Genomic DNA, 72,089 nt, shown 5'->3' with positions numbered 1-72,089 from the left:
TAACACCAGACAAATCTCAAATGAGATCTGGTCTGGGAACCAACCGTTCATTTCTCCGTAGAGGAGGTGTGGTTTACGATCCTCCGGAGCCGTTTATTGGGCGCTTAGAATGTCTATCAAACGCGTCTGTAGGTAGCTCTTAGCCAATCGTATCAGTTATACCAGATGACGTAGTAGAGCTACAGAAATTGGTGTTTGTTGTGTGTGTGTCTGTGAGAGTGTTGCTTGCTGCTTTGCTTCTCCAGTTCTCGCTTTCTGCAAGATTATTTATTTCCACGCTTTATTCCCCCTCATGTCATTCAGCCACACACATCCACTGATTTTATGGGCAATAAACAAGCTGCTGCGGGTCTCCCGGCGGCCCCGCTGTCCCCCGGCTCGTAGCGAGATCACAGGCATTACAATAGCAGGGCTAATAGCTACCGCTACCGGTGATCTCGCTACGAGCCGGGGGACAGCGGAGCCGCCGAGAGACCTTTCGCCTTTCAACTTTCGCTCTAAACTATTTAAAACACCATCTACAGCTAAAGAGAGTTTCGCGTCTGCTGCAGCCATGTTGGATCTGTAAGAAAACTACAAGCTTCCGTCTGCCGGGTAGTACACGTCATCGTCTTGCCGTCCCTCCCCGTTCTGTGATTGGATCCCTAAAACAGGGCTAAGAAAGCTCTGTGGTTTCCAGACCCCTTGGTGGTTCGAAATGAAATTGAGCGCGCGAGGCAGTCTGGGTATACCCAGGCTATAAATAATATATATTTTAATTATAGTGTGACCTGAAAATTGATAACATGAAATTTAGATAAATCGAGAGTCAAAATCCTCAGAATTAATATTTTTATTGTGAAGGAGGGAACCCCATGCTTGATGTCGAATGTTAAAGCGTCCACTCACCTTTGATCTCTTGGATCCCCAAGAAGAATTAGCTCTTCACACTCACTCAATATTAACTTAAGTTACTGTATTTTAAGCATGAGGGATTGATTTTGGATTTTGTGCATTCATATTCCAGTTCCATAAAAAATTTTCTCACACTCTTAGCTTTAGGAACTTTAATAACCTTGTTGTGTGCTCCAAAGGTTATTTTCCTCAGAAGAGAAGAGCGTGTTCAAACGAGTTACCAGTGTTTATTGACATGTTGCCATGGATACGCATTGCTTTGCTTGTCCTTATGATGTCTCGCCTCGTTAGTGACCTGTCAATCAAAGGTATCAAATCTGAGTTAACAAATCAAGTGAGAAGTTTCCTCATTTTGTATTGAAATTAATGGACCGAAATGCTTCTGCAGCTGCCATCAGAACCTTCTGTTGGAATTTTCAGTAGAATGCAGCTTAAGGCACTTCCTGCTTTGCCTCACTGCTCAGACCTGGAGGTTGCTGCTTGAATCCACCACAGAATTTACAAGAAGAGTGAAAATAAGGTGCCTTAAATAAAACATAAAATAACCCTGATTCCCCTTCAAAATAATTCATTCAAGTATGCAATTAAGATCAGTGTATATGATGGGATATTGACATTAGAATGTGTGAGAGGCCACCAAATATGGGCTTTTATGGAAAAAAAATTATCCGGGAGAGAATACCCCCAGACCCCCCTCGCCAGCTATTTCTCCACACTTTCTGTCCTTGTGGAAAGCTGTTAACAACAATTAAAAATGTCACAGTAGGATAAAAAAAAATGATTCTATGATACGGTATCTACCGACTATAAAAAATGTTATGTGAGGTGTTTTCTCACATTTAGCTGTCAAAGTGCATGAGATTGATGCATTTTACTTAAAAATGTAAAAGATGGTCCGGGTAGGTAGGCCTATGGGAAGATAAAAAAGAGCAAAATCAAGTTACCTTTATTCTTCCTATATTACCCATAACCTGTCAACAAGGAAAGAGTTAGACATCATAATATTGATGGAAGAAGATGGCACCTACATTAGTGTGCAGTGAGGGGTGGTGGGAGGGTTGAGGCTGTGTTGCCTGTTTGCAGCCTCCCCAAAGCTCTCGTGTATCCATCAGTGCAGAGCCACTGGATTTCTGGCAGCATGATGAAGAGGTAAACTGTCCTACAGGGTTCTCAGTCAGCTATAAATGGCTGCATCTTTGTTTTTTTGGCAGGTCCAAGAGTCCTTTAATGAGGAAAAATCCAGGGATCCAGGGAAAAACTGTGGGTAGATAGATAATAGAGTTTTCTGTGATATGTGGATACCATACCACATATATTAATAAGGCCAGGATGGAAAGAAAAGTTATATCACAGTTCAGCTCCAAACCCTTCTGCTTAGTCCTGCAGCCTCTTTCTCACAGTACTTTTCCACTCTACCTGCCAGCCACTCCCCCCTCATCAGCCAAACGTCTCTCTCCCCCAGCCCTGGGTGGGGATGCCACAACACTTTGCTGGGGAACACTTTCCTGACGAACTACCCACACCTTTGCCTCAGAGGAGACCAAGGTAGCGTTCACCATAAATCATCAACTGACCGGAAGGGCTCTCTTGTGGGAAACGGTGGAGTGGAAGCACAAACCGGTTAGTGTCTGGCCTTGCACTTGGGAATGAGGGCAAGATGAAAATATATTTCTCTGACAATTCCTCTTTAAAATTTCTGTTTTCAGTGTCACATCTCGTTTACAAGACTTTGAAAGTTAAATTTTGTCAGATGCACCAGCTAGCGTTTGACCTAGACCTGACCTGCTACTAGGGTGGCCCACTAGTTATCACGGCAGAAAAAAATGGCCTGTGGCCAAAATTCATTGCTGACCCCTGATATAGGCAGTTTTTTAAGAGTGCTGAATCATGGGCTGTACAGACTGTACAGGGTATGACAACCTCTCTTCTTTGACTCTCACAGCAGACAGGGAGAAGGAAAAACTCCTAGAAAAAAAGAAGAAACCTCGTAACAGGAGAAGGATGGACAGACATGCAATAGATGTATTTTGTGCAGAACAGATCAACATAGTGAAATAGAATGTGAGAGGGGAAAGGGATGGAGGATGGGGGAAGGGTTGAGAGGGGGAGAGAGAGACAGAGACAGACAAGAATGAGATGAACACAAACTACAACAATAACCCGATAGTGAAGTCTGTGAGTAATCATCTTGGTTGTGGTGCTGGTATATTGAATAAAATAACAGCTGCAGTAGCAGGAATAACAGAAGGAACTGGACTAATGGTAATAGTCATATTTGTAGTAATTGCAAAATTACAGCAAAAGTGCCTGTAGCAGTAGCAAATAAATTTGACTTATACTGGTGAAATAACAATATTGGGTGTCTAGGACCGCAGCAGGTGCAGCAACAGTCCAGACTCAACCATGATCCTTGGTGATGATCATAGTAGTAGCAGTAGTAGTAGTGATAAGATAGAGTCAAGCACAACCACCACAACAGTCATAGCAGTCCTAGCCCATGGTGGCAATTGTAGTAGCAGGCTAGGCCATAGCTAATGGCCACCACAAATCATTCCTGCAAGGCTATGCTAGGAAAACAAACAAAAAAATCACTCTTAAAGAACAAAGCAACAAGACCTGACAATGACATGGACAAAACACTGGTTCTCTGACATTGGACAAGACGAACTGGCACAGGACAAAGGGAGACACAGACTATATATATGCACAAGGTAAGGGCACAGGTGTAAACAAGCAGGGCGGTAACAGGTAATCCTAATGACTGGAAAACAGACAAAGGGAGAAAGTAAAACTGGGAACAATGGCCACAGACAGGAAGTGGAACCAAAATAAAACAGGAAATCACAAGACAACATAGGACGAGACAGAACTGAATGACTTCAGAAGGTCGAAATTACTTATTCTAATCGACAATATTCTATTCTTATTACAGAAAAATCTCAGCCTTTTGATTTGCAACGTGGCATAAGGCAGGGATATCCCCTTTCTCTCCTCCTTTTTGATGTAGCTCTGAAACCTCTTGCAATAGTAATCAGGAGCCACCCAGGCACTCATGGTATATGATTGGGTAATGTTGAAAGCCTTGTGAATTTATGTGCAGACAATTTACTGATCTCTTTATCCAATCCAGTAGTTTCAGTTCCCAACCTCCTGAATTACATTAAATCATTAAGTGGACTATCAGGATATACAGTTAAATGGGACAAAGGTGAATTCAAGCAACTAATGAATAAAAAAGTTTTACTGAAATTTAATTTTTTGGACATGCTAGACAAACTAAAAGCTAACATTAGGAAATGGAGGTTGCTTTCCCTGAATGATTGGCTGCATTGACGCTATAAAAATGGTTGCTCTTCCACTGTTTCTACACGTTTTTTTAATATGTATAAATAATGTATATTTACCATTGTCTTTCTTTAAACAACAGCTATCCTTTCATTTATCTGGGCAAATAAACCCCCTTGCATCTCAAGGATTTACCTGCAGAAGCATGTAAAAAGTGGTGGCCTTGGACTTCCTGTATTCAGGCATTATTAGTTGGCGGCGAATTCAAGGGCAATGGGATTCCTCTGGAAATGACTGATCTGCTGTCACCCCGCTCTGGTTAAAAACTGAACCTTTGTCAGTTTCAGGAACCTCTCTTCCATGGCTGTAATTTTCTCAAGCGCAACCATACAAATTATTCAGGGTCCTTTTCTTTTCAAAGGTGGGGGTTGTGGGCAGTGGATGTTTAGGGGGAGATAGCAGGTCAACAATAAATGCCACATAGAAGTGGTGAAAATCACCTGAAAGTTGTGCCCTACTCTTATTGCAGCCAGACTCCAAGTACTAGATCTCCCGCTTTATCACTGCCTTCACAGTACCAGTGGATGCCTGTCATCTTAGAGAGGCCTGGGACAGAGAGTTGGGTGTTCCAGTGTCAGATGAACTGTGAGAGGAGGGCCTGTCCAGTGTACAGAGCTGCTCTGTCAACTCAAGCTAAAGATGAATTAATTTTAAAGTCTTAGACTGCTTTTTTTTTTTTTACTAAACTTAGTAAGATATTTGAATCAATCTCTCCCATGTGTAACAGATGTGTTACTGCTGAAGGATCACTATCACGCCTATTCTGACAAGTTCTGAGTCGTTTCTGGGGTGACATATTTAACTGGTGTTCCAAACAATGTCAAATAAACCATCATCCAGCCAGTTGGTTGCTTGGACAGGACTCGGGCCCTTCCCTCCCATCACAAACAGACTGTAAATGCAGGAATGGTTGCAGCTAAAAAAATATTACGAAACTGGAAGTCTCCAACACCTCAATGTTTCAGGAGGTGGCCTAATGAAATGCTTTCTCTTGCTAGGATGGAACAAATTTGTTTTAATAAACAGGATTCAGGAGCTATTTCTTAAAGGCATGGAAGCCATTTTTGACCCTGCTTGGTGCGTTCAGGTTCCCGCGAAAAAATATGCAATCGCAGAATCGTGAAATCCTGGGGAGCCTGAAATTATGCTGCAGTTGATGATCGCTGTGTTAAGCTATCAATTTGGGTGGGTGCCCAGGAAGGGTTGGGAGAAGGGTCGAAAACCAGACAACAGAAAGGGACTTAAAATTTAAATCAACAAGAGTCGGCCAATTGAAGCAATGAATTAGTCTTTTTTTTTCGCAAGACAAATAATGTGCTTCCGGCGAAGACGTAATCCTTGACACCAAAAGACAGACACAGAGAGAAAAATACAAAAGAAAGATGGGAATAGACAAAGAGAAAGGCAGAAGCAAAGAGAGACAGCTGGAAGAGATTGGATGAGGAAAGGAGCAGGTAGAGGTAAAAGTGAGAGTGAGACAGCAGAGACAAAGAACAAAGTAAAATGCAATGCAAACCTCCCAGAAGCAATTTGAATGTTTATCACCTTAATTAAAATTGTTTTTGAATTAATTGGAGGAAGGTTTAGCTCTGGATTCACCAACATGAATAATTACAGTGGCCACCAAGCTTCATGCTGCATGTGTGTTTGTGTGTGTGTGTGTGTGTGTGTGTGTGAGAGAGAGAGAGAGAGAGAGAGAGAGAGAGAGAGAGAGAGAGAGAGAGAGAGAGAGAGGGAGATCACATTTATGGGTTTTAGTATTTGTGTGTGAGCTATAATAGCCGGTTGCAATGGTAATGAGGGAGCCAGTTATTGATTACCTGAGGCTGTGAATGTCATCCACTCACCACTCACAACATTTGTCAAAGGCTAACAAGCAGAACAAAGACTTGTGAAATGGTACACACTAATTTACATTCTGGGTGCACCTTTTTTAACATTGTCATGCTGCACTCCTTATTGTCTGCATCCTGCAGGTAGAAACTGACAGCAAATTGAAGCAGTGGGCACAAGTTTTTATTTAGCACTTAAAAACACAAATGGAACAAACATTAACAACATAAAATATGGTGCAGGGAGACAGAAAGCCCAAAAGGTAGTAAAATGCCAACGAAGCCTCATGAACCATTTTCTTTATTTTCTGTGTCCACTAGATGGCGCTCTTTGTTCAAGAAAGGGCTGAAAACACACTCAATTACATAGACTGTATAAAATATGGACGTAGTCTCCGTGACGTCACCCATAGGGTTCTGAAGAGCTGAAATGAAGCTTTGTGGGCGTTCCCACAGTCGCCATTTTGGCAAAGTTGACTCCGCCCAACTCCCCCGGATAATCCATAAATGGACATAGAACTGCAGCTGAGGCGGCCGAAACACGCCCACTTAGCTTGAAGCTACCAAGCTAGCGGAGGCTACCGGAGCTAAAAAGCTAGGCTACATGCTACACCGGGACGGACAGCAGCCGGCCGGCTCGCTGACTAATACTGCCGTGATGTTCCCGTCTGTTGGTGTCCCAGCTTACACTGCTTAACTCACGGTAAGTTACTCTAAAACTTTACCACAGCAACTTCAACTTGTTTTAGGTATATAATTAGGGTAATTTGAAATACCGGTTTTGTCGAGACTTGCAGTAATGTCGCCAATGTTACCTTGAATAAACACGTTTACGGATACTTACATGAGGCAAACATGTTAACCTGAATTTTATTTTAATTTTACTTTAGCTAGAAGTTGTTTATTTTGGATGACCCTTGATTAAACTTTATGAGCTGAGTGATATGTAATTAGGTTAGTATTCTTACCGTAGATGTTGGATTGATACTGGCACACAATTATATATTTTTTGCTTATTAATAACTTCTACTCAGGTATGATTAAAACAAACTTATTACATTAGTAAATCTGCGTTGTTTCTCAGTGTAGATGTGTCAGGGCGTATCAGTTAACGTGTAAAATGATAATCCCCCACAGCGCTATTAAACAGTATGCATTTACCTTTATGATGTGACACTGACAGACTGTCTGGGATTATTATCTGGAATATCAGTGAAAACAGAAAGGCCATTTTATATTTATATTTACTTATTTCAGTACATTTGTCAATAAATTTAACTTCCAGTCTTGGTAACTTGACTTTAGACGGCTGACATTATGATCACATTATCTGTCTTCAAAGGACTAAAAAATTAATTAATTTGAATAATGTTTTATATTTTTGAGGTGTGGATCCCTTCTTCCATTTTATCCTTCAAATCCTAGTGTTTTCAACATTATTTAGGCACTCTTCATAGCTTTTTGTTATATATATTGTTTTACCTGAAGCGTTTAATACTCTCATTTATTTTCCTCCCATAGTCAGTGTGAAGCATTGGTGACAGCTCTGTGTCCAGTGAGCTGCCGGACATTAGTGTCTGCTGGTGGACTGTGGTGGAAAGACCTTCTCCTCTTCTTTGAGGAAGAGCTGCCCAGATGTCTTCTTCTTCCACTGTGACGGCAGCAGCAGCATGGGGGAGGTCAGCAGGTCAAGCTGCTCACCATCATGGAGAACTTTTCTAGACTTAAATATTGTCCACCTTTTTGTTTTTTATGCATTTCAATAAATTACATTTGCATTTGAGCTAACGTTGTCTTTATTGCTGTGTGAAAATGTTAGATTTGTGAGAATACAATCAGGAAGCTGATACATGGGTGCTTTTAATAATATGATTTAATGCAATAACGTAAAAACACTACAGCAGCAAAATATTTAAGTCAAACTACACATACATAAAAACATCAAAATGTAACCTCAGATATTGACAAGTTGTTGATGTGTTTGAGTCCAGTTGTGTCTTCTCATGTGGAGCATCAGAGGTCCACCTTGTCTGCATCACCTGCAGAGGAAAACTTTACACAGACAAATAGAGATGTAAGTAAAATATGTGTTACAACGGACAGGCTGTATTTTCATTTCAGTTTTAATATACTGATTATTGTTCAGGATAACGAAACACATTCAACAGTATTGACTACTCTCAATATAGCCTGTTAGTAAACGTTATCATGCTTTGCACAGTTCCTCCTGAAATTCAGACTTAACGTTATGTGTTAACTAAAGTCGATCACAATCGGTCGGTTTCTGGAGTGTTTTCATATTAAAATGCCTGCTTTGATACTGATATTAAATAAAAAAGATAAAGTCTGGGGTCCTGCGCCGTCAAATTTTACGTTAACGAATATTTCACAGTCCGAGTCTTTATAACAAAATAAAATTGGGCCGAGTGTAGCGTTAACTTGATGCAATGGTAAGTTTAGTCATCATTTCATAACATCGCATGTTACCATACTAACATAGTGAAGCTTTATTTTCCAAACACACAGACGCTGTGTTTGATTCCACGTATTACAAAAATAAATTATAACACTTCTGTATTACTTATGACTTCAGTCACCATACCGGTTTAATAATATCTTCTTTACTTCACTCCCGTTAGCATCGAAGGCAGCATTAGCTGGCTAACAAACTACTGTAAACACTAATAAATGATCATTTATAAATAAAATAAAACGAGAATAACACTCACCAACAACTGGAGCCTGGGCTTCTTGTGGAGCAGTGGTACAGCTCACCACACAGCAGGTGGTGTTATTAGTCCGATGTTTGCCTGTAAAACTCTCCGACAGCCGACAGGGAAAGTTTCCAGTGAATTAGCCACGGCGCTAGTAGCTACAGACAGCTAGCGGCTAGTGCCGTCCGCTACATCACCTGTCACTCAGAGCGGGGACTGCTTTATTATGCAGAATTTTCTAAACTTAAACTAGTGAGATATAAAATAATTCACCCCCCTCAGAGTTGACATGAAAGCGGAAATCTGCTTTTGAGAGTAGAGCCATCGTTTGAACCAGGCTGTAAACATGTTTATTTCAACTGTGAAATCGGACATTTTAACATGAGAGTCAATCTAACTTGCTCCCTTCTGCAGCCTGCCTCAAGCGGCGAGTTGAGGAATTGCAGTTTTTGGTACTTCCGCATAGGCTTCTCAGCTCTGGACCGGAGCTTGCCGCTTGCTCAATTACCATTGTGAGAGCCTTTTTTTTAAAAAACCAAGAGTGCAATCCAGTGGGGTCAAAAAAAAAAGCAAATGGTTCATGAGGCTTCACTGGCAAATCACTACCAAATGGGCTTATTTAAAGCCTCCACCTAACTAATTTCACATTATAAAGAGCACAAAATTAACATGCAGAATAGGGATAGAAAAGTTATATGAAATAGAAATATCAGAAACAGAAAATATGAGTGTAGCATAGGCATAGGCAGTTAAACCATCATTAGCACCCTTAACCCTGGTTCTCTATCATTCAAATCTCAAGTCACTGATTGTGTCATCTGCAACCATGAATTCGGAACCATGATTACAGGTCATTTGCTGATTGGATTAGGCATTGCCCTGGTTTATTGAGATATACAGAAAACGGTGACAGCTGTCCAAAGCCCCATAAGGCTGCCTGAGATGATTGAATCGATGGGCAGAGCTGCCGGTACTCAGACTGTGGTCACAAACCGCAATATGGATAAAATCTTTGACGGAACTTGCAAAGGCAAGTCTTAGCCCAAAATTTCAATCTTATCTGGCCCCCCCTCAACAGCTCTGGCCTCAAGGCCCTTACTAGAAAAACAAATTCCCCTGGAAGTACACTGCAGTGAATCACTCTCAACCTCTCCACCCCTCCTCCACTTTCTACAGACACCTGTTGACTGTCTGCTTCTGTCTGGTGCCTGAGCAAGGCTTTCTCCATGGCAATTGTTGTGTTATTGCTTTGACATTCCAGAAAACTGAGAAACTGACTGATTGGGTTGCTGGGCGATGCGAGTCGCCAGGCTTACACATGCAAACTCCTACACATATACAGATATGCAAACACCCCCCAACCTTCAAATTGTTCTTTCAAGACTCGCCTTGAAATTATGAACTTCCTTTGACAGATCATCAACACTCCTGTTTGAAGAATCGACTATGATATGTTTAAAGCTTTTTTTCTTGCTGTTCAAGCAAAGTTCTGTAGAAGTAATTTGCTAGCCCAACAATTCACATACTTGAGCCATGGTGACATATTCCTCAGTGGTGTTGTTTGAAGCTTTTGATGGCATGGTTGAGTCAGCCTCAACAGCTACCACGCCCAAAGTTAAGCAGGATAGAGCCAGAAGCCTCCACATGAAACAACTAATGTCCACAATTTTGCTGTAGAGGGTTAGTAAGACTCTTCTTCATTCATTCATTCATTATCCTTAACCGATTGTTCACACTCGGGTCTCGGGGGGCTTGAGCCGGTCCCAGCTGACATTGGGTGAGAGGCGGGGTACACCCTGGACAGGTCTCCAGACTATCACAGGGCTGACACATAGAGACAGACAATCACACTCTCATTCACTCCTACGGGCAATTTAGAGTCACCAATTAAACCTAAGTGCATGTTTTTGGACTGTGGGAGGAAGCAGGAGGACCCGGTGAGAACCCACGCTGGCACGGGGAGAACATGCATACTCCACACAGAAGAGCTGCAGGCCGGAGTCGAACTGGTGACCCTCTTGCCACTACACCACCATGTAGCCCCTTCTTAATTCAGTCAGCAAAATAAATTTAGAGTTCTAGGCAGGATTCCTCAGATTATTTTTGGATAGAAAACACAGCAGCAGCTTTCAAAAATGTCTTGTTATTAATGACAACTCTGGGTCTTAATGATTGAAAACAGATTCCAGTTTTACAAAAAAAAAAAAAAACTGCCCCTGGATGGACGGCACCCCTAGCATTTGCCTATAATCTGACTGCACTGCGTACTGATGGATTACAAAGTCTCTCTTATCTTTTACAAATACATTTTATGGCATTTTAATGCCCTATTACATATAAGCCACATTATGCCGATTACTGAAAAGTAAGATTTGTGCTACATTTATATGAAAATCTGGCTTATGATGTGATTAAAAAACATACTATAAATATTGCACCATTTGTGGAGTCTGGATGTTGCTTCACTCCCACTTGATGTTGAATCATTCTTCCTTTTTGTTTTGCACTGGGGAACAGGAAGGACATCATGTTGTTTCTCTACTGTACTGCACTGTATACAGATGGATAACGCAGTCTCTCTTATCTTTTATAAATACATTTTATGGTATTTCCATGCCCTTATTACACACAACAGAGACTGGAAATTAGCAACAAAGGTTCTTGACCAAGTTCAAACTGAAGATTGTGGTTGTTGTGGTTTGTTGTTCAGGGGTACCCCTACTTAATGTAAATGTTGGGTACTGACTTCCTGTCAGTTTGATTGTAGTTGTGCTATATTCGACCCTCTAAAAAACGTAATCCCTAAAGTGTCACTTTATCTTAACCTCTTTACAAGTTGTTTCCTGCAGCTTTTGCATTACCTACATATATTATGGCTCCAACTTGTTTTGATCCACATTTCCCTCTCAGTTCAATTATTTTGCAGGTAATGAGCATTCTATAGAAAACAAGCTTTTCATTTAAAGTGCACTACCTCACGGGCTATTTTCTTTACTGCCTATGATTAGTTTTTGCAATAATATAAAGTTTCAAGAAGCCACATTTTCAGGTGTTGAAAAGCTGCTTCAGCAGGCTTATTTGACCTACACCTGCACAAAGTGAAAGTTATATAAACATACTTAATAATTCCAGAGAGAAAGATGGGGTAGTGCAACAGAGTGCCCTAGGGTTAGGCAAAGCATAATTCATTCAATTTATTTCACAAACTGAAACTATTTCATTTACATAATGTCTGCACCCCCACCCACCTCTCATGCTATTATACTTTTACTCTGATAATTTCTCTCACCAGCACTTTTCCTCTCTGAGATGCAGCTGAGTCTGTCTGTTTGACTCTCACTTTCTCCTCAGAAATCAATTTTACAAAATCTCTTTTTCTGCTAAAAAAAAAAAAAAGAAGAAGAAGAACAGGTCTAACAAAAAAAGCAGAGTGCTGAAAGTGGGTCACAAAGGGCCGGAGGTTAAAACTGAGAACAAAACTTATAGGAGGACATCTCTCTTTGTCTTCATGCATGCTGTCACACTCTCGTGTGATGTCTGCCTTTTTGTATCACTTCCCTTAGCTATGTTAAGACAGCTTATGTCAAACTTTGTGTATTAACTTGTATTTATTATATATATGTGATATTCTATCACTGCTTTAGGATATTAGCTGATCAGATTTCTGTTACATTTCATTCACTTTTGTCACTTTCTAATGAGGTACTTTTGGGTGGAGTTGCTGTAAAAACCTGCATCAGGGAAAGTCAGTGTCCAATTTCTGAGAATCAACTCTTCTGAAAAGCATTCATTTTCATCACCTTCCTTACCTAGATGTTCAAATCATACTGACCTCTCAGTACCGTCACCACTACTTCTGTCTGTATAGCATATCAGGTGTGCTATGCATTGATGAGCATCAATTTAAACTTTAAACATGCCACCAGCATGTTATACTCTTTTCGTTTGTTTTGTTTTGCAAAAAGGCTGCTTTCTTCTCAACAAACCACAAAAGGATACAAATGTGCAGCTTTGTACATTACAATATGTGGTCATCACAATATGGGAAAGGTTTCAGGATAAAAGCTTAGGTTAAAGCTTTTCTGCTCACATATTAATGATCAGATTCATAGGATCACAAGACCTGAACCAAACCAGAAAATGTTGAGAAATGTGTTCAAAACTTGCAGTGATCTTTACTCTCAGATTTGGATGAAACAGCAGAGGCATACAATGGACCTAAGTGTCCATTAATCCATAGCCTGGCAGTCAGTTGTTAAATGTTAAATAGCGGTCTTCATTAACTTGTTAAATATGAAATACCACCTTACACCAGATACCATGAAACTGAGTGTTTTTGTTCCCACACTCATCAGTCATTGTCTTAAAAAAAACTTTGCCCTCTGTGTGTCTACTGTAACAACAAGCGTCATAGCAACGACAAACACAATTGTCCAAACACAAATGTGTTTAGACACACACATCGGATCTGACCACTTGTAGTCGACCTGAAACATCACATTTGACTCTTTTGTCTTTTCCCTCCTCTCTGTCGTTCTGTGTCTCCTCCTCAGCTGTGCACCCTCCTGCAGGTCACAGGATATAAGGTTGTCCTGCCTGAACCTACTGTGGGATATGCAGCCAGCTGGCTAGAATAAGACAGCTTGGCTTCAGCTGTTGTGACTTAGATTATTAAAGAGAACTCATGGCCCGGTTCTATCCATCTGGCTCATTTGACATAATTGATTACTGGGTTGATTCCCTTACCCCAGCTGACACCTCAACTCGCCCTAACCAGAACCATTTTTCCAAAGAAATGAGTCGTGGGAAGAGCTTTAATGGAGGCAAGAGCTCAGATGAATTAATGAGGAGGGAAAGTTTGTGAGTGAACCACAGTGGAAACTGACAAGGTTTTAATGTTCAGTCTTGAGGACATTTAGCCCAAGATGCTGAGTCCTAATCAAGTCAATGGGTTAAATAATAATTCATTTTATTTGATAGGGCGCCTTTCAAGGCACTCAAGGTCGCCTTACAGCATGGATAAAACAATGCAGAACATCATACAATCAAACATCATACAACATTTACGAATACATTACAATAAAGGAGGGGGGTTGGTGGGGAGGATCAGATGGAGTGAGCGAGTCTGAACAGGTATGTCTTGAGTTGTGATTTGAACTGATTGAGAGATGTGATGTTGCGAAGGGGGAAGGGAATTCCAGAGCAAGGGAGCAGAGAGACTGAAAGCTCTGCTCCCCATGGTAACCAGGCGGGCAGGGGGGACTGAGAGGTGGGTGGAGGAAGATGATCTGAGTGGGTGGGCGGGTGTGGCAATGTGGAGGAGGTCAGAGGGGTATGGAGGGGCGAGGTTGTGAAGGGCCTTGAAGGTGAGCAGTAGAGTCTTGTATTGGATGCGGTGTGTGATTGGTAGCCAGTGGAGCTGCTGGAGGATTGGTGTGATGTGGTGACTGGATGGGGTCCTTGTGATGATGCGGGCTGCTGAGGTCTGTACCAGTTGTAGTTTGTGAAGAGTTTTTGTGGAAGTCCAAACAGAAGAGAGTTGCAGTAGTCAAGACGGGAGGTGACGAGACTGTGGACCAGGATGGCAGCTGTGTGGGGTGTAAGAGAGGGGTGGAGGTGGTTGATGTTGCGGAGATGGAGGTAGGCTGAGCGGGTTATGTGACTGATGTGTGAGATGTATGAGAGTGTGCTGTCAAGGATGACACCCAGACTCTTTACCTTGGGGGATGGAGAGATGTTGGAATTGTCTATGGATATTGTGAAACTGGGAGATTTGGATAGGGTGGTTTTTGTGCCAATGAGTAGAATTTCTGTTTTGTTACTGTTCAGTTTCAGGAAGTTGGATGAAAACCAGGACTGTATTTCGAGGAGGCAGTCAGTGAGGAAGGAGGGAGGGAGGGTGGACTCAGGTTCAGTGGAAATGTGGAGCTGGGTGTCATCCGCGTAGCAGTGGAAGTTGATGTGATGTTTCCGGAAAATGTAATCAAGGGGGAGTAGGTAGATGATGAATAATAGGGGTCCCAGGACAGAGCCTTGGGGCACCCCTGTGGTGACTGGGAGTGGTTGTGGTGTGAATGATTTGAGTTGGATGAAGTGTGTGCGGCCAGAGAGGTAGGATTTGAACCAGTTGAGAGGGGTGTGCGTGATGCCTATGGAGAGGAGTCTGTCTGGTGTGTGAGATGGTGTCGAAGGCCGCACTCAGATCAAGTAGGATGAGGATGGAGAGGAGACCATAATCAGCTGCGAGGAGGAGGTTGTTGGTGATTTTGAGTAGTGCAGTTTCAGTGCTATGGAGAGGTCGGAAGCCGGACTGGAATTGTTCAAAAATATCATTGCGGGAAAGGTGGGAATGGAGTTGAGTGAAAACCTGGAGGAGTGGATTCATTCAGAGCAGTAAAATCAGTGGGTAGTTGCCATGTTTCTGTTAAGCAAATGAAATCTAGGTTATGGTCCTTGATGATGTCCTGAATGAGCTTTCCCTTGCTTGTGAGTGAGCGGATGTTTAGTAGTTTCCAAGTTGTATTATTGTTGGTGCCGCTATTGCACAGCTGTTGCTGTAAGACAATTTCAGTTTGGCAACAACACAGGACACATTGCATGGTTTTCCGTACTTTGGAAACAAATTCATAATTTTTGTCTTTTGCAGACAACTTGTGTGCACAAGACTGACAAATCACCTTACAGGACTTCAGGGGCTTCTTACCAAGCAAACATATTTTCTGCCCATTGGTTTTCTTATGATAAAGTAGATTACATGTTAAATTAACATAAGCAACACAGCAACCCCAATTTCAGTGCCCTGCAGAGGAAGAACAAAGAAATGAGGCTCTGTATTTATCGTGTTACTTCACCTCCTCCATTAACAGGGCTCTTATTCTCTTGGCAGGTACAGTTTTCACAGGTACTACTGTCCACCGTCCATTTACGCTACCTAGGGATAGCTTCTTTGATTTAATTTGTTGAGTAGTATATATGTCAATGGACTATATATTTACATTTAGTCATTTAGCAGATGCTTATATCCAAAGGGACTTACAGAAAAAAGCAAACAATCAAGGTATAGTGCAATAACAGCCATTAGTGCATTAATAAGTGCTAGTGACAATTCTTTAAGGAGTAGAATTGTTGTGTGGTGCTAGGAGAGAAGATGCTCTCTGAAGCTGGGTCTTCAGGAGTTTTTTACAGGTAGAGAGGGACGGCCCTGCTCTGGTAGGAACTGGTAGTGCGTTCCACCAATGGGGAACAAGAAACGCAAAGAGTTTGGATTGCCTCGAATGAATGGGTGGCAGAGCCAGGTGCCGTTCATTGGAAGAGCTCAACGGTGGTGAGGTAGCATATGCCTGTATTAGGGCGTTCAGGTAGGTGGGTGCAGTACCAGAGACAACTTTGTAGGCAAGCATTAGAGATTTGAATTTGATGCTTTGGGCTGCAACAGGTAGCCAGTGGAGCTGGGTGGCTGGTTGTAGACCAGGCACACCGCCGCATTCTGGATCATCTGAAGGGGTTTCACTGTGCAGGTTGGCAGGCCCGTCAGGAGGGCATTACAGGAGTCAAGTTCTGAGATGACGACAGCTTGTGTCAGGAGTTGAGTGTCATGTTGAGTTAGGTAAGGTCTGATTTTTCTGGTGTTGTAAAGAGCAAAGCGGCATGACCGGGCAACTGAGGCGACATGACTATGTATTATATTAATATTTCATGTCTTTATTGAACACCATTAAAAATGCATAGTGCATTCATAGTGATGGTGGAAAAAGTAAGTGAGCCTTTGATTTAATAACTGGTTGAACCTCCTTTGGCAGCAATAACCTCAACCAAACACTTCTGATAGCTGCTGATCAGACCTGATTCAGATTCCTTTCAGAACTGCTTCAGCTCAGCCATAATATGTGGATGTCTGGTATGAACGGCTCACTTGGGATCAGTCCACCGCATCTCTATTGGAATGAAGTTTGTGTAACCCAGGTGAAGAAACGCACTTAGTTAAAGAAGAAATTATTAAATTGTTATTATGTTTGTTGTATCGGCAAAGTTTCAGAAATCCGATTGTATTCGAATGCACCATCCAGCCCTCTTACCCTTAGCAGCCAATCAGGTGTTGCGCAGGCCACGTTCAGCGCAGGCCACGTTCAGTGCCGGCGTGGTGTTTTCTGGGTTGTTTTCTCTGACTTGAGCCACGAGAGAGAGACGCAAAAAGCTAAGACACGAGGAAAAGAAGAGGAATAAGAACAAAGTTAAACATAAAAAAAGAAGACAAAAGTCAGCACACTCGTTCACTGGCGGTCGGAAGCCGAGTGACTTTGCAGAAGAGGAGAATTTGCCGGTAAGACGAGTCGTTTATTGAGAAAAATGCTCGTTGGTACTTACAACGTCGTCATGCTAATGCTAACTCGCTATCTCGTAGGCTACGGGAGTGGCCCTTTCCAGCTGCAGAGCCGCTGCGAGCCTCAACAGTGTGCTTGATTTTGTCCACCCAGAGCAACGGTGAGAAACATGTTAGCTGCTCTGATGCTAATTTTTGCTCTCAGCATGCTGGAAAAATAGCGGTGGTGGCATTAAAATCAAGTCAGAGAAATAATATAATGGTGTAATGTTTTGTATAAATGTATTGAGTATATTTTATGCCAATTTATACATTTTAAGGGATCTGTTTGGTTCTATTGCAAAGTATAAAAAGTAATTCTATTATATGTGAACGCACAATTATAATTTATTTTGTAAATGTAAAGCACTGATGTATTTAATTTAATTTCAGTCATGAGTTTAAAGTAAAACTAGAGGGTCATTTTTAGTGCAGTTTCTCACATTATTAGGCCTGTAGTGTGAGAATACTTAAGCGTACTTCCTTAATACCTCTAAAACCTCATGTGTATTGTTTACAGTGTAAATGCAAATTGTTTGGTTTGATATGGTTATGTACATATATGTTGAATTATAATGGTTACCTGATGCTGTCACATGAGCGGTATGAAGTGAGTTCTGAAAATGTTTAGTGGTCAGATTTGATTTGATACATTTGAACTTTAAAGTTGTACAACTGAACTAACTAAGGACTGAACTAAAGATTTAATAAGATTTGATGAGATTTATGTGCAAGATTGATAAAACATTTAGTGTACTTGTACCTTTAAGTCTGTAAATGATGCATCTGATAGAATATAGATTGAATAGAGTGTAATATTGACTTATATGACCTTGTCTATAGGTCAGGTTTTAAGGAGACGGGGAAATACACATACACTTTCCTGAGTTTTAAGGAACAAACCGGTACCTGCAACACTTACTATTAAAGGGCCCCAACGTGCACACTTTTTGGATGCTTTTTGGACATTTGTTTTGACACTTTTGGACACTTTAGGTTGTTTTGTTTACATGTTTTGTTTTGGTAATATTTGGTATATTGTATATTTTCCTGCAAGGTAGCTATTTTCTTATTTTGCTGTAAAATACACAAGTGGCTACTCGAACTCTAATTTTCTTGTCTGAATCATTATTGGTTGCTCAACATTGGCTCCTAGTGAATTTAGTTTTCTTCTGATACTGGTCTAATTATTGGTTTAATCTATTTATATACTGTAATTCTCTTTTAAATTCCTAAACTTGGTTACATTTTGGCCTTTGACTGGGCAACTCCAAATGCTGGACTTTTTTTGAAGCCATTCTGTAGTAGATGTACTTTGATGTTGCTGCATCCCCTGACTTCTACTGAGCTTCAGCTGGCAGACAGCCACCCTGACGTTATCCTGTAGGATACCTTGATAAACTTGGGAAATTCAGGCTGTGGCAGTCCCAATTCATGGTGTCCCACCACCGTAATTCAACTTATAGTCCCCGAACAATTCAACCTTAGTTAAATTAGTGTTAGGGTTAACATAAGTCTCAAACATGAGCACCACTTATGTGGGTCTCACAGATCAAAATTGTGCTTGGATGGCTATCAGAGTAAATCAAGTCATATAATTGTAATCGTGTGAGATTGGACCCAAGAACTGAGACCAGCGTTGGAACAGTTCAACAGTTTATTGACAAAACAGGGTCACAAAAATCCACAGCAGGTACACTAGAAATTGTCCACAACAGAGCCAGACAAAACAGTTTTTTTAACCTTTATTTAACAGATAGAAGACCCAATGACATTAAGGCCTCTTTCACAAGGGCGACCTGGCCAAGAAAGACAGCAGCACACGTCACAATGGCATCTTACATTCAAGGAGGGCGTGCCAGCTTTAGCATACAGTTCACAGTGGTAGGGGTGGCTACAACCAGGGATGAACTTCAAGGCTCAGTGATAGTGTGTCACCAGCTGTGTAGGCAGCTGGTTGAGGCACATATACACAACATCACCATAATCCAGAAAAGGCAAAAAAGTAGCTGATATCAGAGCTTCCTATTCTGAGGGAGAAACATGACTTGTTTCGATAATAAAAACCAAGCTTTACTCTTAAATTTGAGATCAGTTTTTTGATATGGACTTTGAATGAAAGGTCCCCATCAATAGTTAGTCCCAGGTCCAACTCTACAGCAGAAATGTCCAGGGAGGGAATCCAAGAAAGCAGGAGAGAGACAAGGGGTGAGCAGGCAGAGGAGACAGGGACAGAAGGCTGACCTGGTTACCTTGGCAGGGACGACCAGGAAGGGTCAGGGACAGGCAGGGTCAAAACCGGGGAAGCAATCCAAAGGTAAATGCGCAAGAGCTTAGCATGCTGCTGAAGACAATCTGGCAGAGTGGAAAGAATGAGTTTAAATCAGGTGAGGGAACACAGGTGAAGGTGGCTGATAAGGTGGGAGTGGCCAACAGGTGAGTGGAAAAGTACTCACAATAATTTAATAAAGTCAATCTTTTTTAAATAATTCTAAGTCACCTTTTGAGTATCTGTCTGCTTGGCCACAGATTGAGATGTGGGGTCTGAGCAAACCATGTGTCAAAAGTTTATTTCCTCTTCAGAGGTGTATGTCTGTGTTAGAAAGACAATTTAAAGTGTATTGTATGTGATTTAATAAGAATAAGAAACCTCATGAAGAGGAACAGAGGAGGGATGGACAGACGTAAAGTTGATAGTGTGAGGGGAGAGAGAGAGGGAGGGAGGAAAGAGGGGAGGATTGAAAGGGGGCGAAACAGACAGAGAAGAACAAGATGAACAATAAACAAGTGAGGTGGGAAAATATAAATTTTTCATTTAGTTGCCTAATCATTGTGCATAATGGAATATTCTCCTGACTTTTACTTTTCTTAAGTATTCATGAATCCTCAAAAATACAACTTGCCTAATAATTGTTAGATGTTGGTCTGCAGTTTGCTAAAACTCCAGTATCTAGATTAACCTTTTTAAGAAGTGGTTTAATTACAGCTACTTTAAAAGATTGTGGCTCATAGCCAACGACCGGCTGATTGTATCTAAGAAAGAAGTACCACTTAAGGGTAGAACTTCTTTAAGCAGCCTTGTTGAGATGGGGTCTAAGAGACAGGTTGACGGTTTAGATGAAGAAATCATTGAGGTTAGTTGTTGGAAATAGATGGGAGAGAAGCAACAGCTGTAGCTGTGTATCAGCAATTTGTAGTAGCTGTATCTAAGGTTCCTGGGATCAAAGATGAAGCACTGCCAGTTGGTTCAAGTTCAAATGTTCTCATTGAAGAAGCTCATGAAATCATTAATAGTGAGAGCTATAGGAATACATAGCTCAATAGAGCTCTGGCTCTCTGTCGACCTGGCTACATTGTTGAAGAGAAACCTTCGGTTCTTATTTTTCACTATAATATTCTCTATATATTTTTTGCTCTGGCTTTACAGAGGGTTTTCTCATGTGTTCGAAGGCTGCCTTGTCAGGCTCAAAGAATTTCATTGGTGGAATTTCCTTTCAAGTTTTCGCAAAATTTTCTTCAGAATTTGGGGTCGGGGTTATACCATGGCGATAACTTGTGTTGAGTTCAGTGACAAAATTATCAGTTTGGGAGGGACTGAAGTTAACAAAGTCCTCTATTATGTTTGAGCATGGCAATGAATTAAACACAGATAGAATCATTTCCGTGAATTTAGCTACACTCTACACTGTGTAGTCCACTAACAGAAATTTTAACATCACTAAATAACTGTCTGATAAAGCAGGATTCTGTGGAGGAACTGTTAATGCAGGGGTCCCCAAATTACGGCCCGTGGGCCACTTCCGGCCCGCCAAAGCAATTGGAGTGGCCCACTTAACTATCCCAAACAATCCGTCTAAACATGGCCTGTTTTTAAAAAAAATTGCATTTATTATATATTAATTTATAAAATGTCCACATTTAATGATTAAGGTAGGCATTCTAATTAAAATTGACCTTAGTTGTGAATTATTTACAGTAGTAGCTAATTTTCACCCACTCACACAATGGTGTATTCCGATCTACGTGATGCCAAGCCGTAAGCGTCAAGTTTTTGCGGGCAAGGCAAGCTAACGGAAGAGTCAGTCAACAAAATGTGGAAACGGAAAATAGATTCTGAATGCAGAATCTTTAAACAACAGTGGACAGAAGATAATTTTTTTGTGCAGTGCAAAGAAAAGGCAGTTTGTTTAGTCTGCATGGAAACGGTGGCGGTGTTTAAAGAATTTAATATTTCGCTGACACTATGAAACCCGCCATGGAGGGCAGTATGCCAGCTTGCTGGGCCAAGTGAGGAGAGACAAGGTGAACAAGCTAAAAAGTGCATTTGCTGCCCAGCAGAGCGCAATGTTGCGCCAAACACAGATAAACCTGTCATCCCTTCGGGCCAGCTTCAAGGTAGCTAAACTGTTAACAAACTGTGGAAAACCCTTCAGTGATGGAGAGTTTGTCAAGAAGTGTTTGAATGCTGTCGTGGAGGAAGTATGTCCGGACAAAAAAGACGTCCTGAACGCGGTGAGTCTGTCCGCATCTACTGTCACCAGGCGGATTGAAGAAATGGGGCAAAATTTACATGTGCAGCTAAAAGAGAAAGCTCGAGATTTTGAGTGTTTTGCATTGGCAATGGATGAGAGCAATGACGTGCAGGACACAGCATAACTGCTGATTTTTATTCGCAGAGTAAATTCAATTTTTGAAGTGTCCGAGGAGCTGGCAGCTCGCAGAGTCTCACAAATACTACGACAGGAGAGAATATTTTTTGTAAAGTACGCCAAACTATGGAAGAGTTGGATTTAGACTGGTCTAAGCTGGCTAGCATCACAACAGACGGTGCCCCGAGTATGATTGGCGCTTCACGGGGGCTAGCGGGACGCATTAAAAACGCAATGGAGGGACGTGGTCTTACCCAACTCAATTTACAGCTCCAAGGCAAGGGGAAATTAATCAGTGACGTGTATTCTCACGTCAAAGCATTTGAGGTTAAACTGGCGCTGCTTGTGGGACAAGTGCAAACACAAGATTTCAATCATCTCCCTGCTACTCGGAGCCTCTCAGCTGAGAAACTAGCGGTGCCGTTCCCAATTAAGAAGTGCAAGGACACACTGGAAACGCTGAGGGCGTAGTTCAGTGTGCGGTTCCGAGAGCTTCATGTCCACGCTAAAGACATTTGCATATTCCAGAACTCTTTTGCTGACGACATAAACGACACCCTGTCTGCTCTTCAATTCGAACTGGCTGAGTTGCAGAGCAGTGATGTGCTGAAAGACGCATTCAACCCCAACTGCCTCATAGAGTTCTATGCTTCCCTCCAAAATGAGACCTACTCCAACATAAGAAAGCATGCAATGAAGATGTCCACAGTTTTTGGGAGCACATATATCTGTGAACAAACTTTTTCACGCATGAAGCTCATAAAAAATCCGACAAGATCAAGACTCTCAGATCAACACCTGCATCAGTCTCTGAGACTAGCTGTAACTGGAATGGAACCTGACATTGATCTCCTCATCAGTCAGAAGCAAGCCCACAGCTCACACTGATATGGTAAGCCTGCTGATTTTAATAGGTATTAATATGGAAAAAATGTCAGTATAGTAATGATCTTTTTTATAAGCAAGTTATAAGCATGAACAGTGATGTCACAGACAAAATGAGACTGCTGCATGTCATCTGCTGATGGGCTGCTTGTTTTTTTTTTTTAATCTGCCCTTCCTGAAGGGCCTGCATGTTTCCAGGACTACACTGAAGTGAGGGGAGAGATTGTGATTGACCACTCCCACCTTGGAGCCAGGATCCTCATCATCACAGCACAAAACCCTCATCTAAGGGTCATGTAAATACAAAATTAGATCACATGAAAAACATGTTTATTACAATTGTTCTGTATTAATGTTATTTCACTGTAGCCTTGTTTAGACAACATACTTGTTTACTCACCTTTATCTGTAAATACAAAATGAGCTCACCAAGGTAAGACTACCTGATTCTTACCATAATTCTGTATTAATATTATTTCACTGTGTGGCCTCAAGAAGCAAACAATCCAGTTAAACACAAAATACCTGCTAATTGTTAACTCACCTGTACCTGTTACAAAATCACATCAACTCATTGTTAACTGGCATCAGCTTGTGTTCTAATTTTCTACAAAATAGAAGGAGTATCTGTCGTACTTCAAATAAACATGTGAATACTTTTTATTACTTTTCAGCAAACCAACAGGTGGTGGCAAGGGCAATAAATTATCGTTATATTTACACAATAATACTGGTGGTCACTTTGGCCCATATCATTTCTTGTTATAGACTGACCCCGGCCCCCTATCACAGAAAGAAAAGTTGATGTGGCCCCCACTGAAAAAAGTTTGGGGACCGCTGTGTTAATGGTTCAATTTCAATCCCACACGTCAGCACAAGGTCATGGGTGTGGTTAAGAGAATGAGTGGCTTTATAAACTCTCTAGTTTATAAACTGAAGCTACAACGACAACTAAAGCTAGTTGAATCTAATAGGGAGATAAAAGCAGTACTCAGGCTATCTTTATCAACATCCACATGAATATTGAAATCACCTACAAGAATTACCTTATCTGTTTTGAGCTCTCAATTTTAAGATCAAGTTCTGAGATGGGCTTATTTTAGTACTTAGCATTGCATTATAATACACAATCTGTCATACATTTATGAAAGGTGTTGTGTGGTAAATGTTAAAGAGAAATGTAAATGATGTTCATCTGTTTTCCATTCAATGTTAGCAATGACATTGCGTATTTGTTAAACATGTATTTAGTATACAGTAAGTCTATGTTAAGGCATGTCTGAGACCTTAATTTTCAAAATCACATTTCCAAATCCAGCTTTCAGAGCCACAAGCAAGTGGCAGCATGGATTCTAATATAAGGTAATCCTGTCTGCAAGATATGCAGTAATAAAATGTTTTCAGAGGTACTTGGAAAACCATGAGTGTTTTTATCCACTATTATGAAAATCCCCAATAGCCTTTCATTCTCCAAAAATGCAAGCCTTCTTCCATGTCTAAACCATTTTAAAAAGAAAGGAGCTTATATGATATGTTGGTCTGACTGCTCAGTAACACACTACCCTGTACTTCTTATCAAGAGTCTTACGCTCAGTCTCTAACTGAAACTCATCCTGGCTATTTCACTAATACACGCATGTTTTCAAGTTTTCAGCTTCGAACACTTGCCATGGCTCAAGCTACATTCATGCAGTTAAATCAGGCAGGATACAAAATATATATGCATGTATTTACACTGAAAGTAAATGTGTCTTGATTGTGATGTGATTGATTTGACCATCTCTGATGGGTATCTGCCAGTAGCATTCTTCATACAGGGTACAAAAATCAATCACTGATAAAAAAAAAAAAAGTGAGGAGATTCAGGATATTGCTCTGCTAAAGAAAGTGATTCCTGTCACAATTCCTGCAATCCTTAAGTCCCAATGGGGCTAGACACAATGTAGGTGGCCACAAAAACATGGGGCTCAGAAAATATGGATCATTTCATTGCAATCTGCCAATCTTTAGTAATAAAGAAAGTTTGCAGTTCAACAATGGAAGAGACACATGGCTGGAATTATGAGGGAAATAAGCAGGATATTCCTGTACTGGAGAAACACACAATGGTAGCTATATGATTGAAGTGGACAGGCCTATGAAAAGGCCTTCAGACCAGTGGCTGCCTGTAGGATATTAAAAGTTCTCACTGGAGCCACAAACCACCAGGAATCAGGGTTGCTTTAGTTTAATTTGCTTTATTTATCTTTTGTGAATAAATAGGGAAAAGGGGATGCTTGTAGGATGATTGCCATGGTTCTAAACAAAAGAGAGAACAAATTACAATATTTTGCCAAACAATTCATACATCCATTCTTTAAATTATATTAAATGTGTCTGAATTAGATAAACAAGAATTTCACAATAATGATTAACCAAACTCAAAATTCTTACTATTAATAAACAAATCAGATCAAACATAACAAATTATCAATTAACCTTAATGTCAGACACACCATAATTCAAAAGAATATAAAGAAACTACTTACATTGGAGTTCAAGTCAAAAGACACATGGCAAACACCTGCAAACACCTGACAAACACTAGTGTCTGGGGACAAAGAGGAGGAAGTGATCTTCTGACCTCTATAAGGTGGGAGGTACCACAACCCTGAGCCACCACTGGGTGCCTCCTCCTAGTGGAGAGGAGGAGATGAACTGGCACTTTCTAACACTGCCAATGGTGGGCACAGGGGGGGCTCAGTTGGTAGCCCACTAATCAGAAGGTTGGTGGTTCGATTCCTAGTGGGTGCTGTCCCCACCCATACAATACAAACACATTCAACATAAAACTTCCCCATGATCCTGTCTCCATCAGTCAAAGTTAAAATAACATTAAAAAAGCAGCATACCAAAATGAATCAATAATTGGCATTAATAGTTGTCATTCATATGAGAGTCAAGCCTTTCCGGATCCTCGGGCTTCCTCCCACAGTCCAAAAACATGCACTTAGGTTTAATTGGTGACTCTAAATTGGCCGTAGGTGCGAATGAGAGCGTGATCGTCTGTCTCTATGTGTCTGCCCTGTGATAGTCTGGCAACCTGTACAGGGTGTACCCTGCCTCTCGCCCAATGTCAGATGAGATTCCAGTACCCTGCAACCCGAGCAGGGATAATCGGTTAAGGGTAATGAATGAATGTTGTCCCAGTTTGTATTTCTCAGAATATCAATAACTATACCTAGAGAAGCAGAGATGTAGCTGCTCTACTCAACTACTTCCTATTTACATATATACATAGTACAGGAGCCAACTGCTTATTATTTTCACAATATTACCCACGGATCTAGGTAATCATGGTATGTTGCCACTTTTTTTTTCCACTATTGCAACTTTGCAAAAGCAGTGAGCCTTTAAGCATAAAGATGATTTATATTGGAGTCCTGCCATAGGTACATCTAGAGTAGGTTTTGATTTACAGTTTGCATGGGATTTCACTTGTTGAAATCATCACCAGAATGCTATATACATGTGTTGTATATAATCAGTCCCTATAGAAATCTAAATTTTCATCATTTTGCTGTTTCTCATTACTAAATAGGAGACTACCAATGTGCAACCACTGTATTTACATCCATTACCTTTTAAATAGTATGCATCGTGGTGTCTCATAAAGTCACTAAACTATCAATTTGGAACTAACTGAAAGTCACTCATGTACAACATCAAATTGAGAGCATGCATATTCCAAAAAGTGTGTGTGTTTGCTTTAAGGAAAAGATGGCCGCCAAAGTTATCCAAAACAAGGATTGTGGAGAGGGCAAGGTCTTTGAGTTCCTCCTTAGAGGTGTATGTCTGTGTCAGAATCCAAATTATAGTATATTGTATGTGATTTAATGTGCCAGATAAGAAATAATTAGTTGCTGGTTAAATTGCATGCACAACCTTGTGTCTCTCTTTCCATTGTAGGACAGAGAGATACAAAAGATCCTTCTCTCCTACAGCCATCGGGCTGTCTCATTCTTCAATAGATTCTACCAGACTAACTGAATTTCAGAAACAGATGAATAAAGTAATTTTGATTTGATTTTGATTTGATTCAACTTCAAGTGGTAAGGCCTAACACCAATAAGCTGCACAGGTATCACAGCAATAATACTTAACAACACACATTGAACCAAATCATCAGGTCAAAATCACAGGTTAAAGAATGTGGTTAAAAAATCTTGTACTTAGCCTTTGTTTGCTGCTATCTTAGTTTATGCCTAGTACACTACCAGACCATGAATGGGATTGTGAAGAAAGTGCAGAAAAACTGCTGGATAGTTGCTACTTGGTTGAGCCCAGCTGTCCTGTATTTGGTAAATGGTAAATGTAGTGCTTTTCTAATCATTTTGACCACTCAAAGTGCTTGACACTACAGACATCGCTTATTCACTTATTCACACGGGAGGCCAAGGTTACCCTACATAGTGCCACCTGCATCACACCGATGTACGCAGCACCATAATTTGGGGTGCAGTATCTTGCCCAAGGATACTTCGACATGTAGGGTCTACCAACTGGCCGACTGGTCGCTGCTGTTGTAGGGGTATCTGGTTACAGATATACTGACTTGATTTACTCAAGTCACCTCGAAATGGGGGCACCATTCTGTAGAGAGAAAATATAGCCAATTCATCTAAACCTCATAAAGTTACAAAACTATCAATTTGGAACACTGATTCATAATTAACATAATAATAATCAAATTAACATAATATTAAGTAGTGGTTGAAGAAGTTTGGAATAATTTTCATAGAAGAGGCTAGCATGTCATAGTGTACAACATTAAATGTACAGCATGTATATTGCAAAAGGGTATTTATTCTAAATACATAAATCAAACAAAAATACACAATAACTAATCTAAAGAGCATTTATAGTGAGAATGTGGAAGACGAGATTATGTATGCTTGTAACAAAATGGCCGACCATTAGGATGGATAAAGAAGCAGCATGAAATCAAAAAGGCAGAGCCCTTTTGTTCTTGGGAGAACAAAAGATGAAGTTTTATAACTAAGTTCAGAAACAAGGACCACGCCTTAAACACATCCAATTTCTGGCACCAGTATTCTTATGCAAACCTCATCTGTTCCCATCCTCTTGGTCTCCGTTTGTCATATCACGTGCCAGATGAGTTCTGCACCACAATAACACTTACCCTCATCATGGATCAGGAGATTCTCATCTATCCTTTGGACAGCGAGCAGTTTGATGTGATACTGCTGACTCCCAGAGATGAAGAGTCCTCTCGATCACCAGGTCTTACTAGCAACCCCACTTGCAGCAAAGGGTCCACATTCCCCTGCTCCCGTGGCTTTTGCCTCCCAGCAAACCTGCCACCGCAGCCGGCTCTTCGCCTCCAAGAGGCTCCAGTGGTAGAACCCGCCTGCGACGTTGGAGAGATGCCACCTCTCCTTCGCACTCACTTCCATCCCACTCGAGATCCACCCACTTGCACGCCAGCAGCCATGATCACTGTTCTCACTCAGCACGCCGTCACTCTGAACGTCTCCCGTCCTCCAACATATCCCTCTGGGCTGTAGCCGGTTTAACGAAGGCCCTCATGGAACGCAACATCCCATTCCAACAGTCCGATAGGAAGGCAAAACTTTTTAAAACCGTCTACGACTTTGTCGCATCCAACATCGAACCTCCACAGCACATCCAGGTTCTCAGGAGAGCGTCCGCTGCAATGCCGATGATGATCCTTGGGGTGCAATTAAGTTGTCAATTACAATTTATTTTTTATTTTTAACCAAGCTGCTTTAATCAAACTGCACTCTCCAAGTAGTTGGAGATGTGATGGAGCATCGGTATTGGGGGACATGGGATAAGAATGTGTTGAACCTATAGGCCAACAGCACACACTAGGATTATGAAATAGTATTGTTAGAAATAAAATAATAATTATTTTGTCGGTTTCTGCAATTTTGATTAAATGTTAGAGATGGAAAGATGCAGGAAACAATGTGAGGATGGAGGAAAGGGTGAAAATATGTTAGAGAAATTATGTTAGAGAAATTTCCTCTGGAGCATCACATGAAGTAAGATTAGCTGACAGTAGGCTTTCGTGGCTGTTTGTGTCTGCACATGTGTGAACTGTAGTACAAATATTTATAAAGACTGCACACTATTTCTCACTCTTAATCGTATACAGAAACTGTAAAAACAGGCATTATTGTCACATATTTTATTATCTATCGTATGATTAACCTAAAATTAGACAGCACTGCAGGGTTATGGGCGGCTGTGGCTTGAATGGTAGAGCAGTTGCCCACTAATCGGAAGGTTGGTGGTTCCCTGACCATGGCAGCCTACATGTCGAAGTATCTTTAGGCAAGATACTGAAACCTAAACTGCTCTCGATGCTGCGTTCAGCTGTTAATCATTCTGGTCATTTAGGGTAGCCCTTGCCACCAGTGTGAATGGGTGAATGAGTGCAGTCTGTAGTGTAAAGCACTTTGAGTGGTCGCAAAGCGACTAGAAAAGCTATATAAGTGCAGGTCCATTACCATTTGTTTACACAGAGCAGAGGGGAGTGGACAAGAGATGTTGCAAAAATTGTAATTGTTGTAAAAATGCAGATAGTTCAATATGTATAACATGTGGAGACCCTTTTCCGCCCAACATTCATGACACTTGTTGGTACTTTAAAAAGTGGTTGTTGTTTTTTTCAGAGGAACTCCACGTGTTTTTTTTTCCATGGTTATGTTATTATGCACAATACATTTTTTAGTTGTGCCGACATCTATGACTGTCCATCCATGACTGTGCTGATTCCATAGTGGTGCAGGACTTATGTGTTAAGGAAATAAAACAAGGTAAAGTAGAAACAAGCATAACACTATGAAACAAGTTAATCAGGTAAAAAGGAAAAACAGGTAAAACACAATTCACGCTCAGGAGAGCGTCCGCTGCAATGCCGATGATGTCACTTTGCTCCACACAGCAGCCCGTACAGCAAGCCAAAGGACAAATTCCAGTCCAAGCAACCTCCATTCAGCCACTCTTTTCTCTCTCCACATTAACACCAACACAATCAACCCGAGTTCATGCATCCCTCCATCCCAGCACTCTTCCCTCTTCTCTTAATCCCAACTTTCCTGTTCAACCACCTCCAATAACCTTAGCTCCACCTAATATGCTACCCCACGGCCAACTGGTCACTCCCAATATAGCAAACCAGAGTGGCAACAGAAACCAAAATACTCCCATTTACTACTGCGGGTGCTTTTCCTCCCCCCTTTCCCCCTCCCTACCCTACGTTAACCCATCACCAAAATGTCTTTAACCATACGGTTTATCCTAACCATATTGAAACCTTTTTCTCCACAGCCAGACCCAACGTTTTCCCCTGCCTCATCCTGCAGCCCTATAACTTCAACTTAGCCACTGCATAGCCCCCAGAGCACCCAGACGCTCCTGCTCGTCCTTCCTCCGTGCCACTCTCACTCAGGCAACAGATTCTAGTGACTAGAGTAACTACACTGACCTCGCTCAGCTCCTAAACCCTCACACATGGGACCCCACATTACAAGAGAACTGCTTACTTCTATCGGCCCAATCGCACTCAAAGAGCCACTCCCCACTCGCTCATCACAGATCTGCATCGCATATAGATGACTATTTGTCACACATCCTTGACCTGGCTCTGTAGTTTGGGGACAACGGCTTCTACTCCCAGTCTAGATTTTTCCTTGCAATACTCAACCATGCCCTTTCCCTAATTCACCTAGCAGGCCAAGGAGCCTGACTTTCCAAAGCAGATCCTGGTCCATCGTACCTCTTTACGATCCCCAATCAACCCCTTCATCCCCCTCAACCCTCACCCCCTTATCCCCTCGACCCATCCCCCTTCTTCCCCTCTTCTCTCATCCGCTCATCCTCTCCATCTCGCATTTCATCCCATCCCCCTACCCTCCTACTCAGAAAGTCCATCTCTATCTTGCATTAAACAATTCGAAATTCCTACATCTATTTCGGTGTCAACAAGACCAACATTTCATTTTAAATGGTATGGCTAAAAAAACACCACAACAGTAGTACAGAACAATAACTCTATATCCAATGAGAGGTTCACACCTCATGTATATGTAAATCCACCTAAAGCCATGGGGATGGGGTTTCTTTGTTTGGCGTGATAAAAGGGAACCTCCATTTTGAGGGGGCTGAAATCAAGAAAATGTTGGCAGATTTTTTTTTCAATTCATGTATCCAAATGAACATTTTTTGGCATACCTGTGTCCTCTACACTGTCTTTCAAGTGAAGTTGCTTGCTGGTTCCTATTGCATTTAAATCAGTTGAGAGACCTTCTGTTGTGGTCTCTGAGCTGACTGCTGTTGTAGTAAACTTTGTGTTTACAAATCAAAAACCTCTTATCTCTGGAGGGAGATCTCAGACCCTGTTTTCTGTTTTGATTCTTGCTAAACTTAGCTAGCTGACGAGTTCAGATATCTTGCAGCTGGCTGTTTAATGGATCTACATATTTACTGTACACTCAAAAAAACGATTCAAGCCCTTCTTAGATGTTATTATATTATATGTTTATTTCAGCTTTTAGCTAGGCTACTAATTGGCCTACATACTAAATGCTAACTCTGGCATTGACATAAGCACATAGTATTTCACAGTTTACCTTTTTACTAGATTTATATAGTTTTTTAAGGGTCTTTTATGGACTTAAAGTTCAAAAGCCAATTTGTGTGTTCCCGGGCGTGAACGTGGCGGAGGGCACGACCATGGACATGTACGGACATGCACAGTGCCTGCGCCTGGTTCAAAATAGTGACCGACTATCAGTTGAGCCGGGAGAATTAGCATGTTTTACTTTCCGTTATGTGAGCATTAAGGTGAGAATTTAGATGTTTCTTTACTGTGCAGCAAGTTTATTATTTGTTAACACGCCCAGCTTTGTGTATTTTACCGTTTATGTTTGTTTATTGCTGGGATAACATTACACCTTTGCTGATAATGTATTGCACTTATACAGTGCAGTTCCTGTGGATCAGTTCAGAGAAACTCTTCCAAATTTTCGAGAGCACAGAAGAAGTAAAGGGACAGAAGATAAAAAGGATCCTGGCAATCAAAGATGAGGTTAGTGAAAATGCAAAGAACACCATTTTGTTATTAAGATAGAACCTAAATGCCATTATATAAACAAGCATAGCTGAGTTGTAAGTGTGTTGGGGTCATTTTTTAGGGTGTTGGTGTCCTTCATAGTGGTACCTTGATAGATAAGACCCTCTGCTCTTACACAATCTGCTCTAATTGTTGTTCCACCATTGCACCCACATTTGGCTGAATGTCCTCCTGTTTTATGGCCTGTGTTTTAGTGTGACAACATCAATATCAGGAGGGAGTGTGTCCTCAAAAGCCTGATCATATACCTCAATGAGGATCCAGACTCTCTCTTCAAGGAATACCTGGTATGTGTCAGTGTTTCCCATGTAGTACAGGGAAGTGTTTTTCAAGTTAATTCCCCACATATTGCAGTGTTTCCCATAAGGTTTTGAGAGACTGTGGGGGGGACGCCGGACCTTCTAGGGGGGTCGGGGGGTCTTCTGGAAGAAAATTTGACTCAAAGTTAAATGCATCAATCTAGTGTTTTTGAGAAATTAAGAGGCTAGAACACACAAACTGGAAGCTTTTGAAGAAAAACAGATGCATTTTCTGTAAAAATATTGATATAAAATAGAATATGCAAAAAAAATCAAATTTAAAGAGCTGTGTCCTGAGGACTATTTTCTGGAATAATTTGAGGTCATATGACATGGAAGCTAATGAAGTCAAATTTCTTATTTTTATGTACACAAGCTATTTGTTCCATGTGTATTTTGCAATGTTATGACACTTTAAATTGTTTTAGCGTGCATAAAATATTTCTCAGTCTATATAAATAAAGAAAAAATGCACACTGTACATGATGATGATAACTGCAGTTAAAAATACAATTGAACTCATTTTAAAGTGAGGGGAACATGTCCACTGTGGAAGCTACACCCAAAATATATCTGGAGCTTTACTCAAAAGTTTGGGGCTGAAGCCCCAGTAAAATGACGTGGCAACAGCAACACACCTCAAAGTGCACCTCAGCAGTAAATGACACACGCTAAGCATTAGTTTTGTTCAAAAAGTAATTGTAGGATGTAAAGATCTAACGTTAAAGATCATAGGAAGCACTCTACAGAGCTGACACGTACCTTTCTTGAAATGTGTGGTGTAGACTTTTTGGTTTTGTTTTTGTTTTTTTGTCGTTGTATTCGGTAACACCAGTGTTGTTACAACTGCATTACATTTTGGGAAATACACACAGCGGCAACCCTAGCATGGATCTCTGCAATATTCACTGTATTCATCAATATTTCAAATTCTGTGGGAGGGTTATGTTTATGATCTGTGCAAATAAATAGTATATTTTTTATGTTAAATGATTGTTATGTGTTTCTGTTTTTCAGCCATCTGCTGTTGAGGATGCCGAGAATGACATTGTCACTACAGTTATGGGCATTCACACAGTCCGAAGCCATGAGTTTGGGGAGCCAGATGACGTGTGGGTCATCATTGAAGGCGTGAAAGTCTTCACCAATGTAGGAAGTGCCATAAGGGCTTTCATCTCACTCTTTGGGCTTATTTATGCGCTGGATCTTAGTTTTCCAGAGAACCTGAAATACACTTTTGAGTTTGTCCAAAAAATCCTGATGAATCTGGATGCACACCGGCTAAACACCAAAATACAGCAACTGAAAATCAAGCTGTTCATGTAAAAGATGAACAGGTGAAAAGTAACACTTGGACTGGGGACTTGTTTTTGTTTTTGGGTTCGGTTTGGTAAGATTTCAAAATGTGGCTCCACTGGCTGCCAAAAAGTGTGTTTTAATGTAACTTCCTGTATGTAACTGCCATATGTGTTTTAAGGTGCTGAAGGAATGTTATTGACCTTACAGATTACATTTTAAGGTTTCTAAAATCTGTAAACTGCATTGTTTATCTGTTGAGTTTCAAATGCTTATAAATAAAAGCACCTCAACCAGGTATGGTCTCATGTCCACATTAATTCATCTTTGATTTTCATTTCTATGTTTTTAGGTTGAATGAACACAATTTCTTTATTTTAGCACTCCTTGACATAAATTAGTTGAGATAACTCAATTTAAATACAATACATACATGTTTTTAATTTGAGTTCAACCAAATGTAAAAAATTGAGTTACATTAACTCAAATACATTATATTGCATCGATGCGCTTGTTTTGAGTTGGGGCTACATATATTTGTTGGATGGAAATTCTGCCCACAATTTAATAATCCAAGATTAGAACTACATTAAGATGGATGTTGCATTTTCACCAAATAATACACGAAAGAGAAATGACACAACACTGTTCTCAGGTTATTTTAATCAGCATCTTTGACTTCTCTTTCGCCTGTTCACTTTAAGAGGCACAGCAGATTGATTTCTCTTTTTTAAGACCTCTGTCATGTATTGATTGTGGCCCGTTACACTCCCTTACCCACGACTTCCATCACAGTGAGCAGAAGTCAGCACTAAAAGATGCCTGAATCTCAGACAAAATGCAGTTAGGTCTGAGAGAGCAGAGCAGTGCATGTATACAGAGCGGGGCACTCATTCTTCAGCAAGCTCAATAAAAGTTAAAGCCCTATTTGGAGAGTGCTTGTCCTATTGATTATGCATCAGCCTGGTAACATGGACTCTCTGTTGCATTGGAGTCATGCATAGCTTTAGTCAGTATGTGGAACAGCAGCCAGATGAGATGAGACGCCAGGCCAGATTTTAGAATGCAGGGATTCATGATGTTTTAGTCATTGGTTTGTCTGGATTTATCAGTGTCATCATGTTTCATTCAAGTAACTGTGTCATACCAGAGCTCACAGTTTCAGTCACCTTCCTCTGCCACTCTGCCTCTCCCCTCTTGTTATCTGTACAATTTAGAAATCTCTTCTGGCCCAGAAAAGTCTTCTCCCACAATTCAATTTGACAAATGGCTGAAGAACTGGGGTAGATATACTGCAGGGCTGATGAGCTGATTCATAGAAGGTGTGCAGGTTGAGCAGAAAGAGACAGACAGGGAATGCTGGAAACAAGAAGGAGTTGGAAAAACATAAGAAACACAAGGGGTCTAAAGAGAGGCTTGGTTACAACCGTTACTGTCAGTATAACACAAAAGTGTGTTCATTTCTTGTAAACTATATGCAAAAATAGTCAAAATATGACTACTATACTATACTAACCATGTATACTTTAATTTTACATATAAAATATATAAAAATTAAAGTATACATGGTTAGTATAGAATTAGTCAATATTGATCAACACCAGTGTCTCAACAATTACTAACTGATACTGAAGTTCTCACATTAGTACCTCAACACCTACTGATCCCAATTAAGACCATTTTTTTCCCCATCAAGGTTATGCCATCAACGGCAAGACCATAGGGTTAAGATGGGTCCTTGGGGTGCAATTAAGTTGTCAATTACAATTTATTTTTTATTTTTAACCAAGCTGCTTTAATCAAACTGCATTCTCCAAATAATTGGAGATGTGATGGAGCGTCGGTATTGGACGACATGGGATAAGAATGTGTTGAACCTATAGGCCAACACCACACACTAAGATTATGAAATAGTATTGTTAGAAATAAAATAATAATTATTTTGTCCGTTTCTGCAATTTTGATTAAATGTTAGAAATGGAAAGATGCAGGAAACAATGTGAGGATGGAGGAAAGGGTGAAAATATGTTAGAGAAATTATGTTAGAGAAATTTCCTCTGGAGCATCACATGAAGTAAGATTAGCTGACAGTAGGCTTTCGTGGCTGTTTGTGTCTGCACATGTGTGAACTGTAGTACAAATATTTATAAAGACTGCACACTATTTCTAACTCTTAATCGTATACAGACACTGTAAAAACAGGCATTATTGTCAAATATTTTATTATCTATCGTATTATTGACCTAAAATCAGACAGCACTGCAGGGTTATGGGCGGCTGTGGCTCAATTGGTAGAGCAGTTGCCCACTGATCGGAAGGTCGGTGGTTCCCTGACCATGGCAGCCTACATGTTGAAGTATCTTTAGGCAAGATACTGAAACCTAAACTGCTCTCGATGCTGCGTTCAGCTGTTAAGCATTCTGGTCATTTAGGGTAGCCTCTGCCACCAGTGTCAATGGGTGAATGAGTGCAGTCTGTAGTGTAAAGCACTTTAAGTGAACCCCTGAGCAGAGCGGAGGGGAGTGGACAAGAGACGTTGCAAGAATTGTAATTGTTGTAAAAATGTAGATAGTTCAATATGTTTAACATGTGGAGACCCTTTTCCGCCCAATATTCATGACACTTGTTGGTACTTTAAAAAGTGTTTTTTTTTTTCATTGGAGTAAAATTGAATTTATATATACATTTTTCAGAGGAACTCCACTTGTGTTTTTTTTCCATGATGTATGGCATCATTTATGTTATTATGCACAATACATTTTTTAGTTGTGCCGACATCTATGACTGTCCATCCATGACTGTGTTGATTCCATAGTGGAGCAGGACTTATGTGTTAAGGAAATAAAACAAGGTAAAGTAGAAACAAGTATAACACTATGAAACAAGTTAATCAGGTAAAAAGGAAAAACAGGTAAAACACAATTAAAATCCAGAGGAAAAAAGTGGGTCTCAAGGGGGAATTGAAGCATCAACAGACTCAGGCTGTCTGAAGGTCTCTGGCAGGCTAATCCAGAGCTGAGGAGCTCCATATGCATGTATACATGTTCATGTGCATTAATACTGGAAGTATAAATGTATTTATAGTATTTATTTAACCCAATGATCATGGCATCTTTTTAAGACTTGAAATTAATTATTAGTCTAAATATTTAAGGGAAAAAAATAATGGAACTCATATCAAACCTGATGCTCACCAGCCTTCCACACATGACTAGATAGAAATTACGATAAATATAAACATGACATACTGTCCTACTTTCTCTGACTTTAGAAAAGCTAAAGAAAAAGCTTTCGAATGAATGAAGAAAGTTGTTAGTGGTCCTTTTGTTCTTGTGTATCCTAAATTCTCAATTCTCATCCCTCTCAGCTGAAATAGGAGCTTTAGGATGGTTGTCAAACTGGCAGATTAGAGCATTGGACTCATAGACTGTATACAAATAATGGACGTAGTGACAGTGATGTCACCCGTTGGTTTGTGGACGGCCAGTTTGAAGCATCGAGTTCATCGTACACTCGTTGCCATCTTTCTTTATTATGTCGTCATCTTGTTTTCAGAAACTGGGAGCAGACCATATTTGGACTGTGGAGGAGTGAGAGGGATCTGACGACACTGACTAAACACCATCTACACTGGTAACCTGACTGAGAGAAGCCGCTGCTAATTCATGTTAGCATTAACTGGGGTATTAACTGGGATGTTCATTTTGGCTAGCAAAAAACAAAAACAAAATTAATGTTACTTACATGAAAAAATTAACAGCTGAGGAGTGTCTGTTAGTCCAACCAAACGCTGAACAAGACATTTTAATGAACAAAATGTTCAAATAATGTAATGTGCATGTGATTGAGGAATAGTGTAGTAGATGATACTACTGCCTCTTGGGTGAGGAGAATGAATCAAAGAGCATGTTGATGTCCTTTTAATTTTCTTTATTAACAAACATGAAATACACTGCCTAGGTACAGATTAAGAACTACTAAAAATCTCGTCATCAATTTCCAGTCCCCGATTCTCTGTTTCCCTGGGTGTAGTCTCGGTATTTAACCCTACATGCAAATTAGCTTTCCTGAATATTCATATCTTTCTTTTCTGATGCAGACTTTTACACACTCACCAGACTAGGCCTGCAACATAGATATCTATCCTTAACTTATAGCAGAAGACTTCTAATTAAAATTAACAGAAAATATACCACAATAGCATAGATATTCAAGTGTACTTGCATGGAATGTGGTTGTTTTAGTCAAGATTTTGTAAAATGTATTTTCTCCAACTATGTTTAAGTTCCCTGATAAGGGCCAACCTTCAACCCTCACCAGCAAAGGTCCGCTTCTCTATGATCTAATCACTGATTATAAGTACTACTTCTTTTGTTTAACTGTGTCATGGCAGCAGCCTAATGACTCACAATCTAATCAAACTGCTCTGCTGGGGTTTGTTTCCATTTGTCAACCCCGTGTGGCTGGCCGGGGCGGTGGTCTCACAATACTTTATAACGAGAAGTGGAAAGTTTCATCTGTCACTGTACCTCCCCATATCTTGTTTGAATTCATTAGTCTACAAATTAACAGGCGAACCCCCACTATTTTAACCACCATCTACCGCCAACCCAAGGTTAACATTGACTTCTTAAAATGATTTTCTGCATTTTTAACTGTCTTATGCTCCTTATCCCCTCATGTTATCCTCCTTGGTGATTTTAATACCACAAGCCCACTGACAAGTGATTTCACATCCTGCCTCGACAGTTTTGAACTACAGCAATTCATTCCTACTCACGCCAAAGGCCACATTCTTGATCTCACCTGCTGCTCCGGTACCACCCCTCGTCTCTGTGTTGCATAATTTGTCCATATCCAACTATAAGCTTGTGTCTTTTAGTGCCCACTTAACAATATCCAAAACCAACACACCTTGTTCCATCTGCCTCTGTAACATCAAAAATATTGATTCACCTACTCCTGATAAACTTGCTTCCCACTACATTGATAGACTGCATACTATACTGGGTGATCTTGCTTCCTTAAACAACGTTTAAACATATATAACATAACATAACATAACATATAACATAAATTATTATTATGAGTATTATTAACAATACTAATTTAAATTCAGCAAAGACAAAAAAAATGAATGCTAATATTGCTGTTTGTTCATCTCTTTATCTCTCTACCTCTATCCTCCACATGCATACGATATAATCGAATATTAATAAAGCTGAACACACTGAAACCTACAGCTATTACAAATGTGAAATATTATATTATTATAAATATATTCTGCCATTATTTGGAATTCAGTGCATTCTACATAGAAAAAATCAGTTACATTCTAAACATAGCATTTTAGGATAAATATAGCCATTCAGTACTAATGACAACAGATTGTCACACTTTTACAAATGGAAAGTGTTACAAGACTCAGTGAATGTTATTAGAGATAGTTAGCGTTGTCACATTATGAGCTTTTTTGTAAATACTAAAACATTCAGCAGGACACCGCAGGGAATCGAACCCCATCCCAGTAAACTGGGAATGCCAAACCAGTGCCATTTTTTGGCATGAACAGCCTTTGAAAATATTTTTAATTTTCAAAATATTCAAATATAATTTAGACAAAAAATAAATAAATAAATAAATTAAAGGGCCATTGCCTTAATCTCCTCCTTCTCCTCCTCCTCTCCTTCTCCTGGCATAAAACAAATACATATTCATACTACCCCAGCTCACACAGTCAGAATGCTACAGTGTGGACAAATTTATCCTGCCACATAAAACACATCTGCAAAAGAAAAATGTCAGCCTATTTATTTGCAAAACATTAGTAGATCTTTAATATATGTCATCTGAACAGAAAACATATTATTATTTTAAGAAAGTTAGACTTAATTGACATTTTGTCTTAGAAAAAGACAGAGCACATAAGCAAATATGTCTGCTGCATCTATGTCTGTCTCCTTAGTCATGAATAACAGAGTGCTCCTAACCTCAATATATTCAATCACCAAGATAAACATCTATATTTTAAAATGTTATCGATTTAAAGTGCACATGGTGTTATTCTGCTTTTTTAAACAACAAAAATCTCTGTGTCTGCACACAGAAAACCAATCCATTGTTGATTTTGAAATGTGTCCTTTGAGTGAATAATGACGATGCCTTTCATATAAAATCCTATTCATTTTTTAAGAATACCAACCACTGAGGAAAAAACTGACCAATGGTTCACCTCAATCATAAATAAAATGACTCACTCACTGACAAACTCTGCATTCATATAGCTGGCTCCAGCTTTGCCCTATCCAGGCTCAAAACACATTAAATGATCACTGTGAGAATATTTTATAACACACATATCACAACACAAGCACTTACCATCCTGAACAAAGCTGTTAGTGGCCTGGAATACCTCCAGCTGCTCCTCCCGGGCTTTTATTTTTTGATTTGCAACAGCAAGCTCATCCCTGAGATGGCTGGCCTTTTTTCCCATGGACCCGTAAACTCTATGCAGAGGACAGCAGGGTCATTGCAGGCATACTGAAATATTAAAAACAAACAATTCATGTAACACTCATGGAAAGATGTATGGATGAATGGTGAATCTACAACGTTGCTTACAATAAAATGAAATGTAAATGACGGAAACATTTCAGTCAAACATTTTCTATTTGGCCTTAAGTTTGATTCAAGTCAACATCTGAAACAACATGTTAGTTTATGTGCTTCAATCACTGAACTAAAGTAAAATTTAAAAAGAGACTGTGGAGAACCTAACTGGGCCAGTTGGAGTTTATGGAGAAGCTTGAGAGGTAGGCCAGAAAGGAGGGACTATATGGGAGGTGACCGGGGCATTAACAAGGATGGCGGTACTGTTGAGTTGATGTTGCGCAGGTGGAAATATGCTGACCAAGCGATATTATTGATGTGAGCTTCAAAGGAAAAGGTGCTGTCGAAGATGACACCCAGGGACTATGGAGTTGTCAATTGTTATTGTGAAGTTATCCAACTTGGCCAGAGTGGATTTGGAGCCCACAAGGAGAACTTCAGTTTTATTGTTATTGAGTTTGAGAAAGTTATGAGTGAACCAGGATTTAACTTCAGAGAGACAGTCAGAGAGGGATGACGGTAAAAGGTCGGAGTTGGGCTTGGAGGAGAGATAGAGCTGGATGTCATAAGCATAGCAGTGGAAGTGAATACCAGATTTCATGAAGATGTGACCGAGAGGGACGAGGTAGATAATGAAGAGGAAAAGGCCCAAGACAGAGCCCTGAGGAACACCAGTAGTGCATGGAGCTGTGATCAGAAGTTTTTGAGTTGAACAGACTTAGTGCGACCGAGAGATATGACTTGAACCGGGTGAGGGAGGCTCTCCGGAATCCAACTGAAGCAAGTCTGTCAAGGAGGGTGATATGAGAGATGGTGTCAGAGGCTACACTAAGGTCAAGGAGGGTGAGTATAGTTAAGACTCCAGAGTCAGCTGCCATCAGGAGATCATTAGTAACTTTGAAGGGGACGGAAACCCCTTCAAAGTCGGAAAGGTGGGAGAAAATCAGGTGGTCACAGGATGGTGTTAACATTGGAAAATAGTCCTTCAGTTCCCTTCACCTGACATGATTAGGTTTGCAAGGTATGTAGATTTGGCAGTGGACACAGCATCTTTGAAAAAAACTAATTTGATCATAATACATAGTTTTGTGAATAGTGAGACCACTTTGTGAATGCAAGCATTCCAGGCGACGACCTTTAGCTTTCATGAGTCATAATTCAGGGGTGAACCAAGGAACAGAGTGGGAAAAGGAAACAGTCCGAGTCTTTAAAGGTCAGGTGACAAACCAAAGCGGCTCAATGAAAGCCGCCTAACAAGGGGTCTTTCATTATAACCAAACAACTGCTTGCAGGGATCAGTGTTGACTTTTGTAATTTGGTTGTAGATGTGTTTTCCTTCCATCATGTCAATAGTAGGCAGCAAATGGTCATTTTCAGTTTCAACCTTTAGGTGAGAGTCACAAAATTATGTGTAGCTCCACTGTAGAAGGGGTTTGACTATAGAGTTGTATTAAGGCTGGGCAATATATCCATTTTAATGACGTCATGGTACGAGACTAGATATTGTCTCATATTTAGGATATTGTGATTTGGCTGTCTTTTCCTGGTTTTAAAGGCTGAATTACAGTACAGCGATTCTTTCTAAACCGAACAAAATGGTGTACATGTTTTACCATTTGCATATCCCTTATTTGTTGCAGGGACTACTAGAATTATCACCTAACCCTAAATTGTATGGGTAAAAGTTTTATGTGACACAAGTCATTGTGGTAGCTTTTTATATGATCTACCTAATGCCACATATATAATATAATATATAATAATATAATATATAATATAGTACTGTTGCTGTGCCCTGCTGCTCTCCCCTCGTGGACATTATCATTATCATGCAGATTGTCCTAGACTCACCAAGCTGCTGGATGCGTAATCTTTGCTTTGTCTTCCGAACAGATTAACAAGTTCGACAATGACTGCCCCTGTTTTGCTCAAAATCATCCTGGGAGAAAAAAAAACTGCTAGAAATCGACTGTTGGGGTCTTGGTCTATTTGAGGAATGACTTAAGTACCTTCTGAAATTAGATCTGCATATCCATAGCCTCACATTTTTCTAACATTGTGAATAAGTGATTAAACCCTCTTCCTTTTGAAGTGCTTTCTTGACCCATTTGCACTATATTGAAAGATGTCTATTCTTTAAAGTCTTATAATTCTTCTTCTTAAAGCATCTCAGTCATTCTAAATCATGGCATTGTTTAAAGCATAAGTTTAGCATTAGGATTAGGGTTAGTGTCTGGATAAAGTTGTGGCACAGTGTTTTGACGGCCCACCAGTCATGTCATCTGGACTAAAACTAAAGAGAGGGCCCTTATGGCCTTATTCATACACTGCTATGCACATCGACTGAAGTTGAGTCAAGGAGCTTCAAAGCTCAAAGGATGCAAGGTCTTCTTTGCCCACCTCAACGGACTAGCTGCATTTTTCTCAAAATACCCAAAGCACACACAACTACTAAACAATATTTGCCAGCAGCACTTTCCTCAAGTAGCTCCAACGTGGTGGCAATGTACATTGAGAATAGTCAGTACAGTCTTGGAGGAGAGAGTTGCCCTAAAGGAGCTGTTTCAGCACATACTGGAACATGATCAGAAAAATCTGAGTGAGAACTAGAAGCAGCTATACACATTGGCATGTTTGGCGGTGACTATCCCTGTGCCCACAGCTTCTGTTGTCATTCTCAGCCCTAAAGTGAATCAAAACTTGTGTTCAAATAATCTCAAATTTGAGTCTGTATTTATACATTTTGTTTACATTCTTTAATATTTTATTGGGTTGACGTGATGCTACTGCTGCAGTGAAAGGAGACTTGTTGATTTGTGTTAATTGAGTTGCTTATTTTTGTAATGGAATTCATTTTCGCTACATGGCATACCTTTCTGTGATGCAACGCCCTGTTACACTGCCTTTCATTAAAATATTGATAGTTTTTATAGTCATGGCATCATAGTGATGGTGTTAAGAGGTGAGTTGGATTCAGATAAGATACCACTGAAGGCCTAGGGTTAGGGTTTGTTGTTGTTGATTTCTCTCTTAAGATCGGGTTTGGCCCTTTTAACTGCAAAGATAAGTTTGTCTTCAGAGATAAGATGGACACAGTGCTTAATAACGTACAAGGCAGCATTGGGTCTCGATTGATTATTTAAATCTCCAGACCAGGCGAAAGGTCAGGAACTGTTATTTAATGTTCTGTGTTCTTCTACACATTCAAAAGATAAGTACGACACACACACACACACACACAGTCCACTTTTACAAAGTGAGCATATGCGAGTGCATCAGCTGTGGACATCACAAGAGTCCAACTGAGCAAGAAATCTATTTTTTTCTTAATCTTTTAATTTCTCATGTATTTTCAGAAAAGAAACATAGTGGAGCTGAGAGTAGGATCCCTGAATCCCAAAATAAAGGAGTTTGAGTTGACCTTATATTTTCCTTTATAACTGCTCTCAATTTACCATCAGCTCTCTGAACACGGTATTTGCATCGAAAAGGGCCGATTTTGCACCAAATGTGTGTATATTACCTCATTGAAATATGTGCAAAAAAGAACAAAGCCTCGCAATCCTATTGTGAATTTGCCCCTCAATATATTAAACTCTCTGTACTTAGCTCTGACACAAATTTATACATACAGGAAACTTCTTCAAATCAAGTTATATTAACATATCTAACTCAGCAGGGACAGAATGAAATTGCATTAAAGCTACATAATAATACATAGCTACTGTATACAATAGTTACTGTCTGTAACTGATGAATATGTTTAATCAATATAATTATTTTAAACAGCTTAATGTGAATACAATATTTTGGTACCCAATGTACACATTCAAATCAAGTCATTCACTAGCAATATTGGCTTGGCTTTCACAAGGGGGTTCTTATCAGTTACTTGAGATGCTGGATCAGACCCTCCCAAATTATACAGGCCCAATTCAGTAATCTAAAACGACACTGACAAAGAATAAGAGCAACAGACAACCAAATCAGCAACCTAAAGCTGACATATATGTAGGCTTTGCAAATTGACTTGTGTTAATGATTCACTTCATCCTAATTAATAAAACAATCACAAGGCATTTTTTTCTCTCTTCGCTCCATAGTAATTAATAAAAGTCTCAACTCAAGCGTCTTAATGATGGACACAGGTACTGAGCTCTGAGCTTCTTATTTCCATTAAACATAATCTTAAACAATTCTCACCCTGCATTAAACTTACTGTCAAATCAATCATTCTACTATGTCAGAGCCAGATCCTTAAACACAGAGGTGGACACACACAGTTATCCCACCCATGCACCGTCAGACATAGATGAAGATTCAGAATGAAGTTGATAAAAACATTGAACTGCTTTAAATGGTCTCTTTTACTGAATGAATAACTAGGTTGCTAATTTGGTGTGACATAATTAATTACAGCCAATTAGGTAAACAGATGGAAGAGAAAGTGTGTGGAGGAAATGAGCGCAAGGATCATTAACTTGTGTGGGTGGGCTGATCTGGCTTCATTATAGGCCCAACAGGTAGCCATGAAGAGGCTTAATTTAATGTGAGGATGACAGAAACTGATAAAGACACATACACTGACATGAAGCAGCTCATATTGGCTTTAAAATAATAATCTGCCAAATATTAATGTCTATTTTGCTGCTCTCTATGGAGACTTTGGTCTGTTTTTTATCGTTTCGCCCATCGCATCTATTTTGTTGCTCTCCATGTATTGCCACCATAAGGCGGTGGAGGGGTTTTTATGCCCCGGTGACCCTGGGGAGTGTTGTCCGTAGCAATAGCTCCTGCTAGGATCTCCCAAGGCAAAGTGGTGGCCCTAGGGGAGGGGCCAGACTAAGATCGATTCCAAGACCCTTATGAAGCGGAGACACAATAATCAGTGTACCTTGTCCGACCAAGGTAAATCAGGGCCCCCTCCTGGAGCCAGACCCAGGAGCCACTGCCGATGTGAGCTAGGCGGCAGGCAAAGGCAGGCCAGGGCATGCTGACCCCTGGCTTTAGAGGCTGGCCCTGGGGATGTAGAATGTCACCTTGCTGGCGAAAGGGGACCCCAAGCTTGTGTGGGAGGTGGATCATTACCAGCTAGATATAGTTGGGCTCATGTCCACGCATAGCCTGGGAAACGTAACCAAACTCCTGGAGAGTGGCTGGACTCTGTGCTGTGGTTTGAAGGTTGTTGGTGCCTGTAAACATCTAAAAAACATGCCTCTTCAGTGTGGTGTGGAGGTCTTGGACAGGTGATTCACTGCAGTCTACATGTGTTTTGTGGACTTGAAGAAGGCTTACGATCATGTTCTTCAGGGAGTCCTGTGGGGGGTTCCAAGTACATCTAACTGGTAGAAGCCCCGGGAAAGACCCCAACACGGTGGAGGGATTATATCTTTAGCCTGACCTAGGAATGCCTCAGGTTCCCCTATGAAGAGCTGGACATTGTGGTTGGGGGGAGCGACATCTGGAATACCTTGCTCAGCCTGCTGCCGCCGCAACCCGTTCCTGGATAAGCAGAACTCTTTATGACTTGGCACAGGTGAGTAGAACTTTCAAAATAGGTGCATTCTTGCGTCTTGGGTTTTAGAAATAGGGAAAAAACGATTCCTCCCTTTAAACTCTTAGGGTACCTGGTACCTGATTTGCAATTCCTGTATGCACACCATTTCAGCATATTGCTCAGAGCTCAAAGCTTGACAGACATTCTTCTCTTAGCAATGGTTGCTAAGGTAGGATTGGACGAGGACCATTCAAGGGAGGAGAACGGTAAATTGGGCTTGAGTACTGCATCATAGTTTTTTCTGCAAGGTAAGATCAACTAGTCCTGTTTCCCCTATAGTGACACAAAAGTCGGTTGTGTTCATTCATTGTTTGGAGTAGATCAGGAAAATCCTTTTATTTTTAATTAACTTCTGTGAAATGATAATTTAACATACTGGAGACAGTTTTATGTAAGTTGTATATGTTTTTAGAAGACGGCAATTCACATTAGCATTCTGCAATCATTCTCTCCTCCTCTCTGTTTTTCACACACACACACACACACACACACACACACACACACACACACACAACCTCACAGTGTTGTTGAGGAAGATGAATGTGCCATCAGACAGGCAAAACCCCCGAGTCTAAAAACTGACTCTTATATATTCTGACATTTATAAAGGAGCCTTCAAACTGGTCATGATTTAATCATAGCTAACACACACACACGCACACACAGACACACTTAAACTTCAGCTATTTAATCATTGCCAGAGTACCCACTTGGACCGTCCTGTCCCCACACAAACACAAATATTGCTTAATCATGGCTAACTTACATTTATTATCACACTGACACATGCACAAACACACACACACACACACACACACACACGCACTGTACTCAAATATACAGTACATCAACTTTCTCATGCACACTCACTTAACATACACATACACATCTGTAGTTATTTGGTTTGAAATTAAATGTGTTCTCAAACAGCTATTCACTATTCTCAAAAATGAATGAAAATGAACTCCTGTTTGTTTTATATTTCAGAGAAATAATGAATAATAATAATAATATAAAAATTGCAGTAACTACACTGCAAAAAGAGATGTGTTAAAAATGACACGTGCAGAATTTTAACAAATGTAGCGAGTGTGCTCAGGGACTACACAAGTTGTGTTAAATATAACACAATAAATGTGTAAGCCATTTAACACACACATTGTGTCAGGTGATTTTACACACAAAATGTGTCATTTCAACACATTACATGTTGATTATGTGTATTTAACACACAAATTGTGTCAGGTGATTTAACACACATAATGTGTCATTTCAACACATTACATGTTGTAATGTGGCAGTGGTGAAGCCCCTTCTGAAGAAGAGTCATTTTAAATAACTACCGGCCTGTATCCAACTTACCATTTTTAAGTAAAGTTTTGGAAAAACTGTTTTTTAACCAGTTAAATTATTTTTTAAATAGAAACAACATTTTAGAGAAATATCAATCTGGTTTAAGAATGAACCACAGTACTGAGACGGCTCTTTTAAAGATTTTAATGACTTCAGGTGTAATTTAGATTCACAAAAATTAATAGTCTTGGTTCTACTGGATCTCAGCGCCGCCTTTGATACAGTAGACCATCACATTTTATTAAACAGACTCCAAACCCTGGTCGGCCTCTCTGGTACTGTTCTTAACTGGTTCAGTTCTTATCTCTCAGATCGAAGTTTCTTTGTAAGTATGGATACCTCCAGAACACATGAAATCAAGTGTGGGGTTCCCCAAGGGTCAATTTTAGGTCCAATTCTTTTTAATCTCTATATGCTTCCCCTTGGGGACGTCATCAGGAGACATGGCATCAGCTTCCACAGCTACGCTGATGACACACGGCTGTACGTCGCCGTGTCTCCTGATGACACAGAGCCAATTGATTCCCTTTTAAACTGTATTTTAGATATCAAGTCATGGATGGCAGTGAACTTTCTACAGCTCAACCAGGACAAAACAGAGGTTTTAGTCATCGGTCCTGAAGGCAAGAGAGAGAAACTTTTACCAAAACTACGAGATTTTAAAACTTCACAATGTGTAAAGAATCTGGGCGTCATTTGAGCTCAATTTTATTCCACACATAAAAAAATATAACAAAGATAGGTTTTTAATCATCTTAAGAACATAGCCAGAGTCCGCCTGTTTCTCTCTCAGGCTAACACGGAGGTGCTGATGCATGCTTTTATCTCTTGTCGTTTAGACTATTGTAATGCCCTGGGGCCTCATGTATCAACGCTGCGTACGCAAAAAAACATTGCGTACGCTGTTTTTTCCGCACACGCCACATGTATGAAAAGTGAACTTGCCGTGAGAATGTGCGGACCGCTCCGCAACCTCTCGAGGTGCCGTGAGAATGTGCGGTGGCACCGCAAACTTTTGTTTGGCAGAAACTACTGTCTTTTATGCTCTATTTAAAACGTCTTTCATGTCTAAACTCATACTACACACAACTGACATTATTTTTATAGTTCATAGCTCTCGGAAAATGGAAGGAAAATGCCGTTTTCCACCATCAATAACCCGTTCTGAATATCAGGGGGGTAGATGATTTTTGTTATGATATTTTACATGTCACTTATGCCACCTGCAGACTGCGGCTTATTAGTGCAATAATAGTATGTTGAAGTCTGTATATTTCATGAGTAGTTAGGCTATGCATGTTTTTAAGTGTGTTAATTTTTGTAGGTTAGTATATATTCATAAGTCTATATGTTTTACTATTTGTACTATTTTTATATACATATATACTTACATATATTATATATTTATATTTTTGTTGGAGAAACTGGAGAGAAACCGAAGTATCCCCCTGTAACCAATAAAGTATTTGTGATTAATATGGAGCCCAATAAAAACCTAGTGAAACACGTTTTTCACAGATAACATTAAGCCTAAATCACTGTGTGAAAGTCCTGATCGCCGACTGTTTCCCCTTTGGTTTAACACGGAGATGTTAACGCTGCAGGTGCGCAGCGACCCATGACGCACAGATACCTTTTTCCCCGGACAAAACACGTGTGTGGGAAAAGAATAACTCAGGTGAGGGACATTATTGATCCTGTATGTGATGATTAATTAGGACTACAAGGTGTAGGCAATTAAGTGTGGCTTATAAAACGATGCGTAAACATGATTTTACGCATTACGCAATGGCTGCTTTGTTGGCGCTGGAGGATATAGAAAATGGTAGAGTTCGAAGGGAGCGGATCTTCAGAGACCAGGCTGATCTACTGGCCCATGAAGATGACTGGCTTATGAGCCGGTTCCGGTTGCCAAGAGCAATTCTCTTGGAACTCTGTGCCGAACTGGGCCCAGACTTGCAGAGGGCCACTGCAAGGTCCCACGCATTGCCAGTCCCGTTGCAGGTCCTCACGACACTGGGGTTCCTCGCAACAGGGGCTTTCCAAAGGGAGCTGTCTGACAGGTCGGGCATCTCCTAGTCTTCCCTGAGCCGAGCCATGCCAGCCGTATGGGACGGCTTAATCCGCATGCTGCCCAGGTACGTAAAATTCCCTCACACTGTGGGTGAGCAGGCCAACATCAAACTGCAATTTGCAGCGGCGAGCCGATTTCCAAATGTAATTGGAGCGACCGACTGCACTCATATTGCTATAAGGGCACCATCGGAGAATGAATTTGCTTATGTAAATAGGAAGCATTTTCATTCCGTTAACTGCCAGATCATATGTAACGCTGAAATGCTAATTATGAATGTTGTGGCAAAGTGGCCTGGCTCAACCCATGATTCCTTCATTCTGAGGAATAGCAGTGTTGGGACTAGACTCCAAGCAGGAGCTGTGCGTGACGGCTGGCTCCTTGGTAAGTTATGGCGTTATTTTTTATGATTCAGATTATAGCTGGTTTACAGTTATTTGGCCCTTTGCCTGTCAATTTAACAGTGTGGGTTTTTAATTAGCTATAATTAACTTTGTGCATTAAATCATACCTCAAAGGTGACCGTGGCTACCCTCTTAAAACGTGGCTGCTAACGCCGCTCACCAACCCACTAACCGAGCAGGAGCACCTGTACAATCAACTCCACACTCGGGCTCGGTCGGTGGTGGAAAGAACAATTGGGCAGCTGAAAGGCCGGTGGCGGTGCTTGGACAGCAGTGGTGGCGTGCTGCTGTACAAACCACTGAAGGTGTGCCGCATTGTGATGGCCTGCAGCGTGCTGCACAATGTGGCACAAATGCGTGGCGTCCCCGTGGCGCAGGAGCTGTGGGAGGATAGACCAGACCCCGGCCCACTAAATGTGGTACCACATGTCGCAGCCATACAACGACGCTTGGATGTCATTCAGGGTAATTTCAAACATTTATTTCATTTTATTAACCATTTCTTTTAACACTGCACACATATTTGTCAATATGACATTTTGATGGTTGATGCCATCACGAATTTCACCCATCATGTTAATTATTTCTCTCTGCGTCTCCAGCACTTCGTTTGTGAGGACACGGCCAGACCGCTGCCTCCGGGCACAGGGCGCAGTCAAGGTGGACGCACTGGACCCCCCTGGTTGCGCGGCCGAGTCGCCGCTCTCATCCCCCTCTCTCCCCCCAGCCTCTGGTGGGCTTTGGTTGCCACGTGGTGGCGTGGGTGTGGCGCTGGGCTCTCCAGTGCCATCTATCCAAATAAAAAAAATCATTGTATTAAACTCATTGTTCTGCCAGTTTATTGTGCGTAAATGTGAATGCAACATGTGGCACAGACGTTTTGACTGGTTTATACATTCAGCTTTAAGGTTTGGCCAATGTGTTTCATGTGCTTACCGGGAAGAAGCAGGTCGGAGTCCCCCTCGCCTTCTGGCAAAATGCCAATGACCACAGCGTCCCCGATTATGGCTGCCACCCGTTCATCCTCTGCCGTCAGCGCTGGTGCTCCTTGGCCTCCACCCGTGGCAGCCACACTCTGTCTGTGTGCTGATAGCCGTTTTTTAACGTCCACCTTGTAGGGGTTCAAGTAGGAGATCTGTGAGCATGACATCCAGGATGATACCTGTACAATATATTACATGGTTTTACAACTTCTTTCAACTCACCTTAATGTCAGACCATTTCTTTTTTATTTCTGCCATGGTGCGGGTCCCTGATCCAGCTGCGTTCACAGCCACAGTGACACCTTGCCACTCTGTCTGTTTTCGCTTGTTGCTGATCCCGGAGCTGAGGCCACAAAACAGCAAATTTTTCCTGGCCTCCACCTCCGAGATCAGCACATCCACCTCGCAAGCCGAAAAGTTCTTTTTTTTCTTCGTTGAACGTACATTTGCCATTGTTCTCTCAAACATCAGCAAGCAAGCCGGCGTATTTATAGTTATTTGCATGTCATCTGCATATTCATTTTCGGGAGGAGCCGGGGCGTGGCTGGTGGCTCGTGCATGTGCGCTCAATTCCACGCTGATTGGGATGTATCAAGGAAAGGTGCGCTGAACCTGGCATAAGAACAGTTTGATACATGTGGAGGTGAGTTTGCGTACGTACTTCTCGAGTTTTGGGAGTACGCCATCTTTCAGTATGAAAGCTACGCACTCTTTGATACATGAGGCCCCTGCTCTCTGGTCTTCTCAAAAAGAGCATTCACAATCTACAATTACTACAAAACTGCTGGAGCACATTACACCGGTTTTAAGATCACTGCATTGGCTCCCCATGTGTTTCAGGATCGATTTTAAGGTTCTTTTATTAGTTTTTAAATGTCTTAACGGTCTTGGGACATATTATCTATAGGATATGCTTTTATCATATCAACCCTCGCGGGTCCTGAGGTCCTCTGGCACCGGCCTTTTAATTATTCCAAGAGTTAAAACTAAAAACCTACGGGGAGGCTGCATTCAGCCATTATGGCCCGCGCCTGTTTTTAAAAGGAGGCTCAAGACCCACCTTTTTGGTCTAGCTTTTAACTGATTATTTTACTATTTTTAATTTCATTTTATTTATTCACCTATTTATCTATTTACTTATTTAGATGCTCATCACATCGTTTCTATTTTCTTTCCCATTGTATTTTAGTTTTTACCAGAACCTGTTGTATTTTAGTCTTCAAAAAATGTTTCCTGCCCTGTTCTCTTTTAGTTTTTATCAAAACCTGTTGTCTTTTAGCTCTTATCCTGTTCTGTTGTCTCTTAGTCTTTTAGTTTTTATCCTGTCCTGTTGTCTTTTAGTGTTTAAATTTTTAGCTCCAGTGTTCCCTCATGGGGGTCTCCACACTGGGGGGTGTGTTGGGTCTGCCTGTGGGGATGTGGTTTTGGAGATTCCCTGGGCCCGGGGGACTAGGCGGCTCTGCACCATGTGTGGAGTCCGCTCCGGTCTACCCGGGTCCTGGTGGTCTCTGTGTTTGTGTGCGTGCCTGTCTATGTGCGTGTATGTGTACATACAGATATGTATGTGGGGGAGGGAGGGGTGGGTTTTGTCATTTTATTGTCTGTTTTTAATTCTTATTATTTGTAAAGCACTTTGTGTTACATTTCTATGTGTGAAAAGCGCTATATAAATAAAGCTTGATTTGATTTGATTTGTATTGAAACCTAACATTATGTCCAAAGGCCTGACATCTGTGGCATCAGTCAGGCTGATCATTTCATATTCTTTAGTTTGTTGTACAGCATAAGCATACAAATGCTCATCAAAGTACTTCACTTTAAGAATTCTTACAAACATCAGAATGGATACATTGTCAGCCTGTGGTATAATATGAACTAGGACTGCGCGCAGTACTGAACGGGCCCTCGCAGTACGCGCGTGTCGGGGCATGCTGCCGTCGGGGTGTTACAGGGTGCGTTACAGGGTGCGTTACAGGGGCCAGTCTATACCACCCCTATGAATTTCAATGCCTTAGGTGTTATGGTCTTGGCACACTGGCACTTATTAAATTAAACTGCCGCCAGAGCGCCACCTAGGGGCCGATCAATAAAACCTTCAAGGGTTATCCTCAGGAGGGCATTGACAATAAGTATACCAAGTTTGGTGTTTATCCAACGAACCGATTTGGAGATATAAAATACTTCAATTTAAAGAGTGCCACCTAGTGGTCATCGCTCAAAATTTTGCAGAGAGCCTCAGGGGCTCATGGGGAAGTAGTTACCAGAGTTTCATGTCATTCAGACACACCAATGTGGAGATATGCAACACTTCGTGTTTTGAACGAAATGGGGGAGCTGGCCACGCTGGGTACAGCTATTGTCGGCCGCCACCTCTGAAAAGTGTTTTTGACAAATGCGCGATACATGTCTCCATGACAAACGGTTTTGTTCAGATGACATTTGTAATTGCTGTCCATTTCATATATGCTTTATTAGTATTCTATTACATTGATACATGTGGAGGATAGAGGGTGGGAGAGAAAGAGATGAAAAATGACAGCAACATTAGTATTAACACTGTGTGTGTTTACTAATGGTTGTCTGTCTCTGTTTGTATTTTTGTCTAAATTTGTGCAGATACAACAGTCCAGGACATGGTGGAGGAGGAAACATCATCGTCTTTTTAATGTATTTATTTTGTCTTTGTTGAAATTAATTTTGCATTGTTAATAGAATATTTTTTGTCCTGTATCATATTATTTACTTTCAGTTGAATTGTTATTTAAAGATTAATTTTTTTTTTATCAAGGTTGTTTATGAACGGACAGTTATAAAGATCTTATTAGCGAAATTTTGATGTTTAGAGTGTAACAGATTTGATCAATGAGGTATGTAGCCTACTTTATTCCTTGACATGGCAGAATAATTGAAATTGTGTAATAGCTGTTCTTGCTTATGTGTTGAGCTTCATTGATATTATATCATATGCATGTTTCCTTTTTTGAGTTATTCTATGATCTTAAATGTGTGGTCAATATAAAATGAAATGAGAAAGGATTTGTTTGTTTGTGGTCTTTGCAATATTAAAGCATTATAATTAAAACATTTTCACTCGTTAATTTGTGGTTAATGTTATTGCTTTTCTGTTCAATGCTAAAGGTATAAAGTTAATTTAATATATAGCAAATTATTAACAATTGAAGCATGTGGTAAACATGATTACTAGTGAAATTCAAGAGATTAGTTTTATTTTGAAAACTTAGTTTTATTTTGAAAACTTTCGGTTTTGTTTTTCCTGTTACTGCGCATGCATTGTTTTTAGCTTGTTAACGGCCGCACTTTTCATTCTGCACGCACACTCGACAAAGTAAGTCAATAGGGGAGAGTGAGGTAAGATGAGCCAGTGGGTAAGTTGACCCACCCCTTGTATCTAGGTAACTGTGCACATGTTTTGTCATGTGACCATAAATTCAGGAAGTACACATCATTTCCATCTTGCTGTGATGCAGAGAAGCACATGGGAGAAGTGGTAAGTATTTTTTTACACAAAAAACAGTTTTTTGCTTCACATAGTAAATTTGCTGCATATGAGGTAAAATCATTGTCATGTCAAAACAAATTTATCCAGGTCTAAAATGATATATTATACATGTTGGTGATCTGCTAACGTATAAAATCATGTGAATCACTTCACTTAAGATTAGCCTGAATTTCTAAGCTAGCCCGTTTTTTCCAAAATGGTGTCTATGGGGCAAAGTGAGCCAAAGGCTATGGGGTAAATTGATCCAATGGTTCTACTTACCCCACCATAAGGCACTGAAATTCAGTTATGTCTCTGACATATAAAATTATATTTCAATTGAGTATACTCAACTGGTTTGGTGTGTTTGTCATATGTTAACCATTGTAGAAAAGGTATCATGCCGAGAACCTACAAGAGGAAAACAAGCTGGGGCTCAACACCCCTTGAAGAGATGGAGAGAGCAGCCACTGATGTTAAGGGCGGAAAGTCCATCAGATCAGTGGCAAAAGAGAGAAATATTGACAGGTCAACACTGAGGAGATACGTGAAAAAGAGGGAGGTAAAGGAAGTGAAAACAGTAGGGTACCGTGGAACAGCAGAAGCAAAGAGAGTCTTCTCAGAGGAGGTGGAGAAGGAGCTAGCTGAGCATATCAAGAAGCTCTCGGAGCAGTTCCATGGCCTTACTCCAAAGAAATGCCGTGAACTGGCTTTGGCATTGGCAGAAAGGAATAATATTCCTACCCCCAGCAACTGGATAGAGAAAGGTTTAGCCGGTAGGATGTGCAAGAAATAACATGACTCATTAGGTTGGCATCTCATTTATTTTGTGTAGTTCAATACAGTACCATTACTTTTTTTTAGGTAAAGATTGGTTAAAGAATTTTATGGCACGCCACCATCTCTCCTGCCGTATGCCTGAAGCGACATCTTTGGGAAGGGCTACAGTCTTCAATAAAACTACAGTTGGGGAGTTCTTTGACAATCTCGCAAAGGTGATGGACAGGTAACATAATTCATATATTTGAAAACATTAATAACTATTTATGACAACTACAGTTAAGTAAATATACAGCAAACTGACACGTTTACTTACCAGCTATAATTACCATGGTATATTAAGGAGTGTGTACTTGCAAATATGTTATTGCATTACTTAAAGTTGAACTATTCTGATTATCGTCATTGCACTTTTCTTTGTTTTGCAGGCATAAATTCCCCCCAAACATGATTTTTAACGTTGATGAAACAGGTGTCACAACAGTACAGACACCAAAGCAGGTAGTGGCAGAAAAAGGAAAGAAGCAAGTGGGCGCCATCACATCTGCTGAAAGAGGCGAACTTGTGACTGTGGTCTGTGCAGTCAATGCGACTGGTAATGCAGTCCCTCCCATGTTTATCTTCCCAAGGGTTAGATACAAGGACCACTTCATTACAGGAGCACCTCCAGGATCAATTGGTACCTCCACCAGATCAGGCTGGATCAATGAAGACACCTTTGTTGAGTTCCTTGAACATCTGGTTCAGCAGACCAAGTGCTCCCCTGACCTGCCACTGCTGCTAATCTTGGATAACCATGAAGCCCACATTTCACTGAAGGCTTTGGACATAGCAAAAACAAATGGTATTGTTATGCTCACAATTCCACCCCACACATCCCATTGCTTGCAGCCTCTGGATAAGACTGTGTATGGTCCATTTAAGACCTACTACAACAGAGCTCTTGATGGTTGGATGAGATCCAACCCAGGCAAAACAGCCAGCATATACCAAATCCCTGGCTGTGTGAATGAGGCTTTCATGTCAGCAGTGACACCACGGAATATCTCCTCTGGATTCAGATCCACTGGAATTTTCCCTTACAACAGAGAAGTCTTCTCTGATGCAGAGTTTGAGCCATCCATGGTGTCAGACAGGCCCAACCTGGAGCAGCAGCCTGCAGCTGCAGGTGATGCACCCATGGTTTCCACCTCCCTTTCTGCTGAGCTACCTTCACCAGGCCCTGCCCATTCATGTGCTTCACCAAGTGACACAGATTCACACCCCAACCATGCTGGATATGTGTCTCCTACTGAGATTCTACCCTTACCCAAAAGTCAGCAGCCTAGGAAACAAACAAACCGAAAGCGTGTGAAGACAAGAATCCTGACTGATACACCTGAAAAGCAGGCAATCGAACGTGCCCATGAAGAGCGGAAAAATAAACAGAAAGGCAAAACAGAAAGAACCATCAAAGCACAAGGAATGCTTAAGAGAAAACAAACCCAGAGGAAAATTACAGTGGAAAGCAGCTCTGAGGAGAGTGATGTTGCCATCCCATTTGATGACGCTTCTGAGCATGAGAGCTCCAGCGATGAAAGAAGTGAACCAGATGTCTCAGATCTGGTAGTTGGTGACTTTGTCATTGTAAAATTTGCATCCAAATGCAGGAGCCACCATTACATTGGCTTGGTTGACAGCCTTGCAGGCAACGAAGTGAGTGCCAGATTTCTCAGAAGAATCCGAGGGATCACTGACAGTAAGAAACCCACCTTTGCATTCAAGGAAAAGGATGAGGCATCTTTCCCACTAAGTGATGTGCTGAAGAAGCTACCTCAACCTCAAAAGGCTGGAGGAACTGCAAGAAGGGAGCAACAGTTCATATTTCCCTGCGACCTTGACAGTTGGAATATTGAGTAGTTGTTCTGATAAAATGGTTAAATGGTTCTGAAACTAACTGGTGGTTTGTTCTCACAAGTTCAAAACTTTTAGAATTGTTAGTTAGCACAATATGCTCAGGTTTACATTTTAAAACTCAGATGGTCAGTTTACCCCCAGATGGCTCAACTTACCCACTAACTTGGTTCAAATTACCCCTTACCTGGGGCAAGTTGAGCCACAGGAGAACTTTTTTTTGAGAAGTCATTATTTTGGGCAGCTTTGTCAGATATGCATTCTGATAATTTCATTTGATGGGAGACATCCAGAAATAAAGGTATATGTTTTCATTCTGTTTCTGTGTCATTTTTCCTTACCTCCAGGACAACATAAGTAAAAAGTGGCACATCTTACCCCACTCTCCCCTATGTGGAATTGGTCCTGGTGTGTTTCCATAATGTTTTTTGCAGTTAGTGTTGTGTGTCTGGCTTTGGAGCTGGAACTATTTGAGAAGGGTTTTGCTTGTACAATTTGGTGTTGTAATTAATGCGTTTTTACCATACACTGTATAAATAAGGTTTTTACTCGAGGATTTCTGCTCGCCGTTAGAGCGGTTGTAGGCCTCTGCAAAATGGCGCGTCCATAAGACAGTGTAGAACGGGCAAAAAAATGTGTAGTGTTTTTCTCTTTAGCAGAGTCTGGGCTGATTAGCATTTAGCATAGCAGATGTAACATTTAGGTAGTGTTAATTAGCAGCTAGAGAAGTAAACTAAATATGCATACAGCCTTTTTACATTCTCATGTAACCAGGTAAAAAGCCTCATAGAGATTTAAAATGTCTTTTTCCAGAGAGACCTGGCCAAAAAGTCAGCATAATGACAGACAAGTTGCAACATCAAACAGTTATCACAAACATTAGATACAAATACACAACAACACTGAGTGAGCATCAGGAGCCAAGTTATGTGGGCTGCATTAACTTCTTCATTCTCCATTATTTCATTTGAAGTTATGTGTGTGTATCATGTATATGTGAATATTATGTATTATTGATTTATTGTGGTTTTTTTCCTGATTATCAGAGAATGGCAAGTCCTTTAAAATTTGCTGGGACAACTGACCCAGAGGTGGAAGCAGTCAGACAGCAGCTCCAGCTGCTTAGCGTAAGTGTTTTTTGTTGAAGATGGATGGATGGTTTTAAGGATAGAAACATAAATAGATAGAACCATATCTCAAAAACCAACATATTCGTCTAAAATGCTTGTTCTATCATTTTTAAATGGGATGTTTGTTTTTTATATTCCAGTATGCTTGCAATGACCCCCAGCTTCCGAGGCCGGACATGTACGCCAGGAGCGTACATGTCCACGCTAGGGCCATGGACTGCCGCACCAAGAGGTCCGTGGACCAAAAAAACGATACATGAAGCGGGAGCTGGAGGGTCTGAAGACCAAATTGAAGGCGGCGCAGGAGGAACTCGAGGTCCTCAAGGCCACAAAGGCCTTTGAGGCAGACAGTAAGTGCTTGTGTTGTGATGTGTGAAATAAAATATTCTTACACTAATTTTTTCATGTGTTTTGAGGCTGGATAGAGCTGGGGACAGTGTCATACACAATTTGTCAGTGAGTGCGTGATTTGTATGAGTGATGAAGGTTAATTAACCATTGGTCAATTTTTCCTGTTATTCTTACTAAATTAATAGAATATTATATCAAAGCCATCCTCATTATTTCACTCAAGGATACATTTAACAAACAACAGCAATTGATTGGGGTTCTGTAGACCTTCAATTTCAGTCTGTTCAATTTCAGTTCAGTCGGTTTTAGTGAATAAAATTAAGTATGTAGGTAAAATGTTTGTCATGGTTCCTAATTATCACATGTCATCAGTATTTCTTTTCCATGTGTGTGCAGACAAGGAGGAGGGTACAAAAGGTGAGGTGGTGCAGTAGAATGTTTATAGTAATAACGCTATAATGACATTGGTTTTCTGTTAATATCTTTGTGTTTTGGTTGACCTGTGTGCAGAGATGGCTGCCGTTCCAGAGAGGACTGGAGAGGAGGAGGAGGGGTCGGGACGGGACATCGGCACGAGGCGTTTTTAACGTTGCCTTTTTAATTTCTTTTTTATTTTAAGTTCAAATAAATTAACAGTGTTCTAATAAAATCCCTGCGGTGTCCTGCTGATTGTTTTGGCATTTGCGTGAAAGTCCACATTTTACTGAATGACATGTATAACAAGTGTGACAAAACTCCATAACACAAAATCAACATCAAATCCTTGCATTATGTTCATTCTTCTTATTATATATATATATATATATATATCTATATATATATATATATATATATATATATATATTATTATATTGTCTTATTATTATTATTATTATTATGAATACTTTTTTATGATAGATTAAATCCAGCACACAATTTACTTTTAAATATATTACTGTATTTTGACTACTGGTGTGTTGTCTTCCAGTCGGTTGGACTGGACCATTTACTTTTTATATTGGGGGTAGACAACATGGAGAATTTCAGCATCCACTTAACAATCATACACAGCTTGTGTTTATTTCACACATTTAAAGATGCTAAAATATTTGTTTAATCCTCCTAAACAATGCCTACCTAATAATTTATGATCAATGTTTCTTCTTATCACAATCTCAACCAATAACATACACCATAGCTGGCTTGTTAACTGTTGCTGCGCTGTGATTGGTTGGCTGGATTTAAGCTGATAGCCTTTTTAAGGAGCTCCGAGACGCCATAGACATATATACATAGACTCCGCATTGAGCAGGTTGGTCCGTTGCTGCAATACGTCAGCGCGTCCGCCATATTGGATGTGGCAGATCTGCCTGTAAACTAATGAAAGGAAACGGACTGAACTTCATAAAGCGCCTTTCTACAAAGTGCTTTAAGTTAATGCCTCATTTTCACCCATTCACACACACACTAATATATCTGGGAAACAAATACGCACCAAAAACAAAGTATGTAACTTTTAAAGTGATGATTATAAATGTTTACTCCTTAAGTTTAGGGTGACCAAGCGTCCTCTTTTGCCCGGACATATCCAGTTTTTACGTCCTGTCCGGGGCGTCCGGCCGGGTTTTATAAATTCACGAGAATGTCCGGTGTTCAATGTTTTTCATAGGACCAGTACACGTGCACGTAAATTGACCGGCGCTTTGCACACAACTTTGCGAGACGTAATTACCAAGAGGCTGCCTAGTAGGCGAGTCAGCGCCGCGCACACACACAGAGAGAGACAGAGAGCAGACAGGGCAGATCGAACAGCGGAGCAACATTACATATTGAAATTTAACATTTAATCTGTGTCTATAATAACCAGATCCTGAAATGAAGATGTGACATTAGGGTTTTCTGAATAAAGAGCTGAACATATATACAGTATATCTACACAGGGGGCATTGATGAGAATACATATCTATACAGCTATACAATTGCAGTCTGTGTGTGTGTGCAAGTTACTATTAAGTTACTATTATTATTATTATTTTTATTTATTATTATTTTTATTATTATTATATGTACTGTTGCTGACATTACTATTATTATTATTATTACTATATACTGTAATATACTACTATTATTATACCGGCCTTATTTATTATTATTACTATTACTATTATTATATATTTATATATTATATATCATACTATTTTATTTATAATTATTTTATTTTATATTTTTACTATTTATTATTACATATATTTTATATTATATACTGTACTATTATTATAATTATATACCGTCTAGTCACTATAGCATTGCTGCCATCATATCATCAGTATAATTATAATTACCATCATCTTGCCAACCTACCAACTGATCTGCTTTTTTAACTTCTTAAGTGTCCTTGTTCTATCCAGTGTTTTTTCTATTGTTGTTTTTTATTTATGCTACCGCAGTATTTTATTTTATTTTATTCTATTGTATTTTATTGTACTTGAATACCGGACTGCTGTGACAACCGAATTTCCCTTCGGGGATGAATAAATCTTATTAGTATTATGTGCGGGACTTCATAGTATTAGCCAAAATCAGCAAATTCTGTTCGTAAAATTACGTTATAATAGCCAGATACAATCAAAAGTATTTTTTGATTCTTACCTGTGAAAGGTAAGGCCATGCGATCGGGTTTGTACTGTAAATCTGTTGGTACATTTCCATGCAGCACATGAATGAGGCATCTTCTCGCTGACTCCGCTTCTCCACTTTGCCACATCCAAGATGGCGGCGACGTCGACGTACGCTTCAGCACTCAATGCGGAGTCAATGTATATATGTCTATGCGAGACGCGGTCACGGTCCCCTTAGCAAAAAAACTTTGAAGACGAAAGTCTGATCTGGATTTTGCTAGCCTTCTTATTGAGAGAGAGAGAGAAAGAGAGAGAGAGAGAGAGACGGAGAAATACACATACATACACACAAATACTTGCACACATTCCCACAAAAACAGCAGCACTTTTACTTCTGACAGAATTTGGACTTGCTCAATACGGTGAGTTAATTTTGAATTTATTTTATTATTTTTTCAGCATAAGACTTAACTGCTAACTTCAGTAAATAAGTTATGTGTGTATGTGCTGTTTTTAAAACTGTTGGTAACGTTACTCTGCTGTCATGAGAGAGTTAGTTGGCAAACATTATTAGCACTGCTCAGCAGCAGAAACCATGTTGTTTTTGGGTTAGGGTTAAAAGTTAATGAGTCTCCTGCTGTTACTGTATTTTCCATCAATGCTGGTTGCTGTGTAGTCACAGGAGAGCTAGTTGGCTGTTAGCACAGGTTAGAAGTAGGCTACGTGTTTGGCAGCATATGCCTTTGGTTTATTTGCTAAATCAGCTATAAGATACTAGAAACCCCAGTCTTTAGACAGTATTCATTTCATTTAATATCAAAATTGATTTCAACTATCAGATGGCCGCATTGGTAAACAACTCCGTTACTGCGCTGTGATTGGCTCGAGTATATTTAGAATTTCACAGTCTTTCTTTCGCTGTTGCTTTTCAACTTCGGAGCGCTTTGCGCTGTGATTGGCTGGATTACATTTTGAATTTCGTGGGCGTTGTCTTTACTGCAGACATACAGAGAAAAAGAGAAATGTAAACAGAAAGCATTATAATCAAACTGTCCAACCAAGATCAGTAATATTTGTGTCAATTAATATAGCCATGTATTGGGGAGAGTTTTATTATAACATGGCTACATGGAAATAAATTGTGTTTTTAAAGTAAAGTGTCAGCATTTTAGTGTAGTATTTTTCAGTGTTGTATGAATACTTTGCAACTTAAGTAACAATATTTTCACCTGATATTGGTCTTTCTAACTTGTGTGGTGTATATATATGTATGGATATGTGTATATATATGTATATGTATGTAACAAGGCGAATATAGAATATTGTACAGAAATATTGCAAATAAGATAGTTATTTAGTTTTGATTTCTTGTATTATAATTTCCCAAAATCTGTATATATAGTTCTTACCTGACATGTTATCCTCTTTAGTCTGCTTGTGCTTGTGTTTCATTAAGCTCCTGTAATCCACGTCATTTTTGTGTGTCCATATGTATGTATGTGTGTATATATATATATATTAGGGGTGGAACGGTTCACAAAATCCACGGTTCGGTTCAGTTCACGGTTTTATGGTAACGTTTTTCGGTTCGGTTCGGTATACATTGATTATTAGGAAAATCAATTGTGTCTTGTATAGTCGGGTTAAAACTGAAAGAATGAAGCAGTCTAACATTTGATATATACATAGAGACATTGCTAGTTCCAACATGTGCTTCATTTACTTGGCAAACACAGTTATCTTTAACATAGAAGCATAGGCTCTATCAACACTTGACTGAGTTTGAGTGTTTGAAATTGAATTGAAATGTGTCAATTCCCTGATTATCAGTACTTCATGGAAAACTCAGTTTTTTCCTCTTGAACTTAAAAGTGCAGCGCTTGAAATACAATCAAAGAATTTTCAAAAAAAAATTTCTTATCAAACTTAAAGTGTCACTGTGCTATCTAAAATAACAAAATAAATCATCCAGTAAATAATCATCAATATAAAATGTAGCTTAAACCAAACTAACACATACTGCACTGCAACTTTCATTCTGTCACTGCTTCTGTCAGTGCTTCAGACAGATGCTCGGTAGTATGGCTCTCATAAAGGGGGCGTGTCTGTAAAATGGAGCTTTTCATCTGCCATTCTGAGGTAATGTAATGGGCAGTCACAGTCAGGAAACTTTCAGTAGCCCTAGAGGTCCATCCATCAGTAGTTAGCGCTACAGAGGCTGTGTCAGACAACTCTTTAACAATTCCTTGTCGGGTCTCTTCATAAAGTGCGGTAATTACCGTGTTGCTGAAGTGTTTGCGGGAGGGGATTTTATATTGTGGCTCCAGTGCTTTAATCATAGAACGGAATAGTGTTGCTGTTAGCGTAAACAACACGTGTTGCACAGTGCTTGCACATTGTCGCACTTTTGTCAAAAACTTTCTTACCGCCGTCATTGTAGGTCACTCTAAATGCAAAGTGGTCCCATACAGCAGACCTATAGAGTGCTGCTGGCACGTCTTCTAACTCTGGCTCTTTCCCACTCGCCATACCCACACATTTCTCCACAACAACTGACCCAATACTCTATTTCTATTTGCTCTTCTTCTTGTTTACTACTGGTGGTTGGCTTTAGGCGTAGTACCGCCACCTTTTGCTCTGGAGTGTACACGATTCGCCCCTCATGAGAAAAATGAGCAGCGCATGAACCGAGCGCAACACACGCAAATTGAACCGAGACAGTCGAACCGAACAATTTTCACGGTTTTCATGAACCGTTCCATCCCTTATATATATATATATATATATATATATACACACACATACATATATACATGTGTATATAAATATATGTTGTTTTCTTATTTTTGCATAGAATTTTATGTATGCTTGTATGCTATATAAATAAAGGTATTATTGTTATTATTATTATTGATCTTAATTCTTCTTCCATCACTGGTTGCTTGTTAATTGGTGTTTAAGATGTATTTGTCCAATTATTGTAAGCTAAAGATGAGTTGTAATGTTAATAATAATCAATTGTCTACATGCTATTAGATGCCACAGGGCAAGTCTTTTCGTCGCTCTGAGGCAGCCAAGCGGCGTCTGGTAGAACGGCGAAAGCCTGACGTGGAACCGCAGCAGACTGCCAATACCTCAGTCGCACGTATGTAAATCTTTTCCTTATATGTGTATGGTGTTTATATTTTCCTAGTGGCAAGGTGTGTTGACATGATTTGTGATGATGATTTGAAAGGCTTCATTAATATGTGTATCTTGGTGTGTTATTTTTCTATTTATTAATAGACCACGGCACCGGTCAGCCATTGTCCCCATGCCAGAGGGCTCCCTCTCCTTTGGCATGATGTGCACGCCCGGGGACTGTGCGATGGAGCTGAGGACTGAGTTGCTGCATGCTGCTGATCCTCGGACTCCTGATGCAGTCCTGGTCATTGCACCTAGAAACAACCTGACATCCAGCAGGACCATCGACGAGGCAGGGGCAGACTTTGCTAAGATCCTGCGCGCTGCCTGCTCGCGATGGCCTAACGTAGGTTTATTTTCTATTCTATTTATTGATATATTATCATTATCATTTAGTTGTAGAAACTGTTGAAGAATAATGTATATTTATATTAATAGTTATGGCATTATCAGAACATTTTTATTTTGTTATTAACAACCACTTTACTCTACAGGTGTGTGTCACAGACTTTGCACCCCGTCCGACCGTTGAAGTCCTTCAGCAAGACTTCTTGCGTCAAGAGTTCCACGTATGGGTAAGTTTTAAAAAGACTATAGTTTGACTACAGCTATGGGTATAATATAGCAAATGTTATTAGGCAGACTGTTTGAATGAATATTATCATTTCCATAATCATGAAGGTTTTGTTATTAACTAAAACTTTAAATATAACGCATAGAGATGTTTCAATAATTGATGATATTTGTCTTTCTTAGGTGTCAGGTAATTCCCTTTTGCTGAACATTTCCCCATGGACCGCTGTGAGCTATGGAGCAGAGATGGTGTAAGTAGAATATATAGTTTGATCTTCTGTAGTTGAATGACAAGTTTATTGCAGATACATAGTTTAATCCGTTCAATTTTCATTATTTTAGCAGGTTCACCTGAGCAATGGTGATGGCATGCCCATTCTCGCCGGGCTGCTGTGGACTGCTGCATTCGAGTACCTGCAGCCTCCGACAGCCACAGGCTGCTCCCAGACCGTCGCTGCCTTGTAGGCAGGTTCTCCCGAAGGTGGTTGTCAGGGGACAGGTCACCGTACCTTGTCCAACCGACCCCTTCAAGTGGAGCACCGTTGGCAAGGGGGGGAAGGTAATTTTTTACGCATTGTAATCGTGTGGTTGATGTTTTGAGCAGCTGACCTCTGTAATGGTTGACAGGTTGTTTAATACAAAGTATCTTATTTTGTCACTACAGAGGAAGGCACCTGAGGAACTTGAGCAGTCCTCTGGTGCAGAGAGGGTGGTTCAGCAGCAGGTATGTTATGATTGATTTAATCTAGACTGAAGATGGCATTTTGACACAGTAGTCGTTCTGTACATGTATTTGACAGACTGACGCAACTTCACTCCTGGAGTGTTCCATCCAGCCCAACCCTGTTTGGTTCAGCAGTTCGGTGTTGGCTGCGATGGATGCTGCTGTTCCACGAAGCTCAAAGGTAAACCGCATGCAAGGTGTATCTGTTGGTTGAGGTCTAGTACCTCCTTTTTCCTGATACACTCATAACAACATGCAAAATTGCACAATATGGTTGACAAGGGCTTTTGCCCAAATATGGCTTCAGAAAGTTTATTTTGTTTTTCTTTTATTAGCGTTCAAAAGTGGAACATCGTCGGACTTCTGCACGCCAGGTTTGTATTGATTGTATTCGATATCTGACTTATTTGGAATTATTTGTTTGCAGGTTTGCAGTATTACGGCAAAAAGTGGATAATAATTGAGAAAAAAATGTTTTCTAGGTTCCGGCGAGAGCTTTGCCCGTGGTGAAACCTGTGCCACCGCCTGCAACTGCTCATCTGAAAGTGGATGCCAGGGGGTTAGTACAGTTTGTGCAAACTGTGTGTGTGTATTCCCTTTATATATATATATATATATATATATATATAGTAGTATAGTAGTAGTAGTATAGTTTATTTATTCAGGTCATTTAATGTTTGTTTTTTCCTTCTAGGTCGCCACCGCCGTCGCCGCGCCGGGAGGGGGGGGGGGGGACCTTCAGCCTGTCGTCCCAGGTGAGTATGACGCTAACCCCATTTCTTGCAGGTGTGCAGAGTCCCTCCAGTCTTGTGTTCCTGGTACTCATGTCAAAAGTGCACCACTCACTTCTGACATCAATACTAACATAGCATGTGGTGTTGCAGCAGTTATCAGACATGTAATTTCTCCAGTGTGCACATGGAAAGGGACAGATATTGGCTGTGTCCCAATGTCAAGGAAGGATGCTCAAACGGCTGGATTTGAAGGACACTACGTCATCGACATCCGCCGAAGGACTGTCCCAATGTCGAGGATGCTCCGGAGGACAGAGTCCTTCTTCTGCCAAAATTCCGAGGATGCATGTGTGTATCCTCCGTGCGCTCCGAGTACCCATAAAGCATTGCGCACACCTGTCTACCGGAAGATTTAAAAATGGCGAGCGTAGAAACAGCGACGTCGGCGGAGCAATATGCATTTAAATATATAAGTATTTTCAGTTTACACTGAATGTTATCACATAACTTAAAAAATGTGTGTTCAAAGTCAAGCAAAAACATATACATAAACAAATGGCAGAATATTTAGCTAAAGATAATAAATATAATCTTGATACATTGCCGATTAAGTTAATTAATGCCGTCTCAGTCGTTAAAGTTATTGTTAATTAATTTATATGCGTCAGATGATGATGTACTATGTGCAACTATGCCATTCAAAAAGTTATACATTTCTTTATTGTCTTTACAGGGACCAAAAGTCCGCTATTATCCGTTATTTATAAATAACTGTTATTGTACTGTAGGCCTACTGTAAAATAAAAAATCACAGAACATATTTCCATGATGAATTATGCTCCGCTGCTTTTATGAAACTAAGTAGTGGCCTATTTCAGCCAGGATCAGTTAAATATTCAGGTTTAATCCACTTTGTGGCTTTTACTTGCTAAATCGTGGAGATTCAACCTTAAAGCATATTCTTCCATTTTCACAAATATGTGTCAGCATGCTGATGCCAAAGACACATCCATGTCGTGAACTGATTATAAATTGCGGCGCTGAATTTATTTATTTATTTATATTAAACTGATAAGAACAGATACTACACTTGATCAATCCAATCAAATTACGCAATGACGCACAGCTGTACACTCCGAAGGCTGTCCCATTTGTGCGTTACACCAGTGAAAGGAAGGACTCTTGCCTCGCCTCCGGAGGATCCGACTCCGAAGGAAGGATCCTACCAAGGAGGGATCCTTGAATTTGGGATACAGCTACTGACAGTATAGTCACATAACTGAAGCTAGGCAGAATGGTGATGGTAAAGGGTTGTGTGAGTTGATTGAACAGCAAAATGTGTTTGGCAGGCAGTGGCAGGTAGCTATTCCTCCTCCAGCACGTAGTGATTTTAATTGGCTGGAGGGGGACACGGTGATGTTTGAGAAGGTGCAACAGCATTTGTTAGTGCATGGGTCGTGTCTGTTGGACCTCCACGGTGCAGTAAGTGCCATTATTCATCATAATGAGTATTTTGTGGTTGTTGATTGTGGCACGCGTGATGCTTCTGGGATGGCATCTAGTATTGGCACGTCCGTGGCAGTGTTCAACACGTGTCTTAATGACTTGATGCTTCACATTAGTCATTTGAAGGAGTCTTTAGGTGCGAAGTGGTATGCCGTCCGTTTTTTGAATGTGTGATAAAGTATGTGGGAGTTATTAACCAAAACGCAATTTCCTTTATTATAGCGCCACCTAGTGGTGGAAATTCAGGATGACAATAGATTATAAAATTTTTCGCCAGGTGTGACTTATATTTAAAGTTTCATGAGTTTTGGGGTATGTTCAGGCAGTGAAAAATGCGATCATTTGGGCACGAGAATAAAAATAATAATAATAATAATAAATAATAATTCGGAATACAATAGGGACCTCGCAGGTCGTTGCCTGCTCGGGCCCTATTAATCATCCGAAATACAATAGGGACCTCGCAGGTCGTTGCCTGCTCGGGCCCTAATAACATCCCAACATACAGAGCCACTTATCTGTAACGTTACCATCTCTCTCTCTCTTGCTCTCTCTCGATTAATGTTAACGCTCCCGGTTTAACTTTCCTGGACTGCTAACGTTAACGGCTTCTGTTGACCGGGAGCTTCGAGCTCACAGCAGCTAACGTAACATCAACATGTTAGGGATTAATAAAAAATAGCAATAATCACATTATGACTTCTAGCAAGAATGCTGCTTGGACACATTTATAAAACACATTTATATGCCAGGCACAGCACATAGAAATAAGGAGTATCGAAAGAAAGGACACACTGATAACGCTTTGCACATCGCCACATAATTTGAGGGCAAGCAGATAAAAAACTGAAGCACACTTTGTGCTCCAATTCAAGGCCACGGGCCCAGGTGGAAATAGATACTGACGAACACTAGACAAGATACAATAGTGTGCTGTTAGCTTTTTTCCTTCCACAGGGCGCTGACCGGAAGCTGAAGCACCAAGAGGCTAGGACTAGCCTGCGTCCCTACGAAATGGGCGGGCTGAGTCTGAACCATGGTGCTGCCCCAACAGTTTTTGACCAATCAGATAGTTGCACATTCATATTATAAAACTCTGTGTAAAAGTAAGTTAGGCATCCTTTTCTGGGAGGTGGTTACAGCTAACTGCTTTGCAGCCTATGATTTCTGAACAGAGAAGGTCGATGTACATCATTTTACTCTTTCATTGTCTTAAATAGTCAAAAGGATTTTATTCTCCTCTCATCTGTTCTGCAAAAAAACGAACTCTAACAAACACTTGGCCTGGTTCTTCAAAATAAAAGCATCGGTGTTTCCGCTTTGATGCTGCCGGATATTTAACAGTAAAGTAAATGAAAAGTTTTATTTTGTAGGCTTCATTCCTCATTATGTTCAGAAGTTATAGAGACTGTATCCCAAGTCGGACACATCCGCGCGGCCGCACGTTCACATAATTAAGTACATACATTTAATTCATGTACATGGGGATTTACATGTCTAATTACAATACGAAAGTAACACTAATGAGAGAAAGCAGTAAGAGCGCTTGGGCGACACTCAGGCAACGATATTAAAAGTACATCTGTATTTTTACTGTACTGTATTTATTGTGAAGGACTGACGTATGGTCCGGCAGTGTTGATAACGATGATTGATAACGGTGTTATTTATTTGGCTTACCCAGAAACATCCAATTTCCCCCGAAAAACTCAGCAGCTCTCCATTGAGTCACAGTGAGGAGATCCAAGTGTCATGGCTAATTTACCGGCGTTAGCGTCCGTTAGCGCACTCTGGTAAACCCGAGGCTAACATACACGGTTAAAACGATATATGGTTCGAAAGATAAGAAGTTAGACTTCAGTTTAACACCATGACATTTTATGAAGAATTTATGAAATTTTGATAGAATGTGAGCCGAACGGTGTCTGAGTTGGGATACAGTTACGTTAGCTAGTTTAACTTTGGCCAGCCTGCTAATGTTACCCCATAAGCTTACACACACTCACAATGAACGTTTTAGCAACAGGAAATACTATCTGACCTGACGATATATTTTAAGCTGTAAACCTTTCTATTTTCCCATCAACGGTCGCCATAACCTGACCATTAATCTATTACTCTGTGCACGAGCTCACCAACTGTAACAAACCTAGATAGCTATTAAGCTAAGTCCAACCAGGAGCAGGTTATAGTCATTACAAACGTTGTTTGGCTCCTTAACATATTTTAAAGGTGATTCTCTGCATGTTATCTTGCTAATAAATGTGAAAACCAAATGAAAAACGTAACTTACCGCTAGCTCCGACTCCGACAGCATCTTGGCTCCTCTCAACAAGAGTGAAAAGAGCGGTAAAACGCAGAAATTCAAAATGGCATGACGTGATTAGACGTGGATGGCGTCAACGTCCACACGAATCCATTGGACAACAAAAAAACAGCTGTTAAACTTTTAAACTTGATATATTCACACGCATATATGTTCATTTAATATATATTAATATTAATTTATATTCATTTAAAGGCTATTTCATGTACTACCATATACATTTATTTTTTTTATAAAGTTTTTTTTAGTTTAAAATAAACTGTTCTCCCCCCATCAGATGACACATGTATTGTGTCAATATATCCAGAGGCATGGAAAAAAGGAAAAGAAAAACTACACATTGTGTGCTAAAATCTACACGTGTCAAAATTACATCAACACAGCCATGTGTGTTGTTTTTTGACACATCTTTTTGCTGTGTATACAATCCAACTCAAAACCAAAGCAAATCACAGTCATTGCTCTTACCACGGTCTGCCAGTGTTGCCAACTTATTGACTTTTTTGCTAATTTTAGCAACGTTTCAGACCCCTCTAGCAACTATTCTTCCAAAAAGCGACTCGCGACAAATCTAGCAACTTTTCTGGTGTTGTTGGAATTGTGACAGAAGACAGTGCATTTGCCGTTCTAAACATATTCAGGGTCTTTATTTTAATCACTTTTTGTCTTTACCACAATGTTATTCCTCTCTCCTACAGCGTCCATTACAATTATGTGCACATGGTCAATTATGCAAATTAGGTGATGATGTCATTTATCAACTTCTAGCGTCTTTTAGGACAGCCAATAGCTACTTTCCTTACTGAGGAGTTGGCAACACTGATTACAACCTTGATATGGCCTTAACTTACACAGATTTTACACCTTGAGAGTAATGCATCCTCTGATTCAATTCTGAAGTTTGTTTGTCTTTATGTTAATACGGAAACAAATTAACAATTACTTCCCAATTATATTCACCATCTATCACCATCAATTCTTTTGTGTGTTTCCTTGTAAGGAAGCTCAGTCTTCCCATCCCACTGTCTTTGTAAAGTTCTTTCCTGTGAACTATTTAGCATGTGTCAACCCTCCTAACACAGGGAAATATTGAACAATAAGCTGCACTTTTTACTATATGGGTCAGTCACTTAGCCTTCTCCAGCCGCCTTTCTGCCATCAACTCCCTCCAACCTGCTTTCTCTCCTGCCCCTCCACTGTACAGAATACTGCAGGCCTAACAGAAAGTATAGAGAGAGGGAGAGAGTTTGTGTGTGTGTGTGTGTGAATGAGATTGGATTCTTTAAGGTGCTTTGGGGAACTTCTCAGAAATATAAAAATCATCTGTCCAGAATAATGTAATAACTCTCACAGTCAAAAAGTGGTGAAAACAGCACTTTTTCTGGCGATAAAGATAAAATTGTTATAACAGGGCAGTAATACATTCTGCCAAACTTTTCAGCAATGCAGGAAGAAAATGAGAACAAAAAGATAATGCATTCAGGTTGTATTGGAAGCTGTATTAGACATGGAAAGTGTCAGTACCAAGGGTGAAATTAGGTCCACATGTTGTTTGGTATAAGCTGCATTGCTGTTGACATTAAGGTCAAAAGTGACGCTAAAAGCTTCTGATTAGAATTAATTTAGAATGTTGGATGTTTATCAACATGTTTTAACTACTTGTGTTGAACAATGGTAATGTAATAGCATCCAACAGATAAAAGATGCACAGGAACGCAACTGGGCTGCCAGAGATCTTGACCCAATGACAGCATATGTGGCTCAGTTGGTAGAGCGGTCCTCCACTGAAGGTCAGAGGGAGGTTTTATCCCTGACCATGGCAGCCTACATGTCAAAGTATCCTTGGGCAAGATGCTGAACCCCATCAGTGTTTGAATGAATTTCTGATGGTGGCAGGTGGCCCCGACCTCGGCCACCAGTATGAATGTGAGCCTGAATGGCTGTCTGTAGTGTTAAATTGCTTTGAGTGGTCGCAAAGACTAGAAGCGATTTCCAAGTGCAGTCCATTTACCATTTAAATCAAATCAAATCAAATCAATTTTATTTATATAGCCCAAAATCACAAATCACAGATTTGCCTCAAAGGGCTTCACAGACTGTACATGGTACGACACCCTCTGTCCTTAGACCCTCACATCGGCCAGGGAAAAACTCCTTTAAAAAACCCTTTTAGCAGGGGAAAAAGAAGAAGAAACCTCAGGGAGAGCGACAGAGGAGGGATCCATCTCCCAGGACGGACAGACGTGCAATAGATGTCGTTGTACAGGGCAGGTCAACAGAGTAGAGTAGAGTAGATAGAGGTTGGGGGGGGGGGGGCAATAGAGAGAGAGAGAAAGAGAGAGAGAGAGAGAGAGGAGCAGGAGTTCTTGGGGGGGGG

At 40.4% G+C, this 72,089-nt stretch overlaps 1 protein-coding gene and 1 long non-coding RNA gene across 2 annotated transcripts; both read left to right on the top strand.

The window, feature by feature from the left end:
• Window positions 1-6,448: 6,448 nt before the first annotated feature.
• On the top strand, window positions 6,449-7,854 carry LOC131982331 (uncharacterized). The gene is made up of 2 exons (XR_009395382.1): window positions 6,449-6,774; window positions 7,593-7,854. It is a non-coding gene; the product is annotated as an uncharacterized LOC131982331 (long non-coding RNA).
• A 20,411-nt stretch (window positions 7,855-28,265) lies between these two features.
• On the top strand, window positions 28,266-33,714 carry LOC131982234 (uncharacterized). Its single transcript, XM_059346831.1, has 4 exons — window positions 28,266-28,415; window positions 31,698-31,796; window positions 32,036-32,128; window positions 33,158-33,714. Exons 1-4 carry the CDS (start codon window positions 28,266-28,268, stop codon window positions 33,464-33,466), a joined length of 651 nt encoding a protein of 216 aa, XP_059202814.1. The 3' UTR covers window positions 33,467-33,714.
• The last annotated feature ends 38,375 nt before the right edge of the window (window positions 33,715-72,089 follow it).

The sequence above is a fragment of the Centropristis striata genome, chromosome 12, assembly GCF_030273125.1.
Source record: "Centropristis striata isolate RG_2023a ecotype Rhode Island chromosome 12, C.striata_1.0, whole genome shotgun sequence".
NCBI classification, from domain to species: Eukaryota; Metazoa; Chordata; class Actinopteri; order Perciformes; family Serranidae; genus Centropristis; species Centropristis striata.
Note: the sequence above shows the minus strand (reverse complement) of the source record. Positions and strands in the feature narration are given on the sequence as shown.

Bases quoted from the DNA above. Each gene is read 5' to 3' on its own strand.
- LOC131982234 (XM_059346831.1), top strand. From the start codon at position 28,266: ATGGAACGCAACATCCCATTCCAACAGTCCGATAGGAAGGCAAAACTT. The intron at 31,797-32,035 runs GTTAGTGAAAAT...CCTGTGTTTTAG, and splicing joins TCCTGGCAATCAAAGATGAG to TGTGACAACATCAATATCAG. The intron at 32,129-33,157 runs GTATGTGTCAGT...TCTGTTTTTCAG, and splicing joins CTCTCTTCAAGGAATACCTG to CCATCTGCTGTTGAGGATGC.